Here is a 70,066-nt window from a genome sequence, read left to right on the forward strand (position 1 = left end):
GCGTGTGTGCGTGTGTGTAACTGTCTGCAAATGTGAGTATGTTTATTTGTGTTATCATAATTTTTCGGTTCAGCTCTTGCCTCCGAGTTCATTTCTGTGCAGAGATTTAGTTTGCTTTCTTTTCGGTGTGTGTTCAGTGTGTGTTTGTACACATGTGCGTGTGTGTGTGTGTGTGTGTGTGTGTGTGTGTGTGTGTGTGTGTGTGTGTGTGTGTGTGTGTGTTCACTCAGTTTTGCCCTTTGTCTCAGTTTTGTATGCTCCCAAATTTGTTTGTTTCTCTGATGTCTGCAAATGTGTGCGTGTGTGTTTGTATGTATGTGTTTATGCAAGAGCATGCTCGCAGGCTCTCTTTCCTCTTTCCCGCCGTGGCCATTGTCACCAGATGTCAGTGCCTGGGAACAGAGGCAGACAATGGTCACCAAGAGCCAAAGGGCAATCGCCTGGGGAGGGGCAACACCAGTCTGTCGCCTAACAGGTTTATGTTTCACCCACACTGTCATTTCATCTGCAGGTTTGTGAGAGAGTGGGTGCCGCAAGTAGTTTGACGGTCTTCTCTCACCGTAGAATACAGAAGTGAAATTTCTTTTTTAAAAAACTGTGAAGAAATGCATCGGGGAGAGTGTTGAGGCAGGAAGTGAGAATTGCGATTGAGAGGGGCAGTAGTAGTCGCATCAGCACTGCTGATTTGAGGAACAGGGTGGAGTGCAGCTGTATAATGTGTTGTTTTGATACTGTATCACAAGGAAGGGCTGAGAATATCCTGGAATGGAGATAATACCCAGGAAGCCTTTCCCCAGCAGCCGCACGGTGCGAGCCAAACAAAAGAAAAGCCTGACTGCAATCTTGATGGAAGACAGATTAGTATCTTGGCCAGAAAGCCCTGACAAAGCAGAGAACCACACAGCTCAGAGGCCCTTGGGAAAATAAGCACACTGACAGTAGCATAGCCCGCGGTGTCAACGTGAGGTCAGTTGAAGAGGCTCCCACGAAAAAATGCTTTGTCACTCTCACCCAGTCGTCTTCTGCTCCCTCTATCTGATGGAAGGTGTTTTGAGCAGCCAGCAATTACGTGCATGCACCTGTGCTAGCTTGCTGTCGGTTTGCACAGTGAGTTTAGTAAATAAGATGTAGCTGAAACATACTGGCAGCTATTTGTTGTGTAGCTGGGACAACTCAGCCTGAGATTTGCAGATTTGTGTGTGTGTGTGTGTGTGTGTGTGTGTGTGTGTGTGTGTGTGTGTGTGTGTGTGTGTGTGTGTGTGTGTGTGTGTGTGTGTGTGTGTGTGTGTGTGTGTGTGTATGTGTAAATGTAAAGAACCACCATTGCTGGTTCACATGTAAGCCAACAATTACAATAATTGATCTGTGGAAGAAAAAACATCAGGCAGGACATGCATTGGGTGTTTGTGTGATCAGGCTTGACCTCCCATGGAGAACAAATACCTATTGTGGCCAATGAGGACAGGACATAAAGGTTAAGGACCAGGGTCTCTTGCAGAGGCCTTGTTAACCACACCATGTGTACAGAGACCAAAACAAAAGAGTGAGGTTGATTTAGGGTGGTGCTGCCCTGCAGCTGACACTCATATGCTCAATCTTCAATCATGGGAAACAAATGTTTATCATGTATCTGAATATGCATCTTTTAATTTGACATGCTTACAGTATTTAACATGCTCGGCATGTTGCTGAGCTGTTTAACCTTTGAGTTCTTTAGTGACAATGAAAGTTCATATTTTTACTCGTCCACCTTGTGGAAACAGCATAGGCGGAGGTCAAAAGGCCGGCTGGGTGAATGGGAAGCAGAAGGGTGCTTCTGGTGGTTTGGAAAACTAAACAGACAGGGATACAAGGCTCTAAAAAGGTCAGCAGTGTGAATGGCCACTCTTCAAAACTCTGCGCCCTGCTGCCAGGACAAAGGCTTCCCTCTGGAGGGCCGCACATGTTTATTGTAAAGAGATTCAATGATATTCTCTCAGCTATAACCCCATTTCTTTAAACCCTTCTCCCCTTCTTTCCTTCTCTCGCTCAGTTCCACTTATCTCCCTTTCCTCCCGCTCTACCTCCCCAAGTGCGGAGGTGCACGTGGTGGATGTTGCCTAATTACCCATGAACACCACCAGCTGAAGTGGTCCTCTGAGAATGATGTAAATCTGCGACATTTACAAAAATGTCAGTGAGTTTTTAGAGGAAGAAATAACGGCTGAGAGAGGCCCATTATAGCTGAGCGTTTTATTGTGTCAATGTGTCTCCCATCCCTACGTTGGAAGATCTGAGAGTTTCATTTTGCCGGGCACTCTAATATGTCCTCAATCCACAGAGACTGAGCAGATGACGTTGAGTCAGGGATGATGCAAAATGGCTCCAGCAAAACAGACTCTGAAATTCCCCCCAGGCGAAATGTGGTTGCATCAGTATTCATTACACCTCAGAAAGTTTTTATATGAAAACGTAGTTGCTGATGAGTATTTATAGGCTTGTGTTTCTGTTAGCATTGCATTATGATCTTTATCATTACTACTGCTTTCCATTTAAACTCTCCACTAGTCACTCAACAGAATAATTTTTACTAATGATGAAATAATCAATTTCCCAACAAAAACTTTAATCCTCAGCAATGTTGATACATGTATTAATAAGCAATTTATCAAGGAACAAGACTAAGAGTCAATAGTCATGCTAGTAGCTCCGTGAGGTTATCTTTAGGCACAAATGCTAATGTCTCGCTAACAAGCTCACAATCCCACTGCTAACATGCTGATGTTTAGCAGCTATAACATTAACCATATTCACCAGCTTTAGTTTAGTTTAGTTTAGTTTAGTTTAGTTTAGTTTAGTTTAGTTTAGTTTAGTTAGCATGCTAACATTTGCTAATTAGCACAAATCCCATTATCATTTGCTTAACAGGTATTTGGCCAGAAACCAAAGTATTGTGTACAGGAGATGTTTTGACCTGACGATGGTGCCACATGAATTGTAAGAGGGTCATCAAAGTCATTAGAGTTTTTGTAGCAAATTTCATGGCAATACAGCCAGTAGTTGTCGAGATATTTCAGTCTGGACCAAATTGGTTGACCGACCATCCAATATTACCATCCCTAGAGCCATGCCACTAACACGGCTAAAAGTGCCAATTATTCCCTGGCTCCAGATGGTGGGGGGGTGGGGGGGTTCACCTCTTTTCTCTATTTTATATCGCTGTAAATTGAACACTTTTGCATTTTAGACAATAGGTTGGACAAAGAAAGCATTTGAAGACCATCTTGTCACTGGCGGTTTTCACTGTTATTTTATTTGAACAGATTAAACAAAGATTACATTTAGGCGCAGCCCCAATTTTTATTCATGATCAAAGAGTATTACAGTTAATGGACAATCCTTGTCGCAGCGCATTATTTCATTTGGATTTGGCATTCCTTTTGCCAATTAGCTTATCTCACCGCTAACATGCAGATGAGCTGGTGGTTGTTGGGGTGTGCCCCTTAAGCTCAGAAAAATGAGATTGTCTTATTGAAAGTGTTTGACCTCTGTCCCTGTTTCTCCTCTGGAAGTCTGAGTTGGTTCTCCATGGCTTTATTACTGAACTTGTCCTCTTGTTTTGACATGGGTGTTGCCTTTAATTCATTTAATTGGAATGAAAGCATGAAGAGGAATGGTTTGACCTGTTTGTGCAGGGTGAGGCTACAGACAATGTGCCTGTAGGACATCCATAGCCCTGAGCTAGTCTCTCCTAAGTCTTACTATCATACTGTGACCAGTTATACTGGGACACATGACTCCCTCCTGTTTTTCATCATTCCTCTTTTTGCCCTCACTGCAGCACGTGACCTGATTGGTTCAAGAGTGGCCTGTGATCTGTTGGGCTTGTGACCCCTGTGACCCTTACTGAGAATGAAAATATCGTGATCAAGCCATAAAACCATTTCATGCTATACTTTAAATGTCTACTGTTGCAAGAGATGTCTGTGCCTTGAGGGAAAGTCGCCCTGAAGCTATGCAGTACAGGAGGCGAATGCAACCTAAAAAGCTCAGCCTACAAAACTGAACCCAGAAACCTAAACTGAGGAAGCTAACCTAAAATCCTTAAGAGGATGTGGCCTAGTGCTTCTCAAAATCCATCCATTTTTTTGTCAATATGGCACCTTCTAAACTCCAAACGGGACCCCTTTCAAATGGGTTTCCTTCCTCTACAGCCACCCCTTACTGAGGGTAGAGAGGTGGGAGCAGGGGCGGGAGGGACCTTCAGAGATTCCCCTGTGCGTTGGACTTGAAAGTTTCTGTCTCTGTGAACTTAACATCAAACGGTCATGGGCTGCTGCTGGCTCTTTGAAGTGGCAGAGGGGGGGTATCAGAGCTGAGTACAGGCCTCTGCCTCGACATGTTATGGTTCAAAATGGACTCTGCCACAGTATAAAAACAGCTCTGCTAAAGGTCTTCTGAGAATGGCACAAGATCAAGGCTACGGCCTTATCTCTCAGTCACCATTCCTATCACATGAAAAGGGATCTATAGACCTACTACACTGACATTCTACACATAGTTATTATAGTTCCTCTCTCTCACCTCACTTCAAGGCTCAGATTGGTGTTTTCTATAGAAAACCCATCTGAGGTTTGATGTTTTATTGGCCAAAAATGTCAAAAAAGCAAACACTCAACTATCACAGCTATAACTTTTACAGCCTCTTCTACTGTTGCTATAACACTGGCATTACTACTGATGCTATCACTAATACATCACCTGGCTACTTTAAATACAATGTCAGTGCTTAAGTTAAGTTTTACTGAAGTAGTATACTTAAAAAGCCCCAAATGCTCAATCAGCATTAAGGAGTGTGGGTGACTTCACTCCCAAATGTTTAGTTTTTCCACTTTAAACAATCTTGTCTGAATTCTATCCACTCATCCTCCTCATGAGCTCACATCCTTTGCTGATATTTTAATTCTGATTCACTTTCATTTTCGATTACTGTGCATCCTCGTGTACCATACCTATATTATTGTACCATATCTGTGAAACATCCAACGAGATCTTTGACATGATTTTATTTACTCATTATTACATTGCACATTTTAATGCAACTTTTGAGCAGCTTTTTCACATTTTAAAACCACTTTTGAGCCCCATTATGAATTGCTAATGTAGAATTTTATAAGCCTACTATAATGCTACTATGACAGTTTGTACCACCTCCACCCCAACCACAGTATGCTGTTACCTCTGTCACTATTAGTCTGCATCATTACATTGTACTTACTAATAAAAAGATATCAAATGTGCATAAAATAGCATACTAGACTGGGTAAATGCCACGCGGACATGTTATTGTACGTACTGATTTGTCTTTTATTCTATATAGACCACATACATGAGGACGGGCACAGGGACCATGCGGACTCCTCAGCCGGAGGGGGGCCGGGCTCTCGTTTTCCCATGCACCACCATCTACTGACATTGGCCACTGCTCCACATTAAACACCCCGCATTCATTGAAAAGAAAAAAGAAAAGAGGAACCATCTGACAAGAGCAGCATCCACTGGTAGCTGCCTCACTTCTCACTGAGCTCAGCACGTCGCCAGAACCGAAGCCACGCAAACTAAGAGGGGGAAAATGGCCAAAAGTGAGGGGCAAAGAGGAGGTCTGAAGAGTGAGGAGTTCTTCTTTGATTCCGAGGCGTCTCTCTTGGATCAGCAAGATTTCGAGATGTCTAGTTGTCCTTTCAATGACGTCTTCAACTCCAAAGACTCCCACATGGAGCAGATCAACACTTTTCTGAAAAATGTACAAGTTTTGCTGGAGGCTGCTAGGTTTCTTGAGAGCGCCGACAGGAAGGACGGAAGTGAGTTTATTTGTTCTGCGTTTGATCCCTTTCATTTGCCTCTGAATTTCAGGGAAACAAGACTTCATTGTCAACAGACTCAGACAACAAAGGGCTGAGTTCATTCAACTAAGCACCACTGCCTGCTGTAAGCACAGCCTGTACCCGAACCAGACTAACATGAGTAATATACTCAGTGCAGTTCTAGGACGGTAAACATGTGCACTTTCCTTATTTTATGGACTCTTTTTTTAACCTGCATTATCTGCATGTTGGGGGCATCGCTTTGCGACTGCACAACTCTCAACCCAGGAATCTGTAATTTTTCCCTACAGCATAGATAAAGCAATATGACATAATGATTGGGTGTGTGGGTGTACATGCTGGCTACCTCTCAGATATGATAAATCTGACCACATTGCAGCGCCCTCCAACTCAGTTTAGGATGATGTCATTGTGCCCCCGCAGACTCCGTCGACAAACCCAAATCTTTATAGAAAATACGCAGAGGACACAACTGAACGATGCATCGGACATTTATACTAACGTTGCAGTGTCGGGCCTGGCTGTTTTCATTATTCTTTTTTTATAATTTATAGCCTGTGAGGAATTAGCCAGCTCGATATAAGGTTGACTGCAGATGACATGTTTTTTTGTTTTTTCAAATTGCAAATAGATCTACTTTAATGGCAGATCATTTGTAATAAATGCAGTATTTAAACTGACTTTTCCCATAACAATGATGAATGATGTAATTGTTTCCTTTGAACGAGTCATGAAAAAAGATGTGTTTTTCCCATCGCTTCCGTATGCGTCTGTCCGCTCAGGGCTGTTTTGTGCAGAAAAGCAGAGCACATGGTGCCGATGCACGTTGCAAAGTCTTTTGAGTGATATCACCTTTTATAATGTAACGTGGGAATTTTTGCAGCAGCAGATCGCAGCAGCTCATCTCGTCTGACGATTGTTTGCTTCCTGCTATTTGTGGGCGTGCCGCACTGGTTTCCACATGGCGCAATGCTCCTCTGCGGTTGGTTAGGACTCCGGCTCAACCCTCGACGCCTGTCAAAGCCGTCCGCCAATGAAACGCCCGGTCGATCGTGACGTCATGTGTTGCTGGGCCTGGCTTTAGGCTGCAATCACACCCCCACGGTCCCGTTGAATCATGGGATTTGTAGGGCTTATTTTGCGGGGAGCAGGAGACTGTGTAAAGATGACCGTCAGAGGAACAAATATCACACACTGAGTGTTATGTTTAGTCAGTAACATATCCAATAACCCCTTTAATCGATCCATTAGTGATTAGCGACATTAGTGAATCGGTTAAGATTGGCTTTTTATTGTTGTTTTTACAAAAATTGGCCTCTGAGCAATTATCATACAGTACTAGAAGACTGTGATCTAGAACAATGTTGGATATTTCATTATTTTTATTTAATCCATTATTTTTCTTCATTGTCATCAGTAGTAGCAATAACCTCGATTAGGTTTAGCAAGAATAGTAGTCACCACATTATCCTCAAATAGTTTTACTTACTAAACTGACCTGACATGATTAAATTTTTGAAATATTAAATAATGGCCATCGTTTACTTAACAGACAACAGTAAAGGCAGGCTAAATTGTGAACTAATAGATATTTTTCGCCTTTGATGGTATTTTTATAAAAGCACCGGAAGACTCGCTCCCCCATAGTGCATCGCGCTTGGACCGGCCTCTCCTCCGTTAGGCCCCCGCCTCTCAGCTGTGCAGCTAGGTAAACAAACAGGAGAGGAGAGGAGAGGAAACGAGCAGCAGCAGGCACTGTGCTGGCTCCAGGCTCCCTCGGGGAAATTTTATATAGTTTGTATGCATTTTTTGTAAAAGATTTAATATCGTGTTTCCTACGAACTTTTAATACTTTGATACACTGGTTTTGACATTTTCTAACAACGAAACCTGGCAAGGATTGGCTACAGCTTGCCAGCTTGGAAGCACTGGATTTTTTTTCCTCTCATTTCGACAAAGGCTGCTGGTGAGCCGGCGAAGACTCTGAACAAGATAACAACACGACGTGTTTTTCTTAAGTATCATTCCGTGTAGTAATAACCGATGCACTGTCTTGCCACTGTTTAAAAGCGAGCTGTCGTCTGTGCTGTTCGCGAAGCTAACGGTCCGTGACACCGAGGAGAGCGTAACTGTTAGCTAACGTTAGCGGCAGCCAGCCTCAGGGAAGAATGACGGCGGTTCAGCTCATCAATATCCAGCGGTTATTGGAAGCTGCGGAATATCTAGAAAGGAGAGAAAGAGGTGAATATATATGTTCAAATGTGTGTGAAGCTGAGCAGTGAGTAATTGTCAGCAAACGACGCTAACATGCTCCGCTGACTGCTTTTAAAACCGGTGAGGGTTGTTGCTGTTTGACAGTAAACACCAAAAAAAGGAAGTGGTGTCAGCAGACTTGATGTGGTCTGATCCGGAGCCTATTACGTGCATGTCCACGTCAACCTGCAGGACTGTGGCATATGGGCTGAGAAAAAAAATGTCCAAACTCAGCTGACTGTTAACCACACGTTTTCTTTCAACAGAGTGTGAACACGGATATGCTTCGACATTTCCGTCAAATCAGAACACAAACTTCCAGAGGCAAAGAAAATTCCGAAATAAGAAGTTCAGCAGTAACCACAATAGGTAAGAAAGTGTTGTCACGGTGATAGCTGTTCGTAATGTTTTTATCTCTTACATGTGGCGTACTGGGATGATGATGATGACACCATCTGATTATAAACAGTCGCTTTATGGCAACGTTTGGTAAACAAGCGAGCTGTCAACCAAAGGTGAATACAGCGGTTGGCAGCAGTACCCGCTTTTTTGTGAAAATATGTTTGAATGGATGTTTCTGAAACTCATATAAACGTGTTTTAGTACATAGGTGTCCACACCACTGTTTTGTCAGCCTGGGGGTGGGGGGGTGAGTACCAACGGCTCTGCTAGCTTTTCATCAGCTGATTGTCAAACGGACTGCAGTGGCTGAGGTTAGGGATCGCGGTGAAAGTGACGGCTTTGAGACGAAAAAAGTCAATTGTAATGTTATGCATTCCTCTCACACCTGGTTAAATAAACATACAGGCTTTTGCTTTATTTCCAAATGAGTTATTTTTGAAGGTTTTAGTGGAAGTCATGCTCATTATTTCCCATGCCAAATGTATTCTACACTGTGGGAGAGACGGACAGTTTTGTCTTTTGCCCTAAGGGAGAAAAGCTGCTATTTATGGCCAGTGTTTGCAGACATCCAAAGGTGAATACATAGAGCCTTTTGCAGGACTACGGATGTTAAGCACAGTCAGTCATTTGCTGTTTCACCTTTATCTAAACAATATCCCAGAAAGCAAAGCATGTTTGTGCTGCTCATGTTCTTTGCTCCTTTTGGATGCATCATCAAGTTGTTGATAATGTGTTGCAGAACATAATGTTTGATAGTCTATTCTGTTGTGTAGCTGGATGCAACACAGTCTGATAATCACATCACTATAGCTGCCACAAAGATTAGAGCCCTTGTCAAGCACAACGCTTTCACTGATGACAGAAACTCACATTTAGCAGTCGGAGAAGCAAGCGACAGTTGTCCAAAGTGAAGCCCCTTTGGCATTGTGTTTCTTCCTATTGCTAGGCTGCTTATATTAATCTGTCCATTGACAGTCATACATCAAACACAAGACCCCCACCACCACCACCACCACCATCTCTCTGTGAGCCTTTTAATATTAATGTAAGAGCAGGCCACAAACAGGAACTGTGCATTACTCATCATGAGCGCAGAACACTGCCTGTTCTGCATGGCAACAGCCACGATCATATATAGGTCTAAGCCCGCATTCATAACGCTTCCAAAGAGTTGGCCGTAATGGGGAAATTCCTTGTGAGTGCTTAGATTAATAATGTTTCAGAACAATATCACAGTCTTAATATCAAATTGAATCCTCTGAAAAGATGGTTTTATAACATATCTTGCCCCTACAGCTCCTAATGCAAATAACACTTTACGAGCAGGAGGGTGCAGATTTTCAAAGCATGATAGAAAATGGCACCAGGAAGACTGTGGTTTGGTTCTGTTCTTTACAGAGACATGTTCACAACTCCTTTAGTCAGGTAACACCATATAGCATTTAACATAATGTCTTTGGGTCATGATGTGATGAAGTTTGATTTAATTCCCACGAAACCGCATTATATGAATATCCCTGGTGCTATCAGGGTCACTGATTGGGGCACACCCCTACGCCACGACTAGTCTACTTTTATTCTGCAGCACTATTTACGGACCGCTGACTTGGTTGAGAAATCTTGCTAATCAGTCAAAGTTGTGAGCCATTCTCACTACTTTACATTACAGTGCACACAGAAGTAAAGGCACCTCGCATCAGCTGGAGAGTTTACAACTCACATCTACATAATCTTCTATGTGTTCATTCTGAGTGACAAAACAAGGATTTCATGATTGACCAATGACGGTGTCTAGATGAGGCCACACAGTGCATTTCCTTTAAACAGTGTTTGCTATCTGGCACAAGCTTGCTCCAGCTGCAGCCACCTTCTCAGTGGCGTGTTGAGGCTTAAAGTGATGGGCTTATCTGACTCTGTCCTCTCTTGCCTACTGTTTATAGCAGGGTTGCTTTATCTCCTTGACCCACTCTGTGTGTGCATATACATGCACCACCACCACCACCACCATGTGTGCATATACATGCACACACACATACATGCCTACAGAATGAAGTGTGCTGCAGTTATGTGTGTGGCCTTGAGCCAGTTTATAATCTGTATTGCATTGTTGTTGAGGTCCAGACACGCAGATATCTGATTCAGGGAAATGGGTTTGTGATGATAAAAGCCAATGGGAACGCAAGCTGATTTAGATTGATCTCTGGTGAAGTGTGTGTGTGTGTGTGTGTGTGTGTGTGTGTGTGTGTGTGTGTGTGTGTGTGTGTGTGTGTGTGTGTGTGTTGCTTGATTATGGGGCCCATGGACCAAAGATCTGCCTCATTTTTGGGTTAACAGAATGTGTAAGTGACATCAGCATTGCCCTAATGGACTTATAGTCTGTATGGGAAAAATAATGCACGTGTTTTTTACATAACTTTCTTCATCATTGTCTGCATTATTACCAGCTTTTGAAACTTTTAGCTTTTTACTTATCAGCATTTGTATCTCTAATGACACTGTCCTTTGCTTTTCTGCTGTCATTTTCAAGATGAAAATAGCGATAATCACTCCAAAAACCTGACATTATTACACACCAAATCGAATTACGGTGAAATGCTCAGAGTTTTGACAGGATTACAGATCAGAATGAGGGTTTCCAAGCAACGCAGACACAGTGCGAGCACAGTGACAGCTGATGACGCAGACAATGCACTCCAAAGTATTCATCTTCTGTTAGCAAAACTATTACTCTGACTCACAAACAGTTTTGGAAATCAGTGGACCCACTGCCATTAGACAGTAATTATATATGTATGTAAAAGCCTGCATTGAACACAGGACTGTGACTATTCATTTTCCCTACAAAGAACTCATTTGGAAACTGAGGCCCATTTTAAAGATGACAGTTATTAGGGTTGTAGCAGCACAACAGCAGAGATGGGGCTGCATTAGATTAACTAGTTTTGTGATTTTTATGTGAGACTGGTTGGCTGATGCAGAGCACAGTCATGCATGACTACTACAAGGTTGTAGAATATGTAAGTTGAAACCTGTTCACATGTGAGCACTTAGGTTCTCACAGTTTTTCAGGAAATGGCCCCAGAACAGCTTCCTTGTGAGCCCTGTGATAGCAGTCACTCAACATAGCCATAGACCATGTCATGTTACATCAAATATATTGCCACAGTTGACTTAACATCCAGTCTTGCATACTGAACTACACTTACACTAATGTGTTCAAGTAGATACATACAGGGTTTTATTGGTGTAAATAATTAACCTTGAAAAAATAATTTCCTCTGAAGCAGGACCAAATTTTTACAGACTGGACGGAAGTCCCGCTGTCATATTCTCCCCTTCGTCCTTCCTCCCTCATTTTTATCTCCTGTTTTCTCCATATTCCCTGCTTCAGCATTAACAAGATGGCAGTTTTGTCAACTTAGGAAAAATCGTCAAGCAAAGCATATTGCAATATCAATAATCCACAATATAGAGAAGTGCTTTATACTTGACTCAGGAGAGTATGCAGAAAAAAAAAGAAACCAGGGCCCCTTGAGGCGAGGTATAGTGCAGTTTGTGTGGATGGGAACTTGGCCATTTAAGCATCAGGAGGAGGGCTTGTCTCCCTTCAGTATGTTGCCACACAAAGAGACTCTTAAGAACCAGCTGATTCACTTTACATTATTAACAGAGCACTGAACTCTGACTGCTGCATGCACAGGCTGTGCATATGTGTGTGTGCATGCTCGCACTTGCCCAGCAGCACATGCACACACACGCACTCGCACAGTATGAACTTTGGTGTGTATAAGAGGCTGCAGTGTCACACACACACACACACACACACGCACACACAGAGAAACATCCTCCCAGAGTAGTGCTGTGCATTACAGGGGAAGAGGCTGTATAATGCTACAGGGAATGCCCGGCTGTCATGATGACGTTTGTTGGTGTAAGGGCTCCAGTGCACTGTGTCCACACTTGTTCTCGTTTGGGATCAATTAATAAATGCATGCATTTGATTTGACAAGATAATTCACTGTGCCTCTTTTGGCCCCATGTTTGGAGAGCACATATAGTTGACGGAATGAATCACCTTTTCAGGAGGATCAGATATTGTTGCTCTGTTGTGCTTGCTGAGCATGCAAAAGTCTACATTTGCTCTTTATTTGACAACCTCTGCTGTCTTTGCAGGTCCACACACAATGAGCTGGAGAAGAATAGGTGAGTTTGCATTACATTTTTCAAAGCGTTTCACCTTCAAATCATACAGCCCAGCCTGCAGGCGCATGCACACCCTGCCCTGACATGTGAATAAGTCCACCATGTCCTGTTTTCGTTTTGCCCCGTAATATTTTTGCCCTTCTTCAAGTAAGCACTTCCTCTTCAACAGGTCCTTAAAAGCAAAAGTAAGCAGTGACCCAGTTGTGTTCAGTTAAGGAACCTTCCCCTTATCTTTTCACCTCCCTGTTTCCCCCTCTTGTGCACACACTCTTTGCACCTATTTAGAATTATACAACATTTTGATTGCCGAGCTAAGGGCTTCGACTTAAATGGGCAAGCAAGGGTGCGTGTGCAGAGCTGGAACAAAAGTCGGGAGTGCAGAGCTTGTTTGATGCAGAGATGTTGTTTGATTGGTGTAGTAGTGGCAACAAAGTCATCCCCACATCTGAACAGAATGTCCCATCGCTAGTTTACTGGCTTGTACATAGTTCTGAACTGAGTTGTATCTCTGCAGTCAAGATAGTATCTGCTGTGGAAGAAATGTGGGGTATTCATGGAGACTGTGGCTTGTGATGGTTTACCAAACCGTCTTCTTAAGGGAGCGGAGACTGGTTTCTTAGAAGCCCTTATCAGATTGAGTTCACCACCCACATAGGGTGCTTGCTGGTGTTTATGCTCTGTGACTTTGCAGACTCCAAGAGTCAAGCTGTTGACGGTTTTCTTCAAGACCATGAATAAGAGTGGCGAGACTTGCAGGATTTATGGTAAATGGAAGAAAAAAACTTGCCTTCCATTTCATTATCTCTGAGGGTGTGGGTACAATGAAAGGATGTGGGAGGCTGGATCCATTCAGTGTAATTACATATCACCTCGGCCTGTTTTTCTCGCCATTCTTCCTGGCAGCCTCTTCTGAAGGGATGGGAACATTGGAAGGATAGGCATCCAGTGAGTTAAATATAGACAAGATTTGATGTGTCATCGTGGTGCTCAGATGCGATGCCACACAAGGCTGGCCAGTCGGCTGACTGGCCTCGGCAGATTGCGGCACCCATGCGGGGTTGCGTTTTTTTTCAGTGTCCCACCCACACAAATACATTAAAGAAAAAAAGGTGCCAGCTCAGATGTTTGTTCCTACAACACAGCATGAAAGCTGAGTTTTCGTCACGCCACATTCTTGCAGTCAGCCACTTTGTAGTATTGCCTGTTCCTATGGCCATTTATGGCATGCAATCATCTCTGCCAGTCACAGCAGACCAGTGTAAAGCCTGTAGATGGCAGAACAGAAGGGATCCTTGTAGGTTTTAGATGGCGGCATACGAGCACTAAATTATGGTTACTGCAGATCCTTGTAGATCCTTGAACCATCAGAGAGATAGTTTAATTAAGGGAAATGAAACACTATGCATAATAAAACTGATTAAGCCAAATGTCAAAAACAACAACAACAACAATAAAAAAAAACACTACCCTCTCATTTGCGCATGTGACAGCGTTAGATTTGCATCAGCGTGTTTTCATTCCTGCCATGCATGCAAGCATCCTCCGCTTCCTCTCCGCACTGGCTCCACCTTGCTGGTCCGTGCAGCCATGCAGACTCAGAGAGAGGGCTGCAGCAGGGCAGGGTGGGCTGAGAGGGTACAGGGCTGGGGACAGGCCACACCACTGAACCCAATCCAGATATTTCCCCACTCTTGTCTTTGTTTTACAGCGCAACACAGTGAGCGTGATGTTGCCGTTTAGTCGTTGACCAGGACGAGGCCAATTGAATTTTCTTTTAGTAAAAAAAGAGGGTAAAAATTGAAATGGTAATCCATCTTTTTAGAAGCACTCTTAAAGTCAGAATCATTTATAATCCCTCCTTTTTTGCTAGCCGTTAATCCAATTCCCTTTAAGCACGTGCCTCACTGTAAGCTATACGTATCAGGCATAGTTGTTCACCCAAGTGTGTCAGGCTTATGCCATGATTCTACGACAGCAAGCAGCGGCGGCTTTCCTTCCATCTCAGCAGACTTCCAAGTCTTGTGAATTGGAGTCAGCTTCCTTATGGTCCAGCCTGACTGGGGCCTTTTAAAAAACTTATCAACCCTGTTTATCTGCCGCCAGCGAGACAATTTGCCTCGCATGGCTGCCACAGGTCTTGATAACCTCTGTGACAAGTAGACTCATCGTGACAGCAGAGACCACAGGACGTGGATAAAAGGCACCGAAAGAAGGGGGGAAAAAACCCTACCCTACATTCCAGATGCTCACACTGTGCAGTGGGACCAGATAACGTGGTGGCTCTGCCGCTTTGATCATGTACCTTCTAATAAGCCTATTTTACTTCCACATGTCACTGCTGAATTACACTGCCATAGTGGGGTTTAACAGTAAAATGCCTGCACGTTGCCGTTCCACCGCTTTGATCTCACAGCCTCCCATCTATTAGTCCTCTTTCTTTTAAACATGTTAATATCAAATTCTCTGGCTCAGGTTAGCTGTTTGATGATCCTTGTTTGCTGAGATGTTTTTCAGTACAGGACTAAGGTATTCCACGGCTCAGAGTTTAATCTGTTGTTATTCAACTGGTTGTTTTTTTCTTACCTTTGTGGATGAGGACTCTGTTTATGGATAATCAATACAGCAGGGTTTTACTTGCGACAATAAATCCACAAGAACCGTCGCTTATCATTTACCTTCCACTGCGACCTATTCATTTTAATGTTGTTTGTCAAGGCCAGGCTTATGATACACACAGCAAATTATTTTTTCCACCAGTGCTCAGGCAGTGGAAGCAATATTAGCTTTTCTGCTGGATTCTTTATGAGAGGAGTCAGGCAGACAGTGTGTGTTAAACACCCTTCAGTGTGTGCCTTTGGAATATTAAAAAGGCTCAGTCTTGCCCATTAGACTTGGAAGCCTGATGTCCTTGGGTGGCATGTAAGGAGCATCCATGAGGTCTGCCCTCTCGGGATTTGTTTTGACTCAGTGGTATGTGAAATGGTAAATGAAGATAGTCATGCCTCATTTGCAATCATGGATGCTCTGTATTGGTGAGGGTGTTCTCAACTGTCAGGGGTTTTTTTTGCATGTGCGTGTGTGAGAAGGTTTCTGCCTCTTGCTGCAAAGTATACGAGCTTGTCAGGATGTATGGGTCGATTTTGAGCTTACCCCTCTCACTTAACTTAAACATATCCTATTAAATCTAACTTAAAACTACAGACCTTGTGGTAGTTCACTACTTAAGGCAAGACAGTGAAACCTCTGAATAGCACGAGGTGTGACGTTTTTCAAGTGGTACAGATCTCAGTTGGGATTGAAGCCTTTCATGTATTTCCATTCTTTCTAACCAGTGGGCTATGAACTCAGTGCTGCTGTTCCAGCCTTGGGGTTGGATGAGCAGTCAGAGATGAACAAGCCTGGCTACATTTACTCTGGTGCGCCAAGAAGAAAGTCAAACTGCTTCACCAGTCTTTCTGTTGTTTTCCCACTGAGTGCAGCCTATTCTCAGGCTTTGCTGCAGGGCCTAAAACTGGGACCATTTGTTCTGACCAACGTGACGACTTGTAAGCTTTTCTTGGCTCAGAAAAGCAGCTTAAGGGACTTGATCTTTGGTCTGGTGAGCCCAGCAAGAGCAGGCACACGTGCTGGGGCACGCACCCTCCCCCTCTCAGGCCACCCGGTGCTGGTCCGTGATAGCCTAGCTTGACTTTGGCTTAGCTAACGACTGTGTCAGAGGACAAGGAAGTAATTGACAGGCTGATGGGATGAGCAGAGAGATAGGTCAAACACACCTGACTAAGGGAAGCTTTGAGCAGCACGCAAGCCTGATCCACACTCCCACTGTGTCAGTGTGTGCACAGTGAGCACTTCCGCACTGTAATTAACGCAGTGAGACATGAGCCAGTATCGAGGTGGGACCAGCCACCACAAACAGTCAGATGGTCACAAATTGTGGCTGTGGCTACAAGTCTACCAAGCAGTGTGGCCAGTGCCTAGTTGTATTGAGGAAGCCATGTTTTATTTAATGTTAAAGTCAATCTTGTTCACAGAATGGTGAAAGCACCTTGTTTAAGCTGTGTACTTTGCACTGCAGGAAAGCACCTATTCCCTTCAGCAAAGAACAGATCTGCTCTGAGTTGAGCTTTAGAAGGGGTAAATTACCCTTCATTGATTTACCTTTCAATCGCACCAGCTCGCTGGGTTGCCAGGTTTCTGACAGTACACAGTTTTGTGGATTGGCACTCTTAAGGGGCTAGTCACATACCTTTTAAGAGAGGCACTTGCCATTACGATCAAGAAATTGAAAAATCCATAGGTCTGAAGACAAACAGCGAAGATCAGACCAGGTGTTCTAACTTCCTAATAAGGGCAAATGGAGGGGAAAAAGTGCAAGTGACAAGGGAGACAGAGCACAAAGAATGAGCAGACCTTTTGCAATCTTAGCATCCTGCTGATATATGCTCACTTCCTGTATTTGCTTCTTGCAGTGGAAACGTCTTAGTAAAGAGAAGAGCTTGGTAAATGGCAGTTTTTTTTATGAATTAGCACAAATGGAATAGCATCACCGCACCTCTCATGTATTATTACAATGAACCAATCAGCTTTTCTTTGCTGTAATTTCAGTATCAAATGCTGTAAGCCCTGCCATCTCCACTGGCTTGCTTTCAAACAGTGGAAGACTGTAATATTAGAGGTCTTCATTGTTTTGTCTCACATCTGCAGAATCCATCCCCACACACATGTTCTGTAGACAGGTGTAAAAAGGCCCCACACGGAGGATTGGATGTCTGCACTCGAAGGCTCACCCATCACTCCAATCTCGTCTCACTCTTCTGACCCTTGACTTGTCTTATCTTGGCGCCTCCTTGTTGTGCCCTTATCCTGCAAAATGCATCTGCACAGCATTCTGTGGAAGGACAGTGTAACCAAACGGAACAAGGGCGGATGGGCATACGGGCTTAGTCAGCAGATTGAAGCTCGAGCTGTCCTGTCTTCTTCTTATTTTCAATGACAGAAATTGAATGTTTTTAGTGAAATCAGTTTGTTCGCAGGTGTTCAAATTAATCAACTTGAAATAGGTACTGCCTGATCAGACTGTACCGCAGTATTCTGCTAAGTGTTCAGTTCCTCCCACGTACTGTGCTGTTCAGCCTGTGCCATTAAAAGCATTGTGTTGGGCCTTGTTGATGAGGCCAATTCAGGCCAAACGGATGAGGCCGCAGTTACATACTGTTCCAGGAAGAAATACTCCTCTTCCTCTTTCCTGGAGCAGCTTGTCACGTTAGCAGCTGAGCTAACTTAATCTGCACCTTAAGGAGAGAGAGAGAGAGAGAGAGAGAGAGACAGAGAGACGTTTATAGAAAGTGGAGAAAATAGGATGCTTGTTGAGGACACAAGACAGACTCAATTAGGCTAAATCTGACTATGGCTTCTATTTTTAGCCGTACAGCTGGGGAAAAAGGGGGAAACACCACGGCCTTCTGACCAATCATAGAGGTTAGCGTTTCACCAATGAGAGCAGTGAGATGAAGAAGCAGTGAGAGAAGTCCCCACCCCCTACCCTTGCAGCAGCTACCGCACATCCTTTGTCATCATCAGTGCATACACTTAATGTCATCATTTTTGCGTGAACTGAAGTCTAAACTCAGCGGAAACACCAGTGTGCCAACTGGGTTAAGTGACTTAGCAAGTTAGTGAGTTTAGGCGAGGGTGAAAGTGAGTGTTTGTTTGGACGACATGTTTAAAGGTTGATGGAGTGCACTCCCATGTCAACCCTCTATTGCATGTATTAAAACACCCCCCCCCCCCCCCCCCCACAACCCCCTCCCACACATGTCCACCCCCCTCACCCCCCCTGCCCCCAGAGCCAACATCTGGCTGCATCTCCCTGGTTTTACACCAGGCCCACTTTCGGAGCCAGGCCATATTGGAGTTTTAATCCAAAGCCTCTGGCCTCACCCCTCGTGTCACACAGGGCTGAAAGGGAAAGTGTGGGTTGTGGGTGGGTCAGTGACTTTGCGCGTGGTGGGATTCACAAAGCGAACAGTTCAACGAATGGGAAAGCTGGATGGATGCGACATCTATGGTGGCGTAAGGCTTTAAGACACTGACCATGTGCATTCGCAGTTAAGATAGTTGTTGCATGTCATCACTCTACTAATAAAAATAAAGCCAAAATGCCCCCCAAAAAGGGGTTGGACACATGGATGTCACATGAAGCTGTGCACGTGTGCTTTAAAGGGATCAGGGGCATTTGCCAAAGACCAAGTGTATTGATTACATTGCTTGTTTCAATTCTTGTGATTATTGTATAAAAGTGCGTCTCCTCCTGCACCTCTTTCCTCCCCATTCCAGTATTTCCACCCCCCAGGTCTGTTTCTATGGCCGTCTCTTTCCTTAACTCCATCTCTTTTTGTCTCGCCTTCTTCCCCCTTTCTCTCTCTCTTCCAACCTTTGTCAGTGGAGCAGATTAAGAGGCAGTGTGCACGTGTGAACTAATCCGTGTGTTGGTGATGGGTTTCAGCCCCAGAGTCTCTTGGCCCTGCCACACAGCTAGCCCCCCCACCCCCAGCTCCAGTGAAGTCTGCATGTGTTTGTGTAGGTGTGTGAGAGCACGTGTTCATGTCAGTAGCTGCTGCTTGAAGAGGGCAAATTGTTGCACTCTTCTTTCAGCCCTTTTCTTTCCAACCCATCTTTTGCTTAATCTCTGTCTCCTCTGTTTCTACTTTTCCCAATCTGTCCTCCATCCCTGCTCTGCACTGTTGCTATGCGTCATGGCGAATGTTGTTTGTGGCTTGGAGTGGCTTCAGCGGATTTGGCGTGACAACAGCTTTGGTCTGCCTAGCAATCAAATGCGTTTCACTTTATTTACCATTTGTGACCTTGGGATTGGTTTAGCAGGGGTGGGGTGGGTTCCTGTGAGTCCAAATTGATTTTTGAACTTATTTGCATTTTATAGCCCCCAGTTTCCAGTGTGGTTTCAGCCCTGAATCCATATGCGTTTTTACAGTGAGCTTTGCTGCCAATCGGAACTCTCTCCTCCACACACACTCAATCTCTTTTTTGGGATTGAGGTCACAACTGCCTGAATGCTCACAAATGTCAAAGTCCCTCTCCCACACACCCACCCACCACATGCAGACTTGTATTTCCACCCTGCATTTCTTTCCCCACCACCCTGCCGTTTTACCAGAATATGGGTCATCAGCCAGCATAGCTCCCATGGAATCCCTAGACTTGTTAATAATTGTTTAATTCCTTAGACGAGAACGTGGTTGCTGTGTGTGGGGGAGAGATGAGCATTCCCCTCATTCCTCGGCCCTGTTTGTCAAACTTAACAATTGGCTGTCAGTTCGGACAGTGCAGTAAAACTCTCAGCGGGTGATTGAACGGTTACGACGTGGGCCACGGGCTCTCGCACCAAGATGGTGGCCTCTGAGTAAGAGCATTTTGTTTTTCTGAAAAGCATCCTGAAGAGTTGAGCTGCTCGTGTTAAAGCATGTTTCTATCAACAGGCACAAAGTTCTGTGTCTCCGTGCTCACTTCACATTCACTGTCAGGTGAAAGATAAAGATGTGGAGATAAACAGAACTTCTCTTACACTGACAGTTGAAGTAGCCTCATGATCACTTGCCTGCAGTCACTGTCAAAACAAAGAACATACTATTACTGGCTTAGTCCCATCTCTTTTGTAGCTCAGTGAGTAGAACACACCTCTTAATCTTTAAAGATTACTTGTTCAGTTTCTAGCCATCCATGCATAAAACGCTTGCGGTACATGTGCGGAACATATAGCATGCACGTCTTTCATGTGTTTGCTGGTAGTTCGTAGTATTTGGCTAAACATGTCGCACTGCTATAAAAATTTGAGCCAGAACTTGAAACTTAAAACATAGATTTTAGTTGTTTGCCTTCGCTAAACCCAGTGGAGCTCCTGACAGACCGCCTCTCGTTTGTGCCCGTGGCTAGTTTCTGGGCAGATTACACAGGCATAACACTCCCCATCCTCCCCCACTCTCTATATCTCTCACCCTCTCTATCTCGCTCTGACTCTCTGCATCTATCCCATCTGTCTGCGTTTCATAAAGGAGATGAGGGAAGCATCAGTCTGTCAGAAAGAGAGAGCCCACAGTTGCTGTGGGGCAAAGATTGCTCTAATCTGTGTGTGTGTGTGTGTGTGTGTGTGTGTGTGTGTGTGTGTGTGTGTGTGTGTGTGTGTGTGTGTGTGTGTGTGTGTGTGTGTGTGTGTGTGTGTGTGTGTGTGTGTAGCAACACGACGGACTGAGTGACGCATCACCAGCGGACAAAATATCAGCACGCTAGCTTCAACGTACAGCTCTCATGTTTGTTTTTCTTCGTCTCGGTAACATGATGTCATTTAAAGTCCTCTAGGTTTCAACGGTTAGTGGCAGCACAGTGCATTGTCCAGACACCTAAGCACAAGTTACACGTGTCATCCATGGGCTAATGTTAGAACCATCTGTCAAATCATAAATCATCAACGCAAAGTTTTCAGCGAGAAGGAAACCTCGAGGAACGACTTTGCCATCCTAATCCAGACCTATTCAACATATAAGCTTGTCTCCATCTGCATTTGTCATTTCCTAAACCTGCCATTTATAGCTCAGATAATAACGCTGTCGCTGGCTAAAGCACATATGGCAGGCGCCAGTTTTGCAGCCAGGCTGTTCGCTCTTTGATGACTGTTCCAGCAGTCAAACTAGTGAGCGGTAGTTTCCCCTATTAAAAAAAAAACCCATTCAGTCAGGTGAAACTGTCTGTATGGGTGGACATGTGACCTTGGCTGTGCACCCTGACAGCAGTCATGTGACAGAGGGTAGAATGACTCCCACCCTCCATGAAAGGGAGAAAGACATAGAGGGCTTAAAAAGCAGAGAATCCTAGAAGAGGCATCTTTAGCAGGAACAACAACCCTGCTCTTTGTGTTAACTCAGCGAGCCAGTAAACAAAGGTGGTGAGCAAACACAGAGAGCCGTTGTTTTTCCTGTAGTTGTGTGTGTGTTTGTGTTACATTATAAATGCTCATGTCGTGGCTTCAGTGCGCAGGGCACAGTTCAGGTTCATTGTACTTTAAGAATGGATTTTTCACCATAAATTCAAGTCAAATGCAAGTCCTTTATTTCACTGTATGCCACTGCCAGTCAAGGAAAATTTGGCTAAAAATGACTCAGGTGTTGATGCAGGATGCCAAATGTGCAAAAGATCCGCCGAGCCATTGGGATTGTTTGTGTGATTTGTTTTATCCGTGATCATCTGTCCTCGACAGCTTTGAATGTGTTCAACAGCAACTGCAGCAAAGTATCATGGAGAGCAAATGTATAGGCTGCCATGCGAGTTGAGCCCTGCCCCTCTCCATTTATATTGTATGTCACCATCTGCAGAGTATGGCTCAGTGTGCCACATGTTCACATGTTCTTTCTCTATGTATGATCTGGGAGAAGGGCGCCTGCTTGTGATTTGCCTTTGTGACCAGTCGGGGCCATTTATGCGACCAGCGTCTCACGCTAACTATTTTTAACCGTGAAATAATGGATTTGGAATGTTAGGGAAAAATAATGCTCGAAACACAGAAAGAAAAACATCTGTGCCCACATTGTCTGTGTTTGATTTAATTACCCCCCACCACACAGCGAAATCATTTGCAGTTGATTTGATGTAGTGCTCAATGGACATGGCTTAGTCTACTTTAAATGAGGCTTTGCATTACAAAATACTCTAATCACTCCAGTAATCTTTGACAGCACTTTGAGTCATGATTTGCGGCTGCTTTAAATGAGCCTCGACACAGGAGCAGGAGTCAGGCGGAAGAGGAACAATAGAACACCCTCGCAAAGTCAAGTTTTTTCCTCTCCCTCAGAGGGCCTCTGTAATGATGTCTTAATTTCCTTTCGCATGTCAATTTAGGAGATTTACCACTGAGACGGTCATTGGTGATGTGTAATTAGTGTAATAACTGGGTGAAGGGTCAGATTTCCTCCCCCTCTGCATGTATTAGAAGTAGGTCAAATCGGGAGTGTATGTGTGTGTGCGCGTGCGTGCGTGCGTGTGTGTGTTAAATGGGTTTGAGAGAGTGTGGGATTTGCCAAAGTGAAGTGTATCGACTGGTATCTGGGCTGGAAATCTGACCCTCCCCTTTCAGAGTGCGTCCAGTAATTATGTCAGACATCTTGGATGGCCTGAGAAGTTATCCATTATTTATGTATTCACAAGTTTGGAATCTAGGGCAGCCATATTTTTTCTCCCATCTCTCGCTCTTTGACTAACGGTGTTGGTTCCAGAGGACTTTGAATGAAAAATAAGCAGAAATTCAGGCTGCTTTGCCAGCGCTGTTTTCAGCTGCTTTTGTTTCCTGAATAGAGGGGGAAAATGCTCTTCTGTCCACGTCGCTCTTTTTGTCCAGGTGTTCTATTATTGCCATTTATTTTATTCACATGAATATGCATTTTCCTTTTTTTCTGCTCACCTCCCTCCCTTCTCTGCACCCACTGCCCACAGAAAACATCAGGCATCAGATTTGCACAAATTCATTCCTGACAATCAAGTAAGGCTTTGCGTTAGTGTAAATAACATAAAAATGGACTAATTATCTTGACGGCTCTCTAATTATGTACAGTGCATGGCCATCAAGTGATGTCTTCAAAATAGCAGGATGCACCTGAGCAAGTAAAATTATGTCTCACATAATTTAGTCAAAGGGATTACTTCAAAATAACATCACTAGAAAAAGATTGTTTATGTAATGTGTGTCCTATTGAGAGAAAAGGAAAATAAGGAAAATACTGGAAGATTAGATGTTGTTAAAATCAGAGAATGTAGGGCTTCAAAAACCAAATGATCTCAGAAAATAACTCAGGAACTATGAGGTTCTTATGCGTATTTATACGCCAGTAAACATATGTGGGAAATTGCTGATAATGGATTCAAAATATATGACTTGTTTTGAGAAATTACGCTGCAGTTTTGTTTTTCCTACTCTCATGTTTTGAAGAAGTCTGTTGCATTTATATTCCTGATATTGGTATCAAAGACAGCTCATGCTTGCTTACAGACTGAATGGTCCTTGGCTAAGTTGTGCACCTCAGGAGCAGGAACAGCTATGACCCAGCTGAAACACAAAAGGTTCCCTGGCTTGTGGAAAATGTTCCTGTGGTTGAATATGCCTGACAACCGGTTCAGGACAAGATATTTTCAAGACGATGATGTTGGAATTACTGCTTGTTGTTGCCTTTACGCTTGTTTCAAGTCACGCTGACAAAAATGTTTAGGCGTGTTTGTCAGCTTGTGCCTAACCCTCATTTTTACAGACTACAGAGATATCAGATATCAGAATGTGTGCATGCATGTATTCAGAGGTGTGTGTGTGCCCTTCATCCAAAGGCACATGCACTCTGCGTGTGTGTGTGCACGGATGATACAAGGATGAGAGAGGTTGAGTGCAGAGCTGCTGTTGTTTGCAGCGCTGACGAGAGATGTACATATGATGTGCGTAGGCTCTGTGAGAGCTGTGGTGGGCAGCTCTCCCATACCAACAGGGAGAGCTTCAAAGTGCTTCTTTAAAAAGGACTGCTTCAATCACATCGGTGCCAGTTTGACGCATTTCAAGAACAAGTGAAACAGCTCCAGTGAGAGGAAGAGCAGTACAGAAACGATGACAGATTTGTTTTAATATAAACACTCATTTGTCACCGATTCTAATTGTTACCCACTTCTCTGTGTTTCTCATTGGCATTTAAGCGTAGAAATGAAACAGAGCTTTGCGTTTGAATTAAACTGAATTGACCCAAGAGGGAGGAGAAAAAGACAGAGAGTCATTGGATTTGGGGTAGAAAAAGGTCGTGCACGTGATTCATGGGAAGTGGGGATGAGAGAGGAGGGTGGATGAGGAGGAAAGGCGTGGTGCAGTGACCCGGGGCCGGCTGGCTGCTCGCTCACATGTCAAAGCCAAAAGGCAGGAGCTGCCTGCCTGCGTACCCATCTGGGGCCCATCAGGAACACGAGCCACAGGAACACACACACACACACAAGCATGAAAGAGATGCACACACACACGCACACATGCTGGTAGAGTGGAAGTTGCCCCATTGTCTCAGGAGGAAAGGGAAGGCCGGCTGTGTCTGTGGTGAGGCCGGAAGTCGTGCCTGTAGGATTTTGCACACCTGAATTCTCCCGTTTTTCATACGTGTAGAGCAGGGTGATAAATCAGTGAAGTCATTCTCAGTGACTCCAAACCACAAATTTGTTTAAATGGACAACCTGTTAAACCCAGTCTGTCTTCATCAGGTCAGAACTTGGACTGAAATTCAATAATGCCTTAAAAGAGACGATAAAGAGTCACCTATGTGTCCATGCATCACCTGCAGTGGCCCCACATGTGACAGTAATCATGATGACATGTACTGCAAGTTTTCAGCAGAATTGAAGATATGATCTGCAATATACAAATTAAAATTGAGTTGTATTGCAGACACATTGTACAATTTGTATGTATATAACCAAATAATTGATATATTGAATATGTTCAGTAGCCCTGAATCACATTTGTTTCACTTCCAATGCAGAATAAATTCTGTGCTGTTTCAGGGTCATTTGTGAACCGAGCTATGACTCATTGAGGCTTCACGGTGGAGGAGATGTATGAAAGTAAACAGACCATCTTCATAAATGCAAGCTAAAAGCTTCTGTCTGCACAGCTCTTTTAAAAATGTTGTTACAAGCACCGCATGTTTACGCAGCGAGTTCCAGGTAACTCCCATGAACTTGTGGGAGAGCGGCAGCAACTTTAGATGCGGTTCCCTTTGAATAGCCAGTTCCATTATAAATCGATCTGTGTTAAGGCTCGAGTCCACAGAAGCACACTGCCTCACAACCAGAGAGAGCGTGGGATTTCAAAAGCAGCGGGTTGCTAAGGTATACCCGCAGGGCAGCAAATAACACAAACCAAATAAAAACAAAATGAAACGCGTTGTTAGCTACACTCAGTTTCCCAGGAATCTCCTTCTGCTGAATACAAGAAAAAACAAGGCTTTTCTGCATGTGTTGTCTTCCTGTCAGCGAGGGATTTGGTATCCCTGCTGTGCGTGACAGTTTGGAGCACAGGTCCTGATAGCAACTGGCCACGTGTTATGTAATCCGCCACAGATGAAGAGTTCCCCATTCAGGCAAACAGCCGCTAGCTGTGCCATTCATTAGTGCACCAGCCTTCACTGCTAATAGTCTGCATTAGGAATGCTTTAATTTATAATTACTCCTTAATCACTTTGTTGATCTTTTCAACTATTTTCCACCGTATCTGTTGTAAAATAGATCCTGTCGTTGACTGCAGTTGTGGCCTTTTTTATTTTCAATAATTGCATCTAGGCTTTTTAAATAATTTCATAATGTGCAGTAGCTAAGCTAACTCACAGCACCGCTAATATTGCCATTAGTTTTGTCTACAAACAGGAAGCTTTTGGTTCCTTAACATGCTATTGCTCTGTCAGGACAGCAGTTTAACCCACTGATGAAAGTGAGACTGCATCAACCACAACCTACTGACACCTCCTGTCATCCTGTGATGACATCACATCCTTTAATGGAGTCTACCTAACCAATCCTTAGTCTCAGGAGCTGAGGACATGAAGTTATGGGGCTGCACAGTAAATCCATAGCTGTTTATGTAACTAGCACCAGCCTTTTCTAAGAACTCGGGCAAACAGTAGGCTCTGTTACTGGTTGCTGTGTTACGTGGCTACAAGAGGGCGGAGAGGTGAAGAGAAATCCTGGCTGCAGCAGGCAGGTATTTATGGTCACAAGCTGCCACTCATATCGTAAGCTGCAAATGGTTTAAGCTCTTTGGCTGTGGGTCGACATGATAAACAAGTCTTTTTAGGGATTAGAGACCAGTCTTGGGGGTTTCATCAGTAGCCAGAAGCTCACGACCTTTAACCCCTCAGTGACACAGTCAGAGATAGTGCTGGTGGTAAAGACATGATAAACCAGTCAACGCCATTATCTTAAGTAGCCTGTGAAGACATCATCGGTACAGCAGCAGCCTGCTGAGAATAAGAGCTCTTGACACTCGATGGCCATGAATTACACAATAGTACGGACACCCTCTTCACACACAGTCACACACTGTTCCTCAGACACTCCCTTTTATGCTTTTTGGGCACTTCTTTGCCTTCTGTAGTTATCAGAGTGCGTCATGCACCCGAAGATTAGGACAAATGACACGCAGACGTCTTACATCTGGCTATCAATTAGAGGCACAGCAAGGGTGTTTGGATGCTGCCACGCAGCAGCATGTGTTGCTTTAAAAGGAGATCATACAGTACGTAAGGTGACTGTGAAAAGGACAGAACCAGGACTCTGAGAGCTGAAAAGAGAACAGACTGCTCCTCTCCTCCTCACCCTCCCCCTCCTCCTCCTCCTCCTCCTCCTCCTCATCATCATCATCACGTGGGTGTGAAGGAGTGTTTGTGGTTTCTCACTGACTCTGCAAAAAATGGTCATTCGGCAGCCCCAACAAGTGACACCACACTCACTAATAGAAGTCTGAGCGCTAAGAACCATAATGGGATATTTCAGTTGTAGCCAGGGCCAGAAATGTGGTGGTACTCTGCGATGCCTTTATGGTCAGTGCACCCCCTCGCTTCCTCCGCACATCCGTCATGTCAGTTGGGTCAGGGAGAAGGGGAGGGTCGGGAGACAGACAGGAGTGGTTGTAAGTAGGGGTTATCTGAGGTCTGTCTGCTGAGATGGTTGTTTAATCTGAATGGGAGCGGAGGTGAAGATCGCGGTCTCCGGTGTCTGGACTGTGTTAACTCCTAACTCCTGACAGGAAAGACTGACATGCCCATACATGACCAGTGTGTTCTGCCCACATTTGAAAAAAAAAATGTTTGTATATGTGGATATGAAAAAAGTAAAAATGGGAGTTTTATGAGCAAGTATGTGCTTTCTTTGCATGTAATGTTAAGTGATATTTCTGTTAGCTCTTCAGCTACAGCTGCACAATAAATAATTGATTGTCTTATCAGCAATGTTGAAACATTCAATGTGCATGGCCTACTTAATTTGAAAATGGTTATGTAGCCAACAGTAGAGTACACTCCATGCCTTGTTTCCACATGAGCAAGGAATGATCAGAATTACAGCGTTGGACAAAATGGTCCGAACTAGAATCAGCGAGACAGATATTCTGCCATGTTGTCCTCTCTGTAACGTGTCCTAGACATCTCCCAGGCGGAGCTGCGTGCATCTCTCCCCCAGGCTGCTGCCAAAGAGCAGAATGTGATTAATTGCCAGCTGATATCTGTGTGTATGTGTTTGCAGGGCAGGATGGTGTTGTTGGGGTTCAGATGATACAAACACAGATAGACATTTCACAGATAAAGAGCAAAGGTGGGCTCTGCATGTCTCCTGTTTGTAAAACTGATTGCACAGACAGATGACCTGAGTTGGACCGATAGTCATCACCGCAAACTCCCAGACTGAAAACGTGTTTGTACTATGCTCCTTCTGACTTCCAGACTTTTAGCACTACACACTGAAAAAAGACGCCTCCTCTTTCACTTTCCCAGACACGCAGCACTTGTCTTGTTCATGTAGTTTAAGCACACACTCACATGCTGTACTGGTGTAATGGCTTGCTCTGCTCTTATCAGTGCCATCCATGCATAGCTGAACCTCCCCTCCTCACACACACTCTGACATGCACACAGACAGATATACTCTAGCCAGCGCTCACATGCCTCCATCAGTCTTAAAGCAGCGGTGCATAGCAGGGAGCGGTCTAGCCCAGAGATATCAGTGCTCTGGTCCCTTGGGCTCGTCTCCTTTAGGCTCCCCCAGAGATGGTTCCTGAGTCTGGGTTGCTCCACTGAGTCCACTGACTCTTAATGTCTCCACTGTTTCCTTCAGGCTAGTTGAAAGGGCAGCTCCTGCTAATGGAGCGCTGATTGTGTTATAGCCACAATTATCTCTCGTTACCTCTCAACTCAGGGCCATTAGCAGGATAGATGCTACCTGGGGCCTGTCTGCAGTCACAGAATAAGGGACTGTCAGGATGATGGAGCGTACGAGCCGAGCAGGGTCCGGGAAATGCCATTACACCTTTCCTCCCCGCCCTCACCCCAGCTGAAACTTGTTGTTTGTAATGTAGGCGAGAAGGGTAACTAAAGCTTACATGCAAGACATACCAGCAGAGGATAATGTATCGTCTCGAGGCTTACATGAGACGTGAATCATATGTAACCTGCTGTGTGAACTATAAGCTGGGGATTTCCAGAACAAAGTAGGAATACATTGGGTCTCAATGAGCCTACACTGCAGATCGTGAAGAAGAGAAATTCATTCTCAGACGCCTACACTGTTAAATAATCAGAACCCCAAAAAAATACTCAGAAGCCACAAGGAACAGTTGAACATTTGTTGCTTTTGCTTGGGGTGGGTGCAAAGTTATATAAATATCTCTACGTCTGTGTTTCACCAGTGTGCATTTGAAAATAGAAAACACCGCTTAAGGGGCAGAGAAATGCAATAGCTGCTTTAAACAGTGTTTTGGGGTGAACTTTCCCTTTAAGAGTCATCTGAGCTTTCATATAAAATGACAGTGGACTGCAAACGAGAGAAACTTGTCGGTAGATTGTACTGGTTTAAAAAAAAAAAACATTCATCAGCAATTTCCCAGATGCTACAGAGCAACACTTTACCACCAGCATGCAACATATTTTACATTTTACCTTCCAGGCCTTAGCCCTTCCCTGTCGTACATGCATCTAATCATTCTGTTTGTCTTTCTGTCTCTGTCTGTCCCCTGCAGACGAGCTCACCTGCGGCTGTGTCTGGAGAGGTTGAAGGCCCTCATACCCCTGGGACCTGACTGCAACCGCCACACTACCCTGGGCCTGCTCAACAAAGCCAAAGCACACATAAAGGTAAGGATAAGTAGCCCGCTTAGAGCTAAAGCTCGACCTGGATGACTTAGTTTGACACATAAATATCCACCCAACAGAGCAAAGCCTGTGCTAGCATCACACACACACCAGAATCACTGCGCAGTTCATTCGTGTTGCTGCGGATTAGGACATGTCATGGCACAAATGCTGTTGAGATGAAACGGATTACATGTGGCAGGGTTCGCACAAAGTCTTGAAAGTTAGAAAAATGCTTCATTTTCAAGATGAGGAATGTGCTTGAATTTGCGTACACTCTCAAAGTGCTTGATTTTCAACATAGTGTGGTGAACGATGATCTGCTCTGAGAATGCACACATCCTCTGACCTTTGACTCCCTACGTGCGTGCACATTGAAGGTAGCTAACTATTGTAGCTGCTCATCAGCTCACAGAGAACAGGTGGATTTTGTTATCTTTTTAAGCAACATGCTGGGGTGTTGTTTTAATGACAACTGGCTGGTCAACAAAAAATATTAAAAAAAGGCTTTGGAGAGGAGCCACAGAAGGGCCACTGACCTGCTCATCTTCGCTGTTGCACTTATGGTAACAATTTAAATGTGATCATGAAGGCTGTGTAAGCCATGATGGGGTTATTAACATTGTCATTTTTATTGCAATTTTCATTCACTGGCTGTTTTCATCACAAAATCCTGGCATTCCTGACATTAGACTGCAGATGATTTGTTTACTGGAAGTGAATAAAATGACAAAACTTTATCTTTCTGTCTTGAATATGCTCTTTGTTGTCATTTTAAATACAAATACATAGATAAATAATTCAATCCCAAACAAACCAGTACCCAGCTGGTCACTGGCGATGCTTTCCCTGCCTGGTTATGAAGAGCATATAACACGCTAAGACAACCCGCCTCACGCTTGTTCATCCGCTTTAAAAACAGGCATGTGACTGCCTGAGACTGAGCAGTGTGCATGTGAGAAGCCTGGCGTAGCGTGCATTCACGTAACAGAGAGGGAAGGCATAAAGCTGATATTGTTGTCGTACCCCCCACCCCCTACCCACGCTACACTTCTGCTGCTGTCAACTTGAGTCTCTCCATCGCTTATTGATGGCCCATTGTTTTGGTCCGTCGCTGGGGGTCACGCTCATCACTGTCGACCGTGACATGAGGCTACAAGGTTAGGGCACAACACGGCCGTATCGGTCCCTGCCACTGCCCCTCGCTTACTTTTAAAAGGCACAAGGCGTAAACAGAGGCAGCGAGTAAAGAAGGCGACACGGTGTAAACAAGGCAGGTGGAGGAAATCATTTAGGTGTGTCAGGGCTGGCCGGGGGAAAATCTAAGGGACACAACAAGTTCAGTGGCTGAATGTTAAAACAGGTGCAGAGGAGTGTTTTCATGCTGCTGCATTTGTATTCTGGAAGCCTTTTGATGTGAAAGGAATTTCCTCACAGATAACATCATCTCCTCAGTGTCTCTGCTCTGCTGCTGAAGGTGTTCTTCCTGCTCTCCTTCTCTCACTCTCATCCCTTCACCGTCTCACTCTCAGTCTCTCAATCAGTCTCAGCAATCAGCTACTTTTCTCGCGCCTCACCTTTTTTCTCATCATTATTTTTGTCCCTCCTCTTACGCACACACACACTACAGACTCGTCTCAGTCTGGTCCATGGCACACATAATTAACCTTTTCTCCCCTCTCTTTTTCCTGACCAGAAACTTGAAGAGACAGACAGGAAGAGCCAGTACCAGCTGGAGTCTCTGGAGCGCGAGCAGAGGCACCTCCAGCGCCAGCTGGAGCTGCTTAGGGGAGGCAGCGGTGCTGCAGCCCAGAGCAGCCCAGGGGAGGGGGAGAGGATACGCATGGACAGTGTGGGCTCCACCCTCTGCTCCGACCGCTCTGACTCTGACCAAGGTGAGTGAGGCCGCACTCTTTAAGCAGTTCATTTTATTTGGCGACTTCAAGGCCAACAGACCCTCCAGCTGCTCTCAGGCTAATTTCATGACATTGGGTTAGGTGGTATGAATGCTTCTCCATTTGATATTGTATTGCTTAAAGGGTCTGCTGTTCACTGATTCTGTGTTTTTATTATATTTTTATATTGTGAATAGATTCCACGAAAAGACCAAAACCAACAAAATAAATGTATCCATCTGACAATTACTGTTAGCTTTGTTGTCAGAATATGAATAAAAATACTTACTAGGGCACCAAATCTGCTGCTGAAAATTGTCCCTAATAAAAAAAATTATATTATATTATATTCATGTTTTGATAATGCTGAAAATCCTGTTTTAGGAAATTTGTTTATGAAAAATGAAGGTATGCATTTGTTGCACCTTTAAAGATTGACCTCTTCAGTAGCAACAAATGGTCTTGGTAGTGAGTTCTGCAGCTGCAGCATTGGGATCGTTAAATATTTGAAATGGATGCACTGATGCTTTTGGTCTTTTCATGGCATTCATGGACATTCACAGAAATACTGCTCCACATGTCATCTCCACAAGCATACCGTACAGAATCTGTTTGTTAAGAATCACAATTAAAATTCCCCTTGTTCTCTCTGCCTCCGCCCTCTCTCGCTCCATCGCTCCGTCCTCGGCTGCAGAGGAGATTGAGGTGGACGTGGAAAGCACGGAGTTCTCCCATGGAGAGCTGGACAGTGTGAGCACAGCCAGCACCAGCGACCTGGACGACCACAGCAGCCTGCAGAGCATGGCCAGCGACGAGGGCTACTCCTCCTGCAGTGTCAAACTTGCCTTCTCCTCCTAGAGCGCCACACCACCACCACATCCCTGCCAAACCTGCCTGCCCTCCCATGCGTTTGTCCATCCTCCTACATACAAACACCCAGTCACCTCCGACGGCAGGTGCGCGCCCAGCTAACGGGTTCCTGTCCCTCCTGCCTCTCAGCAGCGCCCCCCTCCTGCTCCTGGCCTTTAGTTGCCCACACTGCTGAACCTACTGTTGGAGGAGCTCCACACCTCATTCCTCCTCACCTCTGAACTTTGAGCCCTCCCGATTGACACCAGGGACCCAAACACAGTGATGTGAGACTGCCAATTGGTTTTAACTCTCCTCTAGGGAGCTCAGAGACTTCAAAATATATATACATGATCTTAATTTTGAATGGTTTTACTTTCTTTATTTCCTCGAACCATCAAATGTCTGATTTTTCTAAAGATGGACAGCCCCTGATTTGATCCAAAATGCACTTAAATTCTTCTGTTTGGGTGTCTCCTGTGTGTGTGTGTGTGTGTGTGTGTGTGTGTGTGTGTGTGTGTGTGTGTGTGTGTGTGTGTGTGTGTGTGTGTGTGTGTGTGTGTGTGTGTGTGTGTGTGTGTGTGCGCGCGCGCGCGCGGTGTGTGTGTAGCCCATCTTAACATTCTTGTGTTGGGCCTGGATAAACGGGAGCACATTTAATCTGGACTTAAATGAACACTGTGGGTGAACTTTGCCATATCAACAGAGCTCGGCCCTGATAAACGTCCCCTCAGCCCTGAGTTTAATCCTTTGTCTTATTGAGGTTTTTTTTTTTTTTCATTACCTCTCCTCGACACTGCAGAAGCTCAGACACTCGAACTGGTGCTATTGTGAAACAAACCAACGGGAAAGCTGATCAGACCCACCACCACCGAGCTTTTGAAGCAAACAACGTGTGTCTGCCGTGATTGTTTCCAACCGAGCACGGAGGAAAAAGACCACAAAAGAATCGGAGGGAAAAAAAAAACAAACATTCCTGTCGAATGTGGGTGCTCGGTGCATTTTAAAAGAGTGGAAAATGTAACGTGTGTGCGTGCGTGTGTTTTGTTTTGGTTTCTTTCCCCCTCGACAAGCAGCTACAACAAGCTATCCTGCACTTGCCTACTTTAGAGCTGTCCATAGAAACGGCACAAACAAAGAAGTGGAAAAAAAAACACAAAAATAAACAACAACAGCAACAAGGAAAAAGTCCAAACAACAACAAACTTTGGAGTAGATGTCCATCCTCTTTCCAGCAGCAACAAGCAATAACTCTTCTAGTCGTTTTTGTCTCGTCCGTTTGAACTCCTTCTCGTTTTTTTTTTCTCCCCCCTAAAGACTGTGTGACCGTCCAAAAAACAAATTCCTTTTTTCTTTTTTGTACATACAAATAGTTTAATAAATTAAACTTTAAAAATGAGTTTTAAAAAAAGGTAGAGCTCGTGGATAGAACTGTTGCCTCTGTTACTGTTCGACCTGTGTTTATTGTGCATTTTAAATTGATTTGGGGGAAGATTTTATCCTCGTCAGAGTGGCGACGGATGCGGCATGGACACGATCACTTTGTTCAGTTCAGCTGGTGCAAACATTGGAAAGTTACTCATTCTGTTGCTGCGCTGACAAGGAAAAGAAAAACTCTCCAACACGATAAAAAACGAACAATTTCCCACCCGGTGGCGGAGAGGCGACCCAGTCGGAGAATGCTGAGTCTGTGTGGCACTCATTTTATTTATTAGATTTTCTTTCTCTTGTTTATAATGTTCATGGATGGGGGGGTGGGGTCGGGGTGGGGGGGGCTGTATATGGCATTCCACAGGTGGTCAGGTGATCTGTGGAGGAAACGTCTGAAGTGTGAGGACAAGAAAACGGGTGTTATGATGTCAATGTTCGCCATCCAAACTCCACTGGCATTAAGAATTGCACTTCAACCACAGTTCTCTGTATTTTGTTTTTTTTCTCTTCCGCTGTCTTTTTCTCTCATGGAGCTCTCGTGAATCCTTTTGTATGTGAAAGAAAAAAAAAAAAAACACAGGCCTTTTAAATATTTATTTCTCAATCCCTCAAAGAACACAAGCAATGGGGAAAAAGAAGTTAACTTATTTTGGTTCTGTCTTATTTTGCTCCTCTTTTTGATGCTTATTCCTCATTCCTTATTTTAAGAAGTGTATATATTATGTTTGGGGTTTTTTTTTTTTTTTTTTGGGTGGGGAGGGTGGGAGGGGATAAAAAAAAAATGTAGCCATTTTGTTTTCATTTTCTCTGATGTTTTATTCAATGGACACTTGAAATGTAATTGGCCCCTGAGCTGCTCCTAGTGCTGAGCCTCGCCTGTTTAGAGTCTCCAGCGTTGTCCCGAGCCGACTCCCCAGCAACACGCTGTGCGACGCACGCACACCTGAAACACCTGGACAGGCAGAGAGGCAAAACACTCAGCGTCGACTATTTCTGATGTCCAGTTGTTGGGGGGGCGTCTCTGCACAAGGCTTATCCATAGCCAAGACTTTACTGGTAAATATTGAGCCAGCTACTACACAATAAAGGGGGTCTAAAACTCCACTTTCCTCTATTAGGAGGACTGTAGTCTCTATTAGACTTATGTTTTAGATGACAACATGTGTCTTACATTTACAATACAAGGCCTCTGATGAGGATTTAAAGAAAATCTAAACAAAGAACAAATCCTTTGGTTTCTCCAAAGGACATCATTAAGGCGTAGAGTTTGTAAGCTCTTTGCAGAGCTGTGTTGAGGTTGTTGGACTTGGCACTGAATCAGAAAGTCACCACTTTTGGTGCTTGATTATATTACGAAAAACACACAAAAAAAAATACACAAAAATGCCAAAACCACCTCAGAACACCTCAGTGTCCTCTCTCTTTATCTCACTCTCTCTCTGAGGGACAGTTTACATTTATTCTTCCCCTGTTTAAGTTATTAACCTTCCACTTCTCTTGGTTTCTGTTTTGCTCTTCATGTGTTAGTTTTATGAACCTGCACTGCTGACAGGAAAAAAAGTCCCGTGTTTGATGACAAAATGAATTTCACTCCTTGTGTAGACCTGGATCGGGTCCCAGTGGTGTTTTAACCTGCTTCGGAGTACAGATATATTTTTACTACATCGGGACGATTCGGATGTGTTAAAAATGTGTGAAAACTGTCTGGCACTCCTTGTATTGTCTCATGTGGCAAACTACTCTGATCTTGTATTCCAAGAAGGGATAAAACAAGCTATAAGAACTGATTTTACTGAAGCCAGGTCTGTCCTCTCTCATGTGAGTGTACAGTGTGTGTGTGCGTGTGTGTGTATGAGTGTATGTGTGTGCTCCTTGATCTTACTAAGGCTGAGTTTTAGAGAAGCACCTGGTCCACGGCCAGTCTGCACTGATCTCAGCTGGGCTGTTTTCACCTGCTAATCTGTCAATATCAGACTTCTGGAGAGTATTTGTCATAAAAAAGACAAGTATATTCTGTGTGAGTGTGCAAGTTAAAGGTCCACTGAGTAGGATTTAGGGGGATCTTTTTGGCAGAAATGTAATCTAATATTCCTAGTTATGTTTTCATGAGTGTGTAATCACCTGAAGATGAGATTTGTGCTTTTGTTACTTTAAAATGAGCTCTTATTATCTACAGAGGGAGCAGGTTCTCCTCCATGGAGACATCATGGTGCACTGCCATGTTTCTACAGTAGCCCAGAAGAGACAAATCAGACTCCGGCTTTAGAGAGGGCCTTTCCACATTGACATGAAAGCCACCTTCACACTTGGAAAGGGGGGGGGGGGGCTGCTAGTTGTTCCTAAATCCTGCACACTGGACCTTTAAGGCTCTGTCACATGATTTTGCTCTGACAGTTGACTGTCAGTTCTGTGCAGACTGGTCAGGGATCAGCCCAAGCTTCTTAAGAGGTCTGACAAAGAGTTTCTGGCTATGCTGCAGATTCTAAACAATAGCATATCTTCATAAGCTGTTGATGACAAAGCTATATTTTTACCTCTGTGTTTAAAGCTAGGTTTAGACATGCAGTCCTGATTGTGCTTCAGGTCAGGGTCCAGGAGTGTTGAGTTCCAGTTTTGCAGCTTGGCCAGAAGTGCACCTGCCCGACAAAGTGGAAGTTGTCTTTTTGTAAACCACACTCCATTCTGGCGTAGGTCTCACAGGAGGTTGACATTGAGCAAACGGGTCCATGAGGTCAAGTTTGCCCGAGCGATCGAGCGGTCCCACGCAGGGAGTCCTCCCGTTGTTCTGAACCTGTGGCCATCCTTTGTAAAACATGCAGTCTGATGATGATTCTCGCTGTGTAAGTTGAAGATGCAATACTTACAATAAAAACACCAAGATTTTCAAACCTGAATGACTCAACCGGCCTCTTTATACCAAAAAGTGTCATGTTTTTAGATCAGCCATCATATTTTCCATCTGATTCCCACCTCCTGGATAAACCAGGTTTTTTCATTCATTCCCTTGGAACTCCCAACATTGGGTTTGGGACCCTTTCAATCTGTCACAAGATGATTATCCTACTCTAAATGATTTTTTTTTAGATTTGTCTCACCTAGTTTCACCTCCTCAGGCCTGTGAACACTTCAATTAAACAACATGAGAAGCAATAATGAGCAAAAAAGCATTTAACTTGAGTTTAACAGGAAAACGTTTGCCTCATAATGATGAAATCCTCAGTATGAAAGTTTATTCTTGACCTTCACAACAGAAGTCTCCAAAACAGTCCTAAGGTCCGCTTCTTCCTGAGCTTTCAACCACATCTCATCAGTAGACTTTGAGTTAAGAATGTGTTGTCTCTCAGTCCTGAGAGATTGAACAGCAGCAGCAACAAAGTTGATCTCAAACAGAAGGTTTTGCAACAGGAGACTGAGCGCAGCCACAGAAAACACCATGTTTAGTGTTGTTGCAGCCACTCTGCTCTCAGGTGTCACATCAGCCATCGCGCTGCCTGTCAGACCTCCAGCAGTCTGCACGTGCTGTAAATCTGTGGAGGATCACATGACGTCTATGTGCTCAAAGCAGTCCCGTGAGGAGAGTTACATGTTGACCGCATGAGCATCCACCACATGAGATATTCTTCACAAGTGATCGCAGCTCGTGAAAGATGTCTAAGACCTCCCAAGTTGTACAAAGCTGAAAGAGAGGCAGTGATGATGATGATGTTGCTCCTTCATTGATATGAAGAACCTGAACATGAAGAACAAATAATGTGGTTTCTATTAAAGCTCCTCATCAGATGGCACTGGTGAGTCCTGGCCTCCATCTGTGGTGCTAATAATGTTTGAAACAAAACCAAAGTCACATCTTCAGCCGGAAACAAGGACGTGTATAAATGGACATGCTGTGTGTAAATAATGAGAAGTGCATGTGTCATTGGAGACAGCAGTAAATACAGTCTCTTAATGTGCAGGTTCACACACATTTTGCACACAGAAGCACAAAAGCAGCATCATTGTCAATACTCCATCCTGTGGTCTCATGATTAAAGCTACATCAGTTATAGCAGTGATTATTTCGTGTGTGTGTGTGTGTGTGTGTGTGTGTGTGTGTGTGTGTGTGTGTGTGTGTGTGTGTGTGTGTGTGTGTGTGTGTGTGTCGTTTTGGGATTTTGCATCATACACTTCAAATTTAAAGGCAAAGATTGAACTTGTCTTTTCAGAGGGAATATTATGGTGATGCCTTTTAGCAGGCGGTGCAGTTAAGTGTGTGAGGCAGTGACACAGGCTACATCCTGGCTGGTTTATCATGGTGTCATGCACAGAGAGATGCTGCCACCTAGAGGACAAAAACAGTTAGCTCGGTAGTTCCTGTTCTTCAAAATAGTCATCTTGTATTATGCATGGTTATGAATGGCAGATTAAGGGCATCATATGCAATCAGTACATACTGTTAATGATCGGAATAAAACCATGTCAAATAATGAAAAGTGATGTGCAGTCAAACTCATCATGCTCAGAAGACATCATTTTCTTACTCCACTTACCAAAGCAGGAGAGGCATATAATCTACATTTAGAGCTATTCGACTGCTGTAATTCACCAAGTCACCATTGGAAAATATATACCTCCAAAAGGTGACGTCATTGTTCTGAACCATGTTATTATCACTCAACACAGCTCAAACCACTGGGAGGCACAAGAGGCCTAGAAATGATGAGTAGCACACTGACCGGTCTGTTCTGTCACTGACTGTGTTTGTGTTATATCAGCCTGCTGACAGAAATCTGCTGAACATGCTGCTGCACTGTCTGCTGCTGCTGCTGCTCTCTGCTTAATCAACCTTCATATCAGTGTTCCAGAGACCAGCAGTGGCAGAAGTATTCAGACCCTTTATTCAAGTAAAAAGCACTAATATCAGCTGTGAAAATACTCCATACATACTCCAAGTATATAAGAATTATCAGCAAAACGCTGATGCTGCTCACTGTGCAGTAAAGTCTTCATTTTAACTACTTTATATACTGTTGGCTCATTGAATGTACAGCAGCACATCATATCCTGTATGATCATGATACGTCTGTACTGTAGCGTCGCTGTCCTGTAAGACCCACGTAACTCTAAAGGCAACTTTTCATGAGCTCAGAAAGACAGCCCTGTTTTCAGTGTCATGATGATACATTTTCAGATAATCCAAGAGGGTTAAAATGACTGATTTGTCTTAAGACGTAGGCAAATTTTCACCTCATACTCAAGTTTAACAGAGACACTCAAATTTAAAATAACCAAAATTGGAGATACGTGGTTTTCACTGGACAAGAAGGGTGTGTAGAGCAGAAGAATGAAAAATAAATAAGTAAAGTATGAAATGGAAACACTCAAGCATGGTATACAAGTACCTGGAATAAAGTGCAGTACTTGAGTCAATGTACTTTGACCATCACCATTCAGAGTATTTCATATCCTTTAGCACCAGCTGGAAATCACAGATGATGTTCACACTGCAGACATTTTCCTCATGTTGCTCCCAACATCATTGTTGAACAGAAACAAATCACGCCTGCCTTTGCTGTCAGTTGGTTTCATATGTGGTCAGTCCACTCTCACTATGTGACCTCAGTGTGTGACCTCGTATGAAAAGCTTAAAGAGGCAAATATCAACACTGAGAGCCTAAATTCAAAGCTAAAGACTCTGCATAAGTAGCAGCCATAGCTGGAAAATATTTGACAGCGTAGCTGTATTTTATGCAAACAAACCCTGCAGCCGTCAGGCAGTGAGTCTGGATGATTGATTGATCACTGTGTACAATGGCTTTATCCATAAAGGTCTCATGGATCTCAAAGTGACCTGATTTACTGTGTGTTTGAGTTGAGTTAACTTTAACCGTACTGCTGTCACTTGCCTTGGCGAGCTCATGCTGGAGGACAGATTGGATATTAATGAGTTGAAATACCCAAATGACAAAGGATTAGCTGCAAAGAAAAACAAAATCTAAAAGCAAAATGTACCTTCGAGTGTCACTCTAACACCCTGGATGCCATATTTCTGTGCTGTGCCTGCAGTTCACATACACGCCAAACTAAAAAGTGTGTCTGAGCATTAAATTTGAATTGTACTACAATGTTTCTAGTGTCAATGTGCAAGTTCAAAACAAAGCATATTTTAAATATAAAATATATTTTCAGAACTAGGAAAATGCACAAAAACACTGAGATTGTGATGGCTGGACATCCTGAGTAAACTGATACTCCCACATCAAAGAGAGAGTCACACATTAAAAAAAACAAAAAAAAAAAACAGCAGCTATAAATAACCTTAAGATAAACAGGAGTCTGAGTTTGTGTTTTCCAGTCAGAGTTACTGTGAAAATCAGACATCAGAGGATTGAAGGAATCATCGCCTTGAACAGGAAACCATCAATCCATCAGATAGAAAATGAGACATCAGACCATTCAAGCATTGTGATTGTAGCCCAAAGTTTTCTTTGGCTACAGAACAAACCGACTGCTCTGAACGTCAGAGGAATTCCAGCGAGTCCTGTCTGAACGTCATCACTCATGAGAAGAAGAAAACTCACACAAACCTTTCCAAGGTAATGCCAATCACGCATGTTGCACTGATGCTTGTTTCCTCAGAAGGTTAATTATTATTAATAATAATATGAAGCTGGAGGAATGTCAAACAGCAGGCGACAGTCAACACACTGCCAATGTAAAGAAGCTGGTTAAAGCCACAGGAAACTCTAAATCCTTTTTATTAATCGCGTGTTAATTGCGTCATTCATCTTGCCATCAGCTTCTGGAAAAGTTATTTATAACTGCTGTTTCCCTGCTGTCTTTTCACTCAGCTGAGAGCAGCAGCAACTGTAGTCAGACGTGTTAAATGTGTTGATGTACGGCTTTATTGTAGATCAGCATTTACACACGACTGTCAGCTGCGATGAAAAGACCACCGCAGTTCAAATCTACAAAACAGATTAGACCTCACCGACTTCACACAGGTGTTTTGATAGCATCCAATCAAAGGCTGGTTACACCTGAGACAGCAGGTGAGAGCAATGAGCTGCCGCTGCTGCTGCCAGTTTAGAAAGGACCAGGAATGAGAACCACTGAGTCAGAAACTGGACTTTTCTTTGTAAGCAGGAATAGATGTGTGATTTTTGGAAAGCATGGTTTTATTTCCCAGAGGGTTGCACTTCGGTCAAGGTCACCTCTGGCTCCTTCAGCAGCTGAAGTCCTTGAGTCCTTTGGATCGCCTGAAAAGTGTTTTTTTGGCCTCTTTGGACAGACTTCTAAAAATACTGAAGCAGCTTTTCACACAAAGTACATTGGATTGGCTGTGCTTGAATTAGAGCACTCGGATCCACTGAGAGATGAAGGTCCTCGGAGGTCATGCGGGTCAGGTGTGTGGGGGGAATGTGACAGTGACATGTGAATGTGTGTGCAAACAAAGAAAGAAGGCTCTGCCGCCTAATTAAAATCTTTCTGGCATGCTCTTGGTTTCCTGGATTGAAATAAGAGAGAGTGACTGTTGGCTGGCTCTGTGAGGAATGTCACAGGAGGAGCTCTGTTCATGACTCATACGCTGGACCTCATCTCCATATCGTAGTTGTTGTTGTTTATCAGCCCCCCCTCCACTTCGCTTGCAGAGAAGCGAACCCATGCAACCAATTACCGGGCTGATGTGCAGCAGCAGGAGTCCACGGGGGGATATGAGGAGGTGAAATGAAGCGGGCCAGTGGGGCTGAGCTTGTAGGGATATGTTAGGGGTGTGGGGTTGGTGGTGGCGGCGGGGGTTCCTCCAGTGATGCACATGAGTCATCATCCCCACGGCGACTGACATCACAGCAGCCTTATCAGAGGAGGGAAGCAATTCCTCACAAATGTCCTTCACTACTGATGGATGCGGGAGGCAGCGGACGGGGGGGGGTGCCACAACACAACAAATTATGCATCATGTCTCTGAGGTGGCTGGCGGCGTGTAGTCAAGACCTGAGGTGTGCTGTAATTCTGAAAGGAGGAGGCAGGTGTGTGTGTGTGTGTGGCCGTGTGTCTGTGTGTATCAGCGTGACAGACAGTGAGAGTAATCGTAGTTGCGGGGAGAAGGACTGGTTTGGAGGCTGGTCGACGTCATGCCCTGACCAAGCGCCTGATCACTCCCCTCCCTCCCTCCCTGCTGTGGGGTTAGTCATGCTGTCGGGGTGAGCGGAGCCAGCAGGGCACGTAGGTCCGTCCCTCACCTCACATAGTCCAGCCTATTCAGTCCTTGGCGAGAACAATATCAAAAGCCTGGATGGAAATGTGACCCGTGAGTCACCCAGACGAGCGGGGAGCGTCGAGAGGTTTCAGGCAAGGTGCTCCTTAGCAGCTTGTTTGCCCGTTGCATTCAAGTGGCTAATCCAGCAGGATGAGAAGGAGCTCTGACACGCGGAGACGGTGTTTGATTGCATTTCTTGACAGCGGCTCAGAAGCCCAGAAAGGTCATTTATGCTGAAATGGGTCTCAGAATGACTCGCTGAGCTTCCAAATGATAAAGTGGTTTCTTGACTTGACTCCAAAGCTGACAGCAACTGCAAATTTATTCTTTTTTTTAATATCCCAGGCAGAAGAAAATAGCTCCAGGCCCAAAGCGTGACTCATGTTATCACTAATGTGTAGCAGACAGTAGGCGTGTCACTTCTGCTTTCTCTGTGTTGTCCGCAGTAAACAATCACTTGAGGAGCCTTTTATCCTCTGGTTTTATGTTTTGTGCTGCCTGGATGAGCATCTTGGAGAGAAACATCTTAAATTACTGTGTTTTCTGTAATTTGATCATCCATTAAAGTCGTTAGGGAGGAGCAGACAGGCGTACTAACACAACAACTGCTCCCTGCATCTCATTGACACTCACATAAATACATTTCCTGTTTAGCAGATGGGGAAGCCGGTCGAGACAGGTGGACTGTTTGCATACATTATTATGCTAACACCTCATGTATATTTGCACTTTCAATAAAGAAACTCTCTGAAAGTGCCTTTATGGTTCGTGGCACATTTGCACTGTAGAGAAGATCAATGTTTCTGCATTGGTTTTACCTCCTCTGTGTTGCTTTGTGTCAAACACAAGTGACAGTTATGGTATTTTCTTCAGCGATTCGCCGGCTGATACAACGACTGTCAGGCCTAACGTACACGGACAACTAGAAGTGACAGCTGTTTCCACGCTATCAGCGGAAACCCATCTGAACCTCATTTCACCAGAGATTGTGGCTGGTGGAGATAATTACATCAGTCACCAATTTAATCTCCCGGCAGAAATGATCATACATCACTTTCTGGCATGGAGTCTTTCTTTATCAACATCAGGGCTCGTGAGCGAAGGCTTGCATGCTTCTTGTCCTCCTCTGTCATTTTAATAGAGAACGACCTTCACTGAATTTCAAGCTCAGGAAAATGACAATGCCTTACATGCTTTCAGCTGTGTGATCACACATTATTAACATGTTTTCACCTATTTCAGACATTGTGGTGATACTTTAATTATGTTAGCTACGCTGAAGCCCCTGGAAATTTTTGAAAAGATTTTTATTTATTTATTTATTTGGGCATTTCTGCTTTATTTTGGATTGGTGACAGCTGGAGAGAGAGAGGACAGGCAGAGCAGAGAGAAGCGGTGACATGCAGCAAAGAGCTCAGGCTGGAATCGAACCAGGTGAGAATATTTTAAAGAGCAGTTTCATCAAAGCAAATGTAGAGGAGATGGTCTGTATATGACAGATTACAGTGGAGATGGACAGGAAACATGGGTAGATAGCAAGCATGGTGACATGCAACAAAGGTCAAGACTACGTCAAGATCTAGCATAGTAGACCACACGTTGGCCACAGTCGTCATGTTGGTTAAAGTTGGAGAATGATCATGATCATGCTTTACTTGCTCACTTTTGCCCAAAGGCCTACTACACGGCCACAATCGCTAAACATAAATGAAATGCTAGTCACCTCAGCTTCAGATGCAACGGTTGATTTACGCTCACAGAGAAATTTTAAAGGCATTTTGTGCGACGCCCTTAATCAAAAGTGGAAAAAGTCGTTCTGAAAAGCCATACCCAAAGGTGGAATGTAAAGCTGGCAGTCATGGAGAGGGAAGGTGTGATATCATTTAAATATGGGGATAACGGCTCACAGTCGCTGCTGGAAGACATTCACAGTGTCGGATGCTCACGTGAAAAGTGGAAAACTAGTCGTATAACAAGTGAAAAAAGAGAGTTGAAACACTTTCCCATCTGGCCAATCGCAGCAGGAGGTGGGTGTGAAAGTCGGATTGTTGCTTTCATGAAGGTACAGCAATGCTCAGACACGGAAAGCAATCTGACGTTGGAAAGGTGTGGGAGGAGGGTCTTTCCGGAGCTATTCCACCATCTAATGAGATGACACATCGAGCGGCGAGCACTTGTCATTGCGGGGGAGGGGACTCAAGATCAAAAGTTGCATGTTGCAGCTTTAAAAGCATCCAGGTGTGTATTTCTTGTCCATTGCAGGGTGTTTCCTTTGTTTTTCACACCATGTCAACACCTGCCTTTAACCAGCAGCTTCTTCTCGAGAGATTTCCACCTGTGTGTGTTACACGAATCACATGTAATGCACAGAAATGTAAATGAGAGACGTATCAAAATCATCAGATTACGGTCGGAGACATTCAAGAGGTTCATGTATGACTAACAAGCAGCATTGGCTACCTTCCTGTCTGCCTTGCAGCGTGACAGATGGGCAGCCATGACAAATCTTGTCCCTGCGTGGTTAAGCAGGAAGGTCTCTGTCTGCTGTCACCCTCCCTGTCTTGCTGAGCATTGTCTCTTTGAATGTGATTGTTACAAAAATGGGAAGTAGCACTTTGCTGATGGAGTGGCATGTCATTTCCACTTTCCTGCTCTCTCCACACACACACATCCACACAGATAACAACCACTGACACATGTAGGCGACACACACACTTCCATTGCGCTGACTCGGTCACGATGTCACACAGGCAGGCCGCCCTTGCTAAACACTCAAGGTTAGCTGTGTATTTTTGTCAAGCTGTCGTTATGATGATGAAAGAGCTGACTGCTGAACTGACTTATTTATTTCTCTTCTCTTCTCTTCTCTTTGCTGTGATTTCCTCCTCTCCTCTTTCTCTCCTCACTCTATCTCTGTTTCACATCTCTCTGTGTGTCATGCAGCGTGACTTGTCACTGTTTGTGGCCTCTGGAAAGGTGACGACTGCGCAGCTTTTGGAGGAAGGCTGCAGGGATCCATCCTCCTTTTTTCACTAATCCTTTAATGTGTCTCCTCTCCTCTGTTTGCTCCATCACTCTTCATCAACGCTGAATGAATCTGTGACAGTGAAGCATGACAGTGGCCACATTTTCAATGGGAGGATATTGGATGTATATTTGAGTCTAACAAATTGAACAGATATAGAGGGAAGTCCTGGCATCTCATGTTTCATTATGCACATCTGAGTCTGTGTGCGTGTGTGTGTGTGTGTGTGTGTGTGTGTGTGTGTGTGTGTGTGTGTGTGTGTGTGTGTGTGTGTGTGTGTGTGTGTGTGTGTGTGTGTGTGTGTGTGTGTGTGTGTGTGTGTGTGGCTCAGATTGTCATTGTCTTGATGACACAATAAGACTCTCTCACAGAGGACATCTTGACTCAACAACAAAAGTGTAACTGACTGTGCATCTCAGTAAGTAAGTAAGTAAATTTTATTTATAGAGCCCTTTTCTTAGATAACAATCACAAAGTGCTTTACAGTGTAGATAAAAGCAATAAAATACAGAGGATATTGGACAACAGCATAAAGACAAACAACGACACAACAACAAATAACCTCACAGAGGCCCCAGAGACATTAACAATGAAAAGCCTGTTTAAAAAGATCTCCCATTCAACATCAGATACTGTTAGCAACTAGATGGTGAACATGTAGCAGCTAAAGAGCCAGAAATTTCCCTCAGGAGTTGGTGGAGACCAAAAATAGAGCTAAAAGAAGAGTCAATATTGGACTTAAATTCTCCAGGTGGACAAAAACACAACTGCAAGTCAATGCTAATGTTGCTGTAAGGATATCCTCCAACAAATGGTTCATAATCTCCATGATAACAGAAACCTAACTTCCTTTCTGCATGTCTTTCTCTGGATGTGTGACTGTCCTTTTAGTGTGTACGAGTGAGATTGCTGAGGCGGAGGAAAATCCTGTAGTTTTAAAGGGCACTGCTGGCAGAGGGGACTGAGCCAGTTGCAGCAGCTGCCCTAGAGATGTCTCAGTTGATAATCATCCACACTCATGTTGTTGACTCAGACTTTCAAGGCTTGGCAGGTGATGTGTGCAACCACAAGCCTGTTTGGAGAGAGAACAGCGCTCTGTCAAACACATCATGTCACATAGTTTCTATTCCCTCGAGGATCTAAGCAGAAATCTAGCAGCTATAATCCTGACACGGTGGCTAATTTCTGCTAATGCTAATTGGCCAGTAGTTCCTGTTTATTCTTAACAGAGTTTTTGAATGAATTTAGGTCATTCAAATTAAACAAAGTTGACTTGCTGAACATGCAAATCTTTTTCCAGGGCAGCAACCTCACACCTGGTTATTCTGAGGCTGATTCACCAGCAGTGCACCTGGTTTGTTTTTATGAAGCAGATTTATGAATGTAGCTGTGTGTTCGCAGCACAGGGAGTGAATGCACGGCGGTCTGATTACAACAGCAAGTGTGTCAGCACTGAGACAGGAACACATCATGCAAGGAGTCAGCAGCACATCATCCACAGGCATCTGACTCTGCGTGTGTCTGTGTGTGTCTGGCTGTCTTGTGTGTATACTTGCACTTGCCACATAATCGGGACTGAAAAACAATATTCAACCCACAGAGTGAGGACATTTGTGGAAAGTGCGAATGTTTTAAACGTTAAATCTGTTAACACAGTCATGTTGTGGGGACTTGCCTTCCTTGTGAGGACAAAACACGAATTTGCATCATGTAAATCATTACATTTTAGAAGACTTATGGTTAGGGTAAGTCTCCAGGAAATGAATGTAAGTCAATGCTGTGTGTGTGTGTGTGTGTGTGTGTGTGTGTGTGTGTGTGTGTGTGTGTGTGTGTGTGTGTGTGTGTGTGTGTGTGTGTGTGTGTGTGTGTGTATGTGTGTTTGTGTGTGTGTGAGGGCATAAAAGAGATTAAAAGGCAACATAAAGAGCCACACGACAAAGATAAAACAAAAAGGCATTAAGCTGAGAAAATGTGATAGTGTCTGATGAAATAAAAGAGAACGAGGGGGCTGATGATGAGTCACCACTGTTGTTAGTATGTATGACAAAACGCAGCATTAGCCCAGTCATGTCTCCATCAGCCTGTCTCTGCCTCGCTCAGTGCTTCCTTGTCTCCCTCCCAGATGTTGATCTGTGCTACCAGGACCACCACAACATGGCAGAGCACCGAGCTACAGGCATGTGACGGAGTGAAGATGGTATCTGATGGTCTGCATTGTTTCTACAGTAGAGCCAAGTAGTCATTGACATGGTGTCTATAATGTACTGCATTTACCCACTGTATTATGATGTACTCTGGATTGCTGAGCATTTCTAAAATACACTGGCTTTAGCCTGTTAAAGTGGTATTATTTTCTCAATGAAGGTCTGTCTTTCAAACGCTAATTTATGTGAGAGTATTCAAATGTTCACTCTTTTTTCTTTTCTTTTCTTTTCTTTTCTTTTCTTTTCTTTTCTTTTCTTTTCTTTTCTTTTCTTTTTTTTCTTTTTTGTTTCAGAGTTAGCTGGTTGTCCGTCAATCAGCTCAAGGTCAAGGTTTGGTTCTACAAGAGGAACCAGTTTTTTAGGCCAGGAACGAGCATCAGCTCACTTTTCGGACACACACAATACAAATGAAGTTTTCTATCTAGCTGAGAGAACAGAGACCACACCTTGAACACATCCCATTTCCACATGAAGGTATTTGAGCTCACCTGGTTCATTCACTTCCCCATTTGACCTTACCTTATACCATGAACCATTAGCTTCTTCTCAACCCTTCAGACAGTGATTTGTTTGAAGTTCAGCAATCTCCTGAAGTCCTGGGGTCCTCTCCATCTCCGAACATCCATCCCCAGCACGAAAGGCAATACTGCCCCACAGACTCAGCTTTCAGCATCCGACAACTCCAATGTTGTCGGTCTCTTGACTTCCAGAACCTGCAGGGGAAGATTTTGTCTGCGACATTGGAGAGATGGCACCCCTTCCAGGCGCCTATCTCCAACCCACTCCAGGTCCAGGTGCTCAAGTGACAGGCAAAGCCATGGTGAGTTGTATTCACCATGGCAACACTCCAACCACCCTACACCTTCAAACATATCAAAGAGGACAAACACTCAGTTTAAGAACGTTCTCAGGGAGTGAAACTTCCCTTTCCATCACTGTGACAAAAAAGCTAAACTTTTCAACCTGCTCTAGGACGTACAGTGTCCAGACTACTTCCAGGTTCCGGCGTCACATCCACACCAGTGCAGATGACGTCATGGCACATCCCACAGCCAGCCAAGCTCTCCCTGTTTCAGAGCTCAGATTTTCCCCCTATTCCACCTCAGCTCCTCCCACCTTAATACCGGTTTCACAGCTCCTCTTTCTTCTTTTCCCACTCCCTATCCCCACCCCACCATCTCCCCTTAACCCTTATGTATGCAGTGTTACCCAACCCCCCATTAAAAGCATAATTTTTACCCACGGTTCCACCTGCAGCAGGTTCCAGTGCCTTCCCCACTTCCTCTGCACACAGTTTTACCTTACCCACTGCCATTACAGTGCTCCCAGTTGCATCCCTCCAACCACTCCCCTGTGCCTCCTATCCTCAGGCAACAGATTTTTGTTGGTAATTATCTTGACTTTGCTTGACCTTGATACATCCATCTACATGTAATCCTCTTATCCCTAGGGAACAGCAAACTGCTCTCGGTCCCTTTGAACTTAAACAACCACTGCCCACCTGCCCCAAACAACTTACAGCAATTGAATTCTCCGTCTTTTTCTCCATGTACTGCGACATCATTTGTTCTGCCTTCCCCGACTGCAGTTCAGAGCTGGATCATAGCTTCTTGTCACATCTTATTTCCATTGCTGCCTCTCCATGACCATATTATGATTATTGAAGCATCTAAAACTGTGGCAGTTATTTTCTTCCGGGAACCACATCTCCTTCTTTTATGATGACTATGCCACTAAGCCAGAAGACATCCACCTGTTCACAGGAGCAGCCCCTTCCGTTGGCTTTGGTGGCTACCACGGTGGCAGTCACTTCTCAGCCAAATTACCTCCCGAATTCACAACTCTCACTCCTTCCACCACCATCTGCAAAATGTATCCAAGCATCATAGCAACAATTCTTTGGGGACATGACTGGTTCATGCAGAGGCTCACCCTAGTTTCAGCCCAGCACCCATTCATCCAAGCATCCCACATCCAAGGTCATGAAGCTCATTGCTGATTCACTTTCTTGTGTCTTGTTCCAGATAATTTGACAACTGGCAGCAGCCCCCGACCACTGTTTCCAGCCTGACCCTGAAGCTGGAACATGTAGTCACTGCTTCACAACATGTGATTCTCAACAGTATCGCTTCATGAATGCTTTCATTATACCTGACCAGATGGAATTGCTTCAAAGCTTTCCCCATCTCCCGCAGCCTTTCATTCCCTTATCTTGATGTCCTGACCCTCTCTAGCCTCATCACATTCACCCATTCCACCCTCAAGATTAAATCTTCCATTATAGGTCAACATCAGTGGAATTAACTCCATAAGACCGTGCATAGGGGACCATGTCCAGCCTTGTCCCACTCACACATCAGTATGTTAATCAAAGGTCTCAGTAAGGTTGAACCACATTTTACACCAAAACGTTTGCTCCTGACTTCAGACATCCTTGCCTGCTGCATCACTTCTCTGTGCTCAGGTTATCTGTCTCCTTTCTTAGACTTCTAGTCTAGTCTAGTCTTAGAATCGATGTTCCTTCTCAGAGTTCACCACCGTTACCATGCATCTCAACACACAACCATGTCTGACATTTCCATTCAGTCTTCTGACACTCTTATCTACCACCTCAAGTGGTCAAAACCTGTCTGGTCTACCTCAAGCTGTCTACATCTATTGGCTAGATTCATTCTATCTATGACTACATAAACTTAAGACTAGCTAGTAAAGCTCCACCCAAAGGCCCTCTGTTTGTTTTAGAGACACACATTTCTGGTGTTCGCCAAATTTTATCCGGATCCAAAGTGCCCCCTGAGCTGTACTCTGGGTGTTGATTCCACATCGGAACCACTTGTTATAAGCAAGGAGTGCCAGATCACACCATTAAAAATTTCAACCACTGGTCATTTCCAACATATCTTAGCATACATCCACAAAAAGCTTGAGGACATCAGAAATACTCATGTTCATCTTTCCTCCTGTTGTTTTGGGGGCACTAACCAGCACATGAAGAGACATTTCCCCCAGTTTCCCTTTTGTCGACCCTGATTTTTCCCCCATTTTCACATGAATTATGTGGAAATTTGAAAAAAAAGTTTATGATGCTCAATGAAGAGTGGAAAAGTAAAAAGGAGAGAGGAGAAAATACAAATAAACTGCAGTGCTGTATTGATCTGCAAGCAACAGCAAAATGAATACGGAGATCTTTTGTTTCGTGTGATGTACTGAAACAATACAGTTCAGAGCGAGTTCACTCAAATTAAGAGAAGATATATTTTGTCACATGGTGTCTTTCTGACCAGATTGTTTGTGTTTTATCTGGAGGTTTTGAGATATCCGTCTCAGAAACACCTGAGCAGTGACAAATTACATTTAAAATGCTCATCACCTTTGTGCTTTCATGGTTACCACAAAGGGAAGGTGAGAAAATATGTTTCCCTTTAACTGTAATTTGGGGAAACTGGGTCTTTAATTTTGGCTTACATGCATTTCCACACATCATTAGCTGGAGCTCCAGAGGCAAACCACTTTGTCAGCTGCATTCTGCTTCACACAGATGACGAAGGAAACTCCAGGAATACACCTGCTGTGGAGGCACTTTAAAAGTTTTCATCCGCTGTTGTCTCCCACAGCTTCTGCCAGTGAAGGTGTCTGCCTCTCTCACTGGCAGATCCAACCCCTCAATTAACATATCTGTACAGCAGATGACTGGTATGATGATAGCGATGACGCTCGTACAAGGATAATGACTAACTCGTCTTCTTCTGTGTCTTTAATCCTCTAGGATTGGCTATAATACTCAAGCACGAGAATGAGAATGCTACGTCAACACCACCAGCAGCACTGCTCCCCCCTCTTACTGTAGAGGAGGAGAAACAGTGAGTGGAAGTCAAATTCAGTGTGTTGTCTCTGTGTGCTGCACAGAGTTCACAGATTAAGAGTGTGTGGGCATGTGTTTGTGTGTGTGACTGTGTATGTGCATCTAGTGTGTAGCTGTTTTGAAAAACTAGAGCTCGTGCCTGTGTGTGCCTACGCTCGTGCGCGCATTTGTGCGAGTGATCTTGTATTTAAATGAGTGTGTGTGAGAAGCTGTGTGGGTTTGCATTTGTGCGAAAGAGTATCACAGACGTTCCTTTGTTATTTCATGCCTCCTTCTCTCAGAGCATCCTCCGACCAGCCAAGCCTTTCAGCAGCAACAACAACAACAACAACATGAGTAAAGCTGCCACCAGTCCAATTACATGTGAGAATGTGACAGTGTAAGATCTGGTATGCTTGACACCTGGCATCATTCACACCGCATCATATCGCACATATCCACTAATGAGAACTCCGCCCGGGTGATGCTGTTCATAATCATTAGGGAGTCATGTTTTCGCCTGCTCTATCTGCCTCTGATCTGCAGTGATCTCGCTCTGCCTTGATCCATGTGGTGCTTTGCGGCTCCCTGACTGCGGTCAACAGGAAATGAGGAGGGGTGAATCACACTGGGAACACTGCAGTGTCCTCACCACACATCTCAATAAAGCCTTTGTGACAAGACTTGATGTTTTCTGAAAAGTCTCCGAGTACTTCATATTGAACACTATGAGTGGAGGAGTGGCTCCTCATTATCAGTCTTGTATTTGTGTTGTTTTTTTACTATTACTTTGCCGGCTGGAGTACTTTTAAATAAAAAAAAAGAAATGGGCTGTCTTGACAGTTGTAGAATAAACTGGTTGACTCTCACAGCTCTCATCATTTTTGGCCACAGCAGGCAGATGTTTAAAGTAAAAATAAATCCACTATAAGCTACCTGCTGAGGACCAAACCAAGTGAAATCAGATGGCCAGAAACAACACTCCAAATAAAGAATTATGTTACTCCATAAATGCTGAATATGTAAATAAGCAGCTGTTTCTTTAAGTCATAGCAGCTTCAAAGGTGATGATATGTCAATGTTGTGCTCACAGCTTGTTTCCACTGCCCTGAAGTGGCCAGAAAAACAAGATATTGTGGTTTAAAGACTGAGATGCGGCCCATTAGAGGCGAGCTCTAACAGTGTTTTCACACAAAAAGCAAAATTAGTTTGCGTCATTCACATGATTTTCACTGCTGGTTGCCCAACAGCAAACTATACCGACATGAGCTGTTAGCAACGCTCACACACACTGACTGTGTCTGTGGACTATGTCTGTGTATTTTCCTCCAGTCTCTTACCTTTTTCTTCTCACCTCTTTGCATTGCCTCTAACCACCCAGAGCCTATTCACATCTGCTCACATCTTTCTTCTTGACTTTGTATGGACTCACACCACCTCTAAAGTCTGCCTCACGTCCTACCTGAACAATCAGTAAGGATGGAGAGGGTGAAGTGGATCTGTCCAGACGTTGGTCTGATTAAACAACACTTCAGAGGCAGAATTCTCATCAAACAGCAGTCGCATTTTCATCAGATGTAATGACATTCATGGCCCCATGTACAGAATGTACCACAGAATAACAAAGAATCAGTTTACACCTAGACACTGCATCACACACGCAATACAGAAAGATGGATCAGGTTCTTCAGCTGAATTGAAGCTTAGTAGCTTAGGGTTCCTTTTGGTCATGCACTGCTCTGCACAACCACAACAACCTTTTTTGCCCAAAAATACAATTCTATAAAATTACACAGAAACATTTCAGGAGATGCTTGAGGGAAGTTTAGTCTTTTCCAGCATATTCTTCCTGTTCCTGTGAGCCTTTAACTAATGACACCACCGAGGGTTATATCCAGATCATATTTTCATGAGGTTCTGCCCCCAAAAACAAGCCCATCCGGCACCCTGAGTGGGAGAGGGCCTGATTTGGGGTGCAGTTTTTGTTACAGGCGAAGGAAAGCAAACAGCATTTTGTGAGGAGAGAGGAAGACGTGTAGAACTGAAGTGGGGTTTTTAGCCCAGTGGATGACGCTCTGAGGCAAGCTGTGATTTTGAATGGTCACATCCTGTTACATCAAGCCAATTTGGGGTGGTGGGTCACCCTGCCATCTCAGTCCACAGAGGCCTGCCTCCTTCATCTGCTGTTTGAAAAGAACTGGGGGAGAAAGTCAGCCAGGGCTTTGTGTTTCAGTCTGTGCGTGTGTGTGTGTGTGTGTGTGTGTGTGTGTGTGTGTGTGTGTGTACGTGTACATGTGTATGTGAGTGTTTTGACAAAAGAGTATGAGTCACCACTTGATTATATATTAAAGCTTCTTCGTTGTGTGTGCTGCTTCCCTTTTTTTTCTTCTACTTCCTCTGCCCTGTGTTTGTGCCCGCAGACACACACACACACACACACACACACACACACACACACACACACACACACGCACGCACGCACACACACACACGCACACACACTCACTCTCTCTCTCTCTCTCTCCATCTCTCTCTCTCTCTCTCTCTCTCTCTGAATGTGTGTTAGTGCCTATAGGCTTGTCACAGTCTCTCCTTCTCCTTTTCTTCCTCAAACTGTCTCACTCTATCTTTTTGCTTTTTCCGTTTCATGTGTGTCTTTGTGTCCATAGGCCTATCTCTCCTCTGTGTGTGTGTGTGTGTGTGTGTGTGTGTGTGTGTGTGTGTGTGTGTGTGTGTGTGTGTGTGTGTGTGTGTGTGTGTGTGTTTTAGTTTGTCATAACTCAAGTGTGAGAGGCAGCACCACCTATTATATTTCACCAGACAGACCTTGTGACACAGTAACTCATTTTGATGTTAACAATAAATTAGAAGTTTTTATACTCCAAAATGATCAACACGTTATTTAAAAATCTCTGTATTTAGAGAACTCATTCTCTACCTAATTGTGGCCCTGAGAAGACAGTTTGTTTTTTTTTTACTTTACCTTTTTTCTGTCCCAAACCGGTGTTGTTGTGATACAATAGCCTGCATCAAGATAATTTTCTCAAGTGTGCTATGCAGTCCACTGCAAACACACACACTCAAGCATAACCGTCATACTGCCTGACGTCGATATTCATCCAGGTCATGTTTTGAGGCAACCAGACGCAGGCAAAATGCCTGCAGAATGACATTAAGACGCCTCACTGGGTTTGTCAATACACTTGTTAGGAGAAACTGTGACGCCAGTGGGCAGGTGTCGTCTGATGATGTCACTGATAACCTTGCGTCAAGCAAAGTGAAGCAGACAAAGGAGGAGGTTGTGCTGTCTGCTGCTGGATGGTGTTGAACGGCTGTGAGGCTGCAGCCGCTGGTGGTGTGAGCCACAGTTTCACAACTCTGAAGAGTTTACAATGTTTATTTTAAGGCTTCCATGAAGAAAAAACTCTCACCCTCAGGAAAATGTGTACTCCCAAATATTTATAGCTCAGAAATCCAGATTTTATCCACTTAGTTTTTGTTATAAGGGTTAATCACAAGACACGTTTTCAATTTGTTTAACAATACAAACAGGCCTGCTGTGGTGCTGACTGACAACTGTCTGTAGAAAAGAAGTGTTGCTCACTTTGGCTCTGTATGCATTTTTTTTACTTAGATGACATCAATCACAACCACTTTAAGACCCAGACACTGGTATGTTATATAGGCCACACCCTACAGTGACACATCAGATGGTGGTTGGATAATCATGTCCCACCATCAGGGTGAGAAACATCATCAAGAGGCCTTCAACTAATCAAATCTTTCTATATACACAGTGACAAGAGCTACAGCCAATCACTTCAAACAAAGTGACAAAAAGACTTTGTATCATACCCGTGTAATAGATTTCCAATAGATACACAGAAAAAGTAAAACATAAGCTCTGAATGGACACCCTAAACAGTTTTATCTAAATATCTAATAAATAGCAAACACTTCAAGTCATAATTTAAATTCAACCAATGAGATGACAGCGTTCTCAGATGGTGAATCCAGTTGTGTTCCCTCCTGAACCATAAAACCAGAACAAAATGTGTTGCATCTTCCAACTTAAGTAGCTACATGCATGAAAAATCACAATAGAGGAATGGTCTCAAAAAGTGTGGATGCAATCGATGCTGAAATGACAACATTTAAATTGACACAATTCTTTAATTATATGAAAAATGTTACAACCACCAACGCAGTATCTGTAGCAGCAGAAAAATGCTGTCTGACTAGTTTGAGCAAAACAAAAGAAAACAAAAACCCAACCGAACAGAAGTCGGTCATCATGAACACAATGACGTATAAAGTAGAGCATTGAAAGAAATCTTTCAACATCTAGTGTTTAAATTCTGCCGTCTGTAGTCAGTACTTTTGGGCTTTGTTCCTCTTTTGTTCCTTTTCGCATGTCGCTGGCTTTCTGAGGTATCTGAAGAGAGATGAGACGTTTTCAGTCCTCCCTGATCTTTTGACACGGTATCTTGTCTGTGTTTGTTTACAGCACATTCCTGTGAAATTACTTTGTCAGCCGTTTACTATGGTATGAAATTGTACAACCAGTGTGTTATTGCTTTTGTGCGTGTGTGACGCATCATCCGTGCACTTTACATAACAGAGGTATGCTCGCAATCACAAGCCGTGTTTTGGCTGCAGTCACTATTAAAACCTCCATGCAGTCTTTCTTGCAGCTCAGGTTCTGGGTTCTGAAATTCAGCCACAACAATCACATTTTCTTTATCTGCCCGTCTTTGCAAACATTCCTGTGGCAGCTATTTTTTAAGTAAGTAAATTTTATTTATAGAGCACTTTTCTTAGATAACAATCACAAAGTTCTTTACAGTGTAGATAAAAGCAATAAAATACAGAGGATATTGGACAACAGCATAAAGACAAACAACGACACAACAACAAATAACCTCACAGAGGCCCCGGAGACATTAACACTGAAAAGCCTGTTTAAAAAAATAGGTTTTAAGTTCTCTCTTAAAAACTTCAGTGGATTCACTGGGATTGCGTTCCAGAGGCGAGGGGCAGTAGCCTGAAAGGAACCACAACAGAGGAGCGACAGGTGCGTCTGTTTACAGTGCAGCCAAACAAACTCACATAGGGAAGAATAATAATCTCAACTGCAATCTGATTTCATCCTGCATGTGATATGAGTAGATTTCCCCACAGCAGGAACCAGTAAAGTTTGCTACATTGCTGAGAAATTAGAGGTGTGCAGCCTTGAATGGCTATTACCTAAACAAATGGCCATAAAAAACATGAAAAATATGAAATATGAAAATAAAGTTTGTAGCTTTGAACAACAAAACATTGAAACACAGGAACTGCTGGCACTCTTTAAACCTGCTTAACTTGCCACCAAGGATCCTCCTGAGCGCTGCCTGTTGTGATGTGTGTCATCCCAGAACCTTTTGAAGAGTCACGCAGTTCATTTATTGACAGAGAGGCAGGAATCACACCCACTTGTGCACACACACACACACAAAAATACACACCCCTCCGCTCTCTTCCCTCACTATCTGCGTGTGTATGCGTTTCAAGCACGCATGCAGCCTCTCTCTCTTACGCACGATGATGCATGCGGACCAATCTTAACCATATGTAGAGATAAGAATATGTTTAGTGGTATATGATTCAGCCATCAGTGGTGGAGAGCATTGCGTATGTGGATACAATCCTCGTTCTTGTCTTTGCTCAACACACACCACCAACTAACTGCTGCTCTAGGTGATGATACACCTCCATACATGAGCAAGGAGCTTAAAATAGTATCTTGCTCTTCATCTCCTGCTATGAGACCTAACTTTCCTTAAAGGTCCAGCCCCCCAAGGGCTCATGAGAGGTTGCAAAGCAGTGGTAGTGATGCCTGTGGCCTTAACCAGGCTGCTCCCAGCAGAGGCTGAGATAAAAAAAAGTGTATCTGTGTTTGAGTCACCGACAGGCCTGAGGGAGGAGGTTGGTGCCTCGGGGTGTCGAGGCAGGTTGTCAGCATTGCCAAAGACGCCACAGAACAGAAATGGCATCTGAATCTGAGGTTATGTATCTGACACAGTGATGAGGTGTTTTGGTCAGACGCTATTGTTTGAGCAGAGTCACAATTATGACTTATTATAGACATCATAACATCCGTGGAGGAGGTGTTTGTTCAACTCTGGAGTTCTGGTTTTACAAGCCTGGGGAGGAGAAGGCCGCCCTGGAAATGTCATAAGACACCACATGAGAAAAGCTTTTATTGTAGCTTATTTCTGGGCATTTTTACTTGGGTACAGTTCAGTGGAGGACAGGAAAAGTGGAAAGAGAGAGAGAGATGAGGACATGCACCAAAGGTCCTCAGTGGGATTCAAACTGGGGCCTTTGTGGTTCCACGTCATTTGCCTTAAATCTATAGGCTACTGTGACGTCCTCGGGTGCTTTTGGCAAGTTTCCGTGGGCAGTAAATTAACTTTTGGTATTTTATTTTGGATGAAATTTGTCTCAAGTCCAAAGATTTGCGACATTCAAAGCAGTAGCCAAACAAATCATTTCACCATTTCAACATAGAGCATTCATTAAAAGTTAACTGCATAGGATCATGGTTAATGAAAAACAAAAGAACACACAAATATATCAAAAGAAATATGAGCGATAAAGCAAAAGATATTGAAAATTAAAAAAAAAAAAAAACATCTTAACAAAATTCCAACTTGATATAATGGTATTTATGGATTAGACTGAAAGAAGAAGCTGTCAGGCGTGGGACCAGCTACTGAAAAAATGTTCACCCTCTAATGAGGCTTAAATGTTGACGCTGGATCACATGATCGTGTGCAAACTCAACATGTGACACAACAAATCAAGTTCACCAAAAAAAACAAACACAGGTGACTCACAAAGAAGACATGTGCATTCACAACTTAAGGGGCGTGTTCAGGTGAATATCTGATGCACACCTTTGGCAGGTTTGTGTACAAGCAAGAGGCATGTTCATCGATGTTCGGTGGACACTCCTCTGCTGTCTCTCTGTATGTCAGCAAACTTGATTCAATACAAGTGTGTCACTTATCACTTCTCCACCCGATCTGAGAGACGTTTAGTCAGACTGATCTGAGAAATGCCTCGTGACTGAAACACAACAACAAAGTATTCACATGTCAATCTTTTCTTTTAATCTACATCTGAGATTAATGAATGTTATAAAGCATATCAGAATGTTTACAGTGTCAATAGTAGATATGAGTAATTCAAACCAAAGATAATAAATGAATTATAAAAAAGATGTCATTGGTATAGTAATGGGGAAGTAAGGAGTCCTGTGAATGCAGAGAGCTGTCATGGCTGAGTCACAGACCTCGGCCTCGCCTCTGAGCAGCACTCCCTGTGTTGTTAATGAAGGTGTCATCGCTCCTGCCTGCAGGCTATGAAAGTAAATACCTATGTGAAACTAAACTAAATACATACTTCTATCTTTATGTAACTGGGGACTTTTGCTGAGCACACTGTCTTTTTCCCAGCACTATCTCACCAAACAAAGTCTCACAAAGTTTTGGGAAATGAGCAGAAATGTGGAATGACTACATTGTGAAAGTGTTATGACAAAAGAAGTCGTTTGACATTTTGGGAAATACACTTATTAGTTGTTGTTTTTTTTGTGCAAAGAGCCTGATGTGAAGATTGATACCACTCATGCATGTATGTAAGATAAATGTGATGCTACAATGAGCAGCTGGTTAGCTTATCTTAGCTTAGCACAAAGCTTAGAAAGAGGGGGAAACAGCTAGCATAGCTCTGTCCAACAATAATAAAACCTGCCTACCAGAGCCTCCAAAGCTCACCAATGACCTCTTTATATCTTGTTGTTAAATCTGTACAAAAAACAGAGTAAAAACTACTGTTTGTTGTATTATGGAGAATTATGTGTGCAGATGTGCATAGCAGTGCCAAGCTAAGCTAGCCAGCTGCTGGCTAAAGGTATAAACAGTATGGACAAACATGAGTGGCATATCAATCCTCTCATCTAAATCAGTCATCTAAATTAAATAAACATATGACCCAACATGTTGAATTTCCTTTAAGGTTAGGGTGAGCTTGTGGTCGTGACTGGGTAAAAGAATGAAACCCTTAATCCCTTAACTTGAACGTTGGATTGGAAAGTTTTTCTGCAACAGCAAACCAAACCAGGAAAAGCAGGGAGAAAACTTGAAGGTGCTTTCCACTGGATGTTTCACTTTCAAACTTCCTGAAACTAAACCTCCATATGTATTTCCCTCACTTTCCTAAGCAGGCAACACATGCTCTATATTTGAAGATACTGAGCTTATTTCAAGGGAAAATGACACAAATCGCACCTGATAGCTGCTACAGTATAACCGCATCCCTGGTTAATGTTGGCCGCTCTGCTGTTCAGTATGCGCTGATGTTCCCACTGCAACCGCAAACCCAGAGCAAACAGTTCATGTGTCATGATGAATTACATAAAAACCTGCTCCCTGTAAAGCTAGAGCTCTACGGGAGCGTCAGCCAGACGGCCAGCTCTACCTCTAATCAGCACTTTGCCCCAGATGGGATCCCATTTGCTACTGTATATCAGCCTTGTCATCCTCATCCTCACTGACATTAGTCCCAGTTATTATCATCCTCTCAGATCACACCTAGTTTAACAGCCAGGCCGGCTGCATGCGCACACGGCAAACCGTCCTCCTGCCTGGTAGCCCTGCATGACGCGAGTTGAGCTCTTCACTCGAGGCTGCAACCTGCTGGGAAGAAGCAGAAGCCAGAGGAGTGGAAGAACAGATTGGACAAGATTACTCACTGTTGTCTGACTTTAAGGCAGGGCTGTTTGTGCAGGATGTTGATGGGTAAACAGGGAGAGTTAGAGGCCCAGAGTGTTAGACCCAGATACCTCCCAGCATGTCTGCTTCCTTCCCCTCAGGATCCAGACAATTTGATGGGCAGTGTTCGCCATGTGACAGGAGATAGGAATCAAGTCAGTGACAGAAAGGAATACAACTAAGCAACTATACAGTGTCTAAAAAGGAGACTTGCTCACCATTATATTTTAACCTTGTGTCAGTTTTGCATCAGTGTCAGTGAAACGGTTTATTCAGCATCAGCAATCATACCCAGAGAAGGCAATACAGCAATTTCTGTACCCAAATTTTTAGTAAGGATTAGCATTATATCTGCATTATATCACTGATTTTTCAGAAGAGATACCACGATCCAGTGACATCATTTGTATGTCAGCTGGCATTCTTACATTTAACACAAAATGACTGACGCTTTGGAAAATATGTTTATATGCCTTCTTGCCAAGAGTTAGATAAGAGGATCAATAGCACTCTCATGTCTGTAGAGTAAATAAGAAGCTACAGCCAGCAGCCGGTTATCTTAGCAGACCATAAATACTGGAAAGAGGTGGAAATGCTAACCTGTGTGGCGACGTGCATGGACTCTAATCACTGCATTTACTGTTTTATTTTGTAGCAATTGTCTTTTATACAATTCTATGTGTTTTACTTCCTGTCATTGTTCAGCTTCCTACCAGTTTTACCATCACCTGTTGTCATTTTCCAGTCAGTCCACCACCTGATTGCCAGGTTGTCTTTGTTCTCCCTGCAGATCAGCGATTCAGCCTTTATTGTTCCCATTGTTGTTTGGTTGTTTTATCTTTGCCTGTTGTTTGAATTTAGATTACTGCCCGGCTGACTTTCTGTTCTGTCTATTACCTCAACTTAATTAAACTTTGTGGACTTGGTGTGATCCTTACACCTGAGTGTCTTTGAGTTCTGGTCATCACAGGCACGCTCATAGAGAAACACTGCGGTGGATTATTGTGACCTGTGTGAGCTCTAGTTTGGATGCAGATACTGCATTTTAATGTTCACAGGGTGGAGCTGAAGGCAAACATAACCCAACTAGAAAAAGCCTAAAGTAATCTTCCCAGAAGAAATATAACAACATCACTGGTTTGATGTTGGAAACACATGCCGTTTTAACTTCTGCTCCCATGACTTTCTGATCCACGCCACTAGAATTTGTATATTAAAATGATTTTAACAGACTACTTTGACTAAGCAAGTGTACAATAGGAAGTGACAGCTCTACCAAAGAAACAGGATCAGCCTCAGGAAACTTCCTGACTGTAGATCAACAATGACGTGGTCGTCTTTCGCTCCGAGAGAGGGACATAACGTAGGTGTGATTCCTGCAAGGAACACAGACACAAACACATGCAGGCCTCATAAGGTAACAAGCCAGTACATATGGTAATGTGCAAAGGCTTTCTCACTTATTTCCTAATCACTCTTTTATTTCTTGTACATATACACCATCCTCACACACACACACACAAACACACACACACACACACACACACACACACACACACACACACACAAACAGAGTTGTATGTATATGAATGTGTATGTTGACAGGACCGAGTTTTGTTGCCACAGTCACCACAGTTTCAGTGTTGTTGTGAATGAAGCACTCCCCTTCAAAAGCACTGTCCATGTTGACAGGCCTTGAGGGCTTGATGTGATGACTCAAATACACCCTGTGGTGATGAGATTCATCTGCTGATTTCACTACAGTTACCACTGACCGCATCCACTCAAACTCATGCACTGCATCCTCTGTGTCTCTGGCACTTTGACTCTGACCTTATTTCCTGAGAAAAATACTTAATTTACCTTTGACTTGATCTCCTGTGACTTTTTAGGCTTTAAATAGCAAAGTTACACAGTTTGGCATCTGATTACATAACATCAGAGATGCTGGAAAGCAGGAAACTGGATGGTGATGTTTGGAAGATGTAAAGGGGATGACCATGTAACACTGTTCCTTCAGCATCAGCATTTGTCATTGAGCATGAAAGCAGAAGGACGTCATATATTTACTGCAAAGATATGCACTGGGTGTCTCCAAAGTACGAATCTTTTGTCAATATGAAGTTAAAATAGAAGCAAATCCTGTCTCTAGATAAATAAATGTTGCATCTGGCTTCGTATCTTCAAGTTTCACTACCTTCGCCTCAGTCCTGCTGCCAAAAGCTGGTTTATTTCCTGTTGTAGAGGAAGTACATGGTTGGTTGTGTGTCACTTGACTGAGTGGGGACAGGAAGAGAACGCCGGCCAACAGGAAACTGTTCCCTTCTGCATGCTAAACAATGTCCACAGCAATGTTTGGACGACCTTTCTAATCAGAGTTGTTCATGCTGAATCCACAGTTTTGCTTTACACACGTCCTGAACTTGTCAATCCCGTTTTGTGTTATTATTATTTTAAACCAAAGCTTCAGTAGGACAGTGGTGGTAAACACACAGATGCTGCTACTTGCTGTCTTAATAGTTTGTACTGCTCTCATTATTGTGACAGGAAAGAACCATAACGTATCTTTGCATGTATTTAAACATTTTTTTCCAGTTTCCATGAAGTAATAAGCTTCCCAGAAAGCTTAACCACAAATGCATGCTGGGAAGTATGCTAATCATGTTTATTTAGACACATATTTCAAACAGATTTAGTAAGTGGTCAAAATTTCAAGTGAAAAGAACTCATATTCATATTTTTCTTATCATTTTAAGCTGATATGTAAGATATTAACCACAGCACAAGCTGTTCCATCTCCTCTGTCACACTGTCAAAGTAAGAAAATGCTACATCTGATCTACTCTCATCATACATAATCCAGTCATATGTCTTACTTACGCCATCCTGTCATGGTGAAGGAATGTAATGTTCATTCTTCAGTTTGTCCATAGCGTGTTTATCAGGCTGTGCTGCAGCAGTGGTTGCATTGTGGGAAGTAAAGAGAAGCCACAAGGGAGGTCGTTAAGAGAAATTCGCTGATTCCTAATTTTATAAGAATCCACTTTGGGGTCAAAATTGTTTTACTTCATAATTTACAGCAGGACTTCCTGTTGCCTCAACTTGTTGCAGACTATCTGGGCAAAACAAAGCATTTGCATAAAAACATGTGAAAACGCCTGAACATGCTGGCAGATACACTGGTCTGTATTAAAAAACACTACGACTGACAGCATCAATGGTTTTCCAACTTGTGCAGAAGTTCCCTTTTAATAATCTGTTGGGATATATTCAGTGCTGCTTCTGCTGACGTTCGGTAAACGTCCTCATGCGCTGGCCCTGGTCATCCTGTTCATTTTTGAAAGATGACGTAGTCGTTGCATCTGTTTTCTCTTCAGGGGAATTCAGCTTTGAAACAGAAACTACCACCTCATCTTACAAGGGAAGTACAGTAACCACAGTACAGTTTATGCACAGAAACTGAAAAGTGTATGTTTTTTTTCTGTCATGGTACATTCCATTACCATAATGAAAATAATGCACCGCCTCAAAAGATCATCATTGTTGCTCTTGTCGTCTTTATTTATGAATGTATTTCTTTCCTATTGCACACATGTAGTTTTGAGTTTTAGTTTACTCCCTTTACTGCATTTTTGATAAGATCTGGAGCAGGAAGGTAGTTTGTATGTGCTTTAATAACATGTTTCAACAAAACTCTGTAATTTGAACAATGCATCGTAAAATTCCATTAAGATTTTCATTGTATTGATTTTTCAATACATGCTGAACTAAATCAAAGGTAAAGCTCTCTGATTTCTTACATGAAGATCAGTTTTCTCACTCACAGTATGACAGCCTGTGAAAACAATGATGATGTCACAGTGTCATCAGGAGGTTATTTCAAATTCAAAACTTTAACAAAAGTCCTGCATCACAAAGTTTCAAAGATAAGCTCTTACAAGACAGGGGAGTGTTATGGTTTCTCATTTTCACAAGTGAGTCCAATGTTTTTGGAGCTTGACTCATATTAATGTCTAAAAGTCTGAATATTATGACCTAATTAGCATCAAAGTCCCCCAACTTTATGGAAGTGCAATAATAGCCCTATAAAAGCAGTTTTGTGACCCAGCAGTCATCTGACTTTGGAGCATTTAGCCTAAAGTTTTATATGAAAAGAGCAAGTCATAACATTTCAGAAAAAAAAAGTCCACAAAACCCAACAAAGAGCATCCAGTTAATGGTCCGGTTAGCGTGTACGTTCAGTGAAATGACACAGAACATTGTCAGAAGCCTCTCGTGTCAAGCATGACGAATTAAAAAGAGAACATGAATAGTTGTGCAAGAAGAAAACCACAGACAGGCCTTAACACTCAAGATATCTACACACCCACAGGCACAACTGTGAGAGTGTATTTACATTTAGCGTTTGTATCTGGGAGACATTTTGAGTCTCATAAACTCTTGATGATCCTGGCAGTGGTCTTGGTTACAGATGTTTCAAGCAGACTTTACCATAAGAGTGTCACATTAAAGATCCATAACTTTAACCTCCTCCATCTCATATATTTGCACGCTGTCACAGTGTCACCACGTTCTCACGCAGCCCACCTTGTAGACACTGAAATCACTCTAAAAACACAGCAATCAGCTCAGTGGAGTCTCAGCGTGACCTCAGACAGTCAGCGCCACTGAGGTCAGCAACATCATTACCACGCTGACGATGGCAGCTGCTAATAAGAGTGTGAATGTAGGCGGCCGATGGTGTGGCGGTGACTCACTGGGTTATGCCCGACCCCCACAGCCAGAAAATCGACGCTTGCTAAAGGAAAGCTGAGTGTGTGTGTGTGTGTGTGTGTGTGTGTGTGTGTGTGTGTGTGTGTGTGTGTGTGTGTGTGTGTTTGTGAGAGTGTGTATATAGGCAGGGAGGGTCGCTTGTATGGGTGCAATCACAGCCAAGTGAGATAGACAATTACTTTCAGAGTTTTGACATCGGTGGAATTGGCGACCTGAAAAGAGGAGGAACCGACAGCAGGTGAAGTCGAATTCGGAGGATGAGAGGGAAAAGCGAGAAGGGTCGCGAGTGAAGAGTGAAGCGTATTTGAGTTGACATTTATCAGGTTTGCAGTCGGAGCGATGGGTGAAACAAAGTGCAAGATGGGAGGATGAGTCAAGAGGCAAGGTAATTGCCATCAAATGGGATAAAATAAGCTTTTAAAGCATCAGCTGTCACTGAGCAAGAGTGTTGGTGGGGTGGGGGTGGTCACTCCTCTGACTCATTCATTTTGTTCATAAAGGTCTGTCATCCATGCTACCATAGCTTGTGTATGTGGAGGCTCTTTCTTCCAATCATGAATGACTATCATTGTTTCTCCTACAAAATCCATTTATATGCAACTCTTCCACACTAGCACGTCTACTTTCTGTGGCAATCTACAGTGCCAAAACAGGAAGTGGTGTCACGTTCATTTATTGCAGTGAAAAGCAAAGGGGAGGAAATCTTAGACTGTCGTCCTATGAAGAACAACAACATTCAGAAAGTGCCCCAAAACAGAGAAAGCAATCTAGCAGCCATATTAATCATGACAAGTCCAAAGGCAGAAGTCAGGTAGAGCTACAAAGTCAGTGTAGGGCAGAGGTCCTGGTGCAACCTAAAGGTGCAACTTCACCTAAACAAATTTTAACTACAGCTTTGTCACATAATAAAACCAATTTTAAGGTTTTGGAAGGCACAGACAAATGCTGCCATGCTGCAAATAGGGACATCAGAAGAGGACTTCTTAAATCCATCCATCCATCCATTTTCTATGCCACTTATCCCTTTCGGGGTCGCGGGGGGGGCCGGAGCCTATCTCGGCTGTCAACGGGCGAGAGGTGGTGTACACCCTGGACCGGTCGCCAGCCGATCACAGGGCACATACACACAACCATTCACACTCACACTCACAGCTAGGGGCAATTTAGAGTCACCAATCAACCTAATGAGCATGTTTTTGGTCTGTGGACGGAGAGAACCACGCATGCACGGGAAGAACATGCAAACTTCACACAGAAAGGCCCGACCCGGGAATCGAACCTGCGGCACGCGCACTACCTGCTGCGCCACCGTGCCGCCTTCTTAACTCCAGATGTAATAAATGGACATTTGCCAACAAGGCTTCCAACCTAAATGCCAAATTAGGTTGTTTGTTAATGTAGGTTTGGTAAGGGTTTATTGGTTAGACACACAGACGAGCTCTGGAAAGGTGGTTACACTTGGTTAAAATGCAAACATTTATTACAGGTCGGTGGCAGGACACAAACTCTGCATGTAGGTCACACTATACGGCCATCCACCACCTTGACCTCGTCACCCTGACATTCCGTCTCGCTTCATGTAGGTCACACAACTTCCTGTTTTGGCTTTGAATGCTGGCACTGAACATAAATCATGAGGTGCAGATTCGTCAAACATCAGAGACCTCCTATGCAATTGGTCAGGAATTAGATGAGCATAATTCAGAGGAGATACGGTCTTCTTATGTGACTGCGGTCTTGCTCTGTGTAGTTCTCAGGCAGACCAAACATTGCAGCTCATCTCCCCCAGGAGCAGTGACTACCGCGGGCTGAAGCATGATCTCTGGGAAGTGAGGGACATTAGCAGATCACCACAGGGAATTTACATCAGCAGCTAGCAAAGAAAATGTCAAAGTGGCCAACTGAATATCTGAGTAACGGTGAATCATTTCGACCTTGCTTGTATTACGTGCAGCCAGAGCTTTGTTGTAGAAGCATTATGAAGTATGAATACCAAAAAAAAAAAGAAGTAATTATACGTATTCTTTATTTAGCAAACTAATGTACTCAAGTTCAAGTGTTTCTGAATTAGCTCAGAAAATACTTGCAGGCAACTAGAAAGTGAGAAAATGTCAGTGAGAGGAGACGGCTGTTCGAACAAATACAGTCTCTGTTTGTACTCTAAATACTGAAGAGCCGTCCTCTCTGCTGCCTCTTCTATCCCTCCGATGGCAGAATAATCTGGCAGCAACTTGAAAATACATCACTGAATTTGGGTTACCACCAGATTACAGATTACGTTTTTGAGGAGACGTTTATGTAAATTTTGCCGTCAGATTTCCTGCAGATCTTATGCTCAAACATGAGCACACGGAATTATGGGATTCTGTTGACCAGCTCGTCGCTTCCTGCTCCCAGATCCTCTCTAGGAATTCCACTCAGAGTGGAAATGCCTCACTAGCATCCAGCCCCGCCCGGCTCCTGTCAGCTGGGAGACGTCTGCCTGCCTTGTCCCCTTTCATCAGTGCCAGAGGCACTTCGTGATAACAGGCTTTAGCTCCGTCTCTGATTGAATTCAGGTAGAAAGGCTCATTTCCAGAGCATTGATCGCTTCCTTAATGAACAGACACCGTGGAGCCATTTGTATTAAGACCGCTAGTTTTACATTTATACGGGTAAAACTCAAACAAACAAAGAACAGAGATAACCTGGCTTTGAGTGTATCTGCTTCCATCAAGGAGGGAATCGGAGCAAAGCGCTCCATCAGTGGCAGCGGTAGATTAAACGGCCATTAGCCGACGTCAGTGGCTTGACTTTCAGGCAGACAGGAAATTACCTTTTGATCTTTTCTTTTACCTGTTTACCAGGCAAATAGACTTTTACAACGTGAAAACAAACAAAGGATGATGATTTGCTCGTAGAGCGGAAAGGCAACTCATCCCGAGCAGCAATTTACCAACAATTCATGGACTGCAGCTGACCGCAGTCTGTTGATGCTTCAGTTGCCATTTTAGATGCTCTTCTTTGATCCAGCTGACAGTATGTGACTCAGAATGTAGACCCTCATGTGATGTCATCATCTTGTTTTTCAGAAGGAGATGAGATGAGGAAAAAGGAGGTAAACTAACACGACTGTTAGTTAAAGGAAGATTGTGACTTTGGATGCTCTCACAGCATTAGTCATTGTCATCTTTGGTACCTTCCACGAGTTATTTATGTAATAAAGTGCTGGAAATTTCTTTTTGTGTGTCTACTTTGCATCTGCTTCTGTCAGTGATTTCATACCCTCCCTATAAAGGGAAACGAATATTCTCGGAGGACGTGCCTGGACATGTTCAGGCTGTGGAAAGAACTGACAGCAGGAAAAAATAATAATTTTTGGAAAACTGGGAAAATGTAACATGTGTTATTCATCCTGATCAACGGAGCCTTCAAAACGACTGTGCAAGTAACAATTCTGCCTTTTCTCACCATTTGTATCTGTTTCTAAAGTTGGATGTTGTTGCAAAATAGTGACCGAGTCTGAGTCAAAGCCCTCGATTTTTAATTTAGCAAGGCTGACACCAAACCCTCACCTCAAACCAAGAATGTGGGCACAGAATTGAGAGGTGCATCACCAAGAACAGCTGTTTAATAGTGTCACTGTGCATACAGATTGACTATTACTTCCACATCTGACCTCTTTCTGCTGCCGGTCTCGTCTGTCTGCTTCAGTGCCGAAGGGACTTGTCCGCCCGCTGTCCTTCTGCAGAATCGGAAATGACTGTGTGAGGGTATTCCCTGCAGATAGATCTGTCTGATTCTTTACTGCGTTGTGGATGTTTCGTTCTGTGCATCTGTGCGTGTGTGTGGGTCCTATCCATAGCCTGTGATGGAGTTTTGTTGCTCATCGTTTCTGTCTCAGTGACTCAGGAGTGAGATTTATTTTTCACCAGGCTGACTCATCCAGGGCGTTTTGATCACCATCTGAATAACTGTCAGAATCTATTGGTAGAAAGTAAAGCTTGTTCATTCTGACATTCACAATTTATTTGTGTCTTCTCGTTCTCTTGTCGTCTCTTGCTCTTATTGGTCATTTCAACAGACTCCCAAATTCTCTGTCATTGAATTTACTATCAGCTCTGACATTGTAGATGCGGTGTGTCTCCTTTTCTCTGGTACACAGTTTCTACAACTGGTGCAAATGTAAGAATATGTCAGTAATAGATATGGACTAGCTGTCTGAGCTTTGTCTGCCTCAGTTTCATGCTGACCCAATCACAAGAGATGTGACATTAATTAACTGATTAAATATAGTTTCATTGCACCAATCGTTCCTGACCTCTGACCTTGAACAAAACCAGATGAAGACCTGTGAGTAACATGTTTGAGAACCTCTGGTATACACTATACGTCCTCTGTATATCCTCACTACAAATAACAATAAACAAGATGAGCTATGGACACCAAGGCAGGTGCAACAAGCAATATTAACAAAGCTACAGAAATGAAATAACTGTCGCTTTAACATCAAAACAAAACATCCCTGAAGCAGAAAGCACAGAGATGTTTAAACAGTCTAAACTACACACTGGCTGCAGCCACAAACACACATATTAAAGCAAAGAGAGCTGCACAGTTTTTACAGACCTCAAAGTGCGCACACACAGTGATGTGTTGCTATAGGCAGAGCGGCGGCTGTTGTTTGTGTAGTAGTTGTGTACTCTGTCATTACACACTCACCTGTCAAAACGTCATTTTCTGAGCCTCGAGTCATGTGAAGTCCTCGACAATCTGCTCTGGTGTTAACTTATTTGCTCGACCAATCTCAGTTCATATTGCAACTAAGGTTGCAATGGTTTGAGATTTTCGAGGCGATTGTCTTAGAAACTATCGTGGTATCACAGTGTTACACAATTATTTCTATTATTACTGTCAGTTAAAATGTCAGATAAAAAGAAAGAAAACAGAAGCCATCTTGGTTGAACAAATGCTTCATTATAATAAAAACATTAAAAAAAACATATATTTCACAAAATGTTACACTGACACACATGAAACTTGACATAAACTTGCTGAATGAGTCTCACACATGAGTCTCATTAATTCACGAGTAATGTAGGGAGGATCCATCATGAGCATTTCAGCATTTAGCCGAATTCAGCAAGCACCTGCTGGCCACTCAGCATCAGGTGTGTCTGATTGGGATCACTTAGTGTGCTCAGCAGGTGGTGTGTTAAATCAGTGATTAATTAAGGCAGATATGACTTTTTTAACCAACCTAAAGTGAAATAGTGTGCACAACAGGGAAATGGCTCTGAAACAAAGCAAATCTGAAATTTGTGTTTTAAAGTCACACTTTGTTTGGCATCTTCTTTCATTTCCTGTTAAAATGTT

At 43.6% G+C, this 70,066-nt stretch overlaps 1 protein-coding gene across 3 annotated transcripts; it reads left to right on the forward strand.

Moving 5' to 3' along the window:
• The first annotated feature begins 5,374 nt into the window (after window positions 1-5,374).
• On the forward strand, window positions 5,375-34,390 carry mxi1 (max interactor 1, dimerization protein). Of its 3 annotated transcripts, none has more exons than XM_070976887.1 (7): window positions 5,375-5,840; window positions 8,384-8,486; window positions 12,693-12,722; window positions 29,527-29,641; window positions 31,335-31,533; window positions 32,228-32,899; window positions 32,993-34,390. In XM_070976887.1, the coding sequence occupies exons 1-6, from the start codon at window positions 5,612-5,614 to the stop codon at window positions 32,389-32,391; spliced, it is 840 nt and encodes a 279-aa protein (XP_070832988.1). In that variant the 5' UTR covers window positions 5,375-5,611; the 3' UTR covers window positions 32,392-32,899; window positions 32,993-34,390. The 3 variants fall into 3 exon arrangements, with proteins under 3 accessions (XP_070832988.1, XP_070832977.1, XP_070832997.1); XM_070976876.1 differs by having other exon boundaries at window positions 32,228-32,895; XM_070976896.1 differs by lacking the exon at window positions 5,375-5,840 and adding an exon at window positions 7,481-8,105 and having other exon boundaries at window positions 32,228-32,895.
• The last annotated feature ends 35,676 nt before the right edge of the window (window positions 34,391-70,066 follow it).

This window comes from Chaetodon trifascialis, chromosome 2 (assembly GCF_039877785.1).
Source record: "Chaetodon trifascialis isolate fChaTrf1 chromosome 2, fChaTrf1.hap1, whole genome shotgun sequence".
Classification (NCBI taxonomy): domain Eukaryota; kingdom Metazoa; phylum Chordata; class Actinopteri; order Chaetodontiformes; family Chaetodontidae; genus Chaetodon; species Chaetodon trifascialis.

Coding starts and splice junctions, on each gene's coding strand:
- mxi1 (XM_070976887.1), top strand. CDS start 5,612: ATGGCCAAAAGTGAGGGGCAAAGAGGAGGTCTGAAGAGTGAGGAGTTC. Junction 12,723..29,526: donor AATGAGCTGGAGAAGAATAG/GTGAGTTTGCAT, acceptor TGTCCCCTGCAG/ACGAGCTCACCTGCGGCTGT. Junction 29,642..31,334: donor AAGCCAAAGCACACATAAAG/GTAAGGATAAGT, acceptor TTTCCTGACCAG/AAACTTGAAGAGACAGACAG.